General features: G+C 44.8%; 2 protein-coding genes across 2 annotated transcripts; both read left to right on the top strand.

Annotated features, from left to right (window-relative positions):
• The first annotated feature begins 12,858 nt into the window (after positions 1-12,858).
• Positions 12,859-16,510, top strand: LOC109884619 (tubulin alpha chain-like). Its single transcript, XM_031801681.1, has 4 exons — positions 12,859-12,993; positions 14,420-14,642; positions 14,972-15,120; positions 15,372-16,510. The coding sequence occupies exons 1-4, from the start codon at positions 12,991-12,993 to the stop codon at positions 16,347-16,349; spliced, it is 1,353 nt and encodes a 450-aa protein (XP_031657541.1). The 5' UTR covers positions 12,859-12,990; the 3' UTR covers positions 16,350-16,510.
• A 2,453-nt stretch (positions 16,511-18,963) lies between these two features.
• On the top strand, positions 18,964-67,222 carry LOC109884622 (dnaJ homolog subfamily B member 6). Its single transcript, XM_031801684.1, has 10 exons — positions 18,964-19,238; positions 25,921-26,010; positions 30,107-30,216; positions 30,336-30,392; positions 42,092-42,208; positions 45,668-45,769; positions 47,545-47,680; positions 47,822-47,892; positions 48,385-48,714; positions 66,456-67,222. Exons 2-10 carry the CDS (start codon positions 25,946-25,948, stop codon positions 66,482-66,484), a joined length of 1,017 nt encoding a protein of 338 aa, XP_031657544.1. The 5' UTR covers positions 18,964-19,238; positions 25,921-25,945; the 3' UTR covers positions 66,485-67,222.
• The last annotated feature ends 4,867 nt before the right edge of the window (positions 67,223-72,089 follow it).

The following is a 72,089-nucleotide window of genomic DNA, read 5'->3' as shown; positions in this document are numbered from 1 at the left end:
TCTACATCCTATATCATCACCTCCATCCTAAATCCATCAGCTACATCCTACATCCATGATCTCCATCCTAAATCCATTATCTACATTCTACATCCATTATCTACATCCTACATCCATGATCTACATCCTACATCATCACCTCCATCCTAAATCCATAAACTACATCCTACATCATCATCTCCATCCTAAATCCATCAGCTACATCCTACATCCATCATCTACATCCATCCTTACATCCTACATCCATCAGCTACATCCTACATCCATCCTTACATCCTACATCCATCCATCCTTGATGTAGCAAAATGCTTGTGTTCCTAGCTCCAACAGTGCAGTAGTATCTAACAGTTCACTACAATACTCAATAATTTAATTAGGAAAAAGATAAATAATAGATTGAGCAATGTAGGAGTGGCATTGACTAAAATACAGTAGAATAGAATACATTATATACATATACATGAAATGAGTAAAGCAGTATGTTAACATGATTTAAACATTATTAAAGTGGCCAGTGATCACGAGGTGGCCTAGTGGTTAGAGTGTAGAGGGGGCAGGGTAGCCTAGTGGTTAGAGTGTTGAGGTGGCAGGGTAGCCTAGTGGTTAGAGTGTAGAGGTGGCAGGTAGCCTAGTGGTTAGAGTGTAGAGGTGGCAGGTAGCCTAGTGGTTAGAGTGTAGAGGTGGCAGGTAACCTAGTGGTTAGAGTGTAGAGGTGGCAGGGTAGCCTAGTGGTTAGAGTGTAGAGGTGGCAGGGTAGCCTAGTGGTTAGAGTGTTGAGGTGGCAGGGTAGCCTAGTGGTTAGAGTGTTGAGGTGGCAGCGTAGCCTAGTGGTTAGAGTGTAGAGGTGGCAGGGTAGCCTAGTGGTTAGAGTGTAGAGGTGGCAGGTAGCCTAGTGGTTAGAGTGTAGAGGCGGCAGGGTAGCCTAGTGGTTAGAGTGTAGAGGTGGCAGGGTAGCCTAGTGGTTAGAGTGTAGAGGCGGCAGGGTAGCCTAGTGGTTAGAGTGTAGAGGTGGCAGGTAGCCTAGTGGTTAGAGTGTAGAGGAGGCAGGTAGCCTAGTGGTTAGAGTGTAGAGGAGGCAGGTAGCCTAGTGGTTAGAGTGTAGAGGTGGCAGGTAACCTAGTGGTTAGAGTGTAGAGGTGGCAGGGTAGCCTAGTGGTTAGAGTGTAGAGGTGGCAGGGTAGCCTAGTGGTTAGAGTGTTGAGGTGGCAGGGTAGCCTAGTGGTTAGAGTGTTGAGGTGGCAGCGTAGCCTAGTGGTTAGAGTGTAGAGGTGGCAGGGTAGCCTAGTGGTTAGAGTGTAGAGGTGGCAGGTAGCCTAGTGGTTAGAGTGTAGAGGCGGCAGGGTAGCCTAGTGGTTAGAGTGTAGAGGTGGCAGGGTAGCCTAGTGGTTAGAGTGTAGAGGCGGCAGGGTAGCCTAGTGGTTAGAGTGTAGAGGTGGCAGGTAGCCTAGTGGTTAGAGTGTAGAGGTGGCAGGTAGCCTAGTGGTTAGAGTGTAGAGGTGGCAGGTAGCCTAGTGGTTAGAGTGTAGAGGAGGCAGGTAGCCTAGTGGTTAGAGTGTAGAGGAGGCAGGTAGCCTAGTGGTTAGAGTGTAGAGGTGGCAGGTAGCCTAGTGGTTAGAGTGTAGAGGAGGCAGGTAGCCTAGTGGTTAGAGTGTAGAGGAGGCAGGTAGCCTAGTGGTTAGAGTGTAGAGGAGGCAGGTAGCCTAGTGGTTAGAGTGTAGAGGTGGCAGGTAGCCTAGTGGTTAGAGTGTAGAGGAGGCAGGTAGCCTAGTGGTTAGAGTGTAGAGGAGGCAGGTAGCCTAGTGGTTAGAGTGTAGAGGAGGCAGGTAGCCTAGTGGTTAGAGTGTAGAGGAGGCAGGTAGCCTAGTGGTTAGAGTGTAGAGGTGGCCTAGTGGTTAGAGTGTAGAGGTGGCAGGTAGCCTAGTGGTTAGAGTGTAGAGGAGGCAGGTAGCCTAGTGGTTAGAGTGTAGAGGAGGCAGGTAGCCTAGTGGTTAGAGTGTAGAGGTGGCAGGTAGCCTAGTGGTTAGAGTGTAGAGGTGGCAGGTAGCCTAGTGGTTAGAGTGTAGAGGTGGCAGGTAGCCTAGTGGTTAGAGTGTAGAGGAGGCAGGTAGCCTAGTGGTTAGAGTGTAGAGGTGGCAGGTAGCCTAGTGGTTAGAGTGTAGAGGAGGCAGGTAGCCTAGTGGTTAGAGTGTAGGGGCGGCAGGGTAGTCTAGTGGTTAGAGTGTAGAGGAGGCAGGTAGCCTAGTGGTTAGAGTGTAGAGGAGGCAGGTAGCCTAGTGGTTAGAGTGTAGAGGTGGCAGGTAGCCTAGTGGTTAGAGTGTAGAGGAGGCAGGTAGCCTAGTGGTTAGAGTGTAGAGGTGGCAGGTAGCCTAGTGGTTAGAGTGTAGAGGAGGCAGGTAGCCTAGTGGTTAGAGTGTAGAGGTGGCAGGTAGCCTAGTGGTTAGAGTGTAGAGGAGGCAGGTAGCCTAGTGGTTAGAGTGTAGAGGTGGCAGGTAGCCTAGTGGTTAGAGTGTAGAGGAGGCAGGTAGCCTAGTGGTTAGAGTGTAGGGGCGGCAGGGTAGTCTAGTGGTTAGAGTGTAGAGGAGGCAGGTAGCCTAGTGGTTAGAGTGTAGAGGCGGCAGGTAGCCTAGTGGTTAGAGTGTAGAGGAGGCAGGTAGCCTAGTGGTTAGAGTGTAGAGGTGGCCTAGTGGTTAGAGTGTAGAGGTGGCAGCGTAGCCTAGTGGTTAGAGTGTAGAGGCGGCAGGTAGCCTAGTGGTTAGAGTGTAGAGGAGGCAGGTAGCCTAGTGGTTAGAGTGTAGAGGTGGCAGCGTAGCCTAGTGGTTAGAGTGTAGAGGTGGCAGGTAGCCTAGTGGTTAAGAGTGTAGAGGTGGCAACGTAGCCTAGTGGTTAGAGTGTAGAGGCGGCAGGGTAGCCTAGTGGTTAGAGTGTAGAGGTGGCAGCGTAGCCTAGTGGTTAGAGTGTAGAGGCGGCAGGGTAGCCTAGTGGTTAGAGTGTAGAGGTGGCAGCGTAGCCTAGTGGTTAGAGTGTAGAGGCGGCAGGTAGCCTAGTGGTTAGAGTGTAGAGGTGGCAGGGTAGCCTAGTGGTTAGAGTGTAGAGGCGGCAGGGTAGCCTAGTGGTTAGAGTGTAGAGGGGGCAGGGTAGCCTAGTGGTTAGAGTGTAGAGGTGGCAGGTAGCCTAGTGGTTAGAGTGTAGAGGTGGCAGCGTAGCCTAGTGGTTAGAGTGTAGAGGTGGCAGGTAGCCTAGTGGTTAGAGTGTAGAGGAGGCAGGGTAGCCTAGTGGTTAGAGTGTAGAGGTGGCAGGTAGCCTAGTGGTTAGAGTGTAGAGGTGGCAGGTAGCCTAGTGGTTAGAGTGTAGAGGCGGCAGGTAGCCTAGTGGTTAGAGTGTAGAGGTGGCAGGTAGCCTAGTGGTTAGAGTGTAGAGGCGGCAGGTAGCCTAGTGGTTAGAGTGTAGAGGTGGCAGGTAGCCTAGTGGTTAGAGTGTAGAGGTGGCAGGTGGCCTAGTGGTTAGAGTGTAGAGGTGGCAGGTAGCCTAGTGGTTAGAGTGTAGAGGTGGCAGGGTAGCCTAGTGGTTAGAGTGTAGAGGTGGCAGGTGGCCTAGTGGTTAGAGTGTAGAGGTGGCAGGTAGCCTAGTGGTTAGAGTGTAGAGGTGGCAGGTAGCCTAGTGGTTAGAGTGTAGAGGAGGTAGGTAGCCTAGTGGTTAGAGTGTAGAGGTGGCAGCGTAGCCTAGTGGTTAGAGTGTAGAGGAGGTAGGTAGCCTAGTGGTTAGAGTGTAGAGGTGGCAGGGTAGCCTAGTGGTTAGAGTGTAGAGGAGGCAGGTAGCCTAGTGGTTAGAGTGTAGAGGTGGCAGCGTAGCCTAGTGGTTAGAGTGTAGAGGAGGTAGGTAGCCTAGTGGTTAGAGTGTAGAGGTGGCAGGGTAGCCTAGTGGTTAGAGTGTAGAGGAGGCAGGTAGCCTAGTGGTTAGAGTGTAGAGGTGGCAGGTAGCCTAGTGGTTAGAGTGTAGAGGTGGCAGGTAGCCTAGTGGTTAGAGTGTAGAGGTTGCAGCGTAGCCTAGTGGTTAGAGTGTAGAGGCGGCAGGGTAGCCTAGTGGTTAGAGTGTAGAGGTGGCAGGTAGCCTAGTGGTTAGAGTGTAGAGGTGGCAGGTAGCCTAGTGGTTAGAGTGTAGAGGTTGCAGCGTAGCCTAGTGGTTAGAGTGTAGAGGTTGCAGCGTAGCCTAGTGGTTAGAGTGTAGAGGTTGCAGCGTAGCCTAGTGGTTAGAGTGTAGAGGTGGCAGGTAGCCTAGTGGTTAGAGTGTAGAGGTTGCAGCGTAGCCTAGTGGTTAGAGTGTAGAGGTGGCAGCGTAGCCTAGTGGTTAGAGTGTAGAGGTTGCAGCGTAGCCTAGTGGTTAGAGTGTAGAGGTGGCAGCGTAGCCTAGTGGTTAGAGTGTAGAGGTGGCAGGTAGCCTAGTGGTTAGAGTGTAGAGGTGGCAGCGTAGCCTAGTGGTTAAGAGTGTAGAGGTGGCAGCGTAGCCTAGTGGTTAGAGTGTAGAGGAGGCAGGGTAGCCTAGTGGTTAGAGTGTAAAGGTGGCAGCGTAGCCTAGTGGTTAGAGTGTAAAGGTGGCAGCGTAGCCTAGTGGTTAAGAGTGTAGAGGTGGCAGCGTAGCCTAGTGGTTAGAGTGTAGAGGAGGCAGGGTAGCCTAGTGGTTAGAGTGTAGAGGTGGCAGGTAGCCTAGTGGTTAGAGTGTAGAGGTGGCAGGTAGCCTAGTGGTTAGAGTGTAGAGGAGGCAGGGTAGCCTAGTGGTTAGAGTGTAGAGGAGGTAGGTAGCCTAGTGGTTAGAGTGTAGAGGAGGTAGGTAGCCTAGTGGTTAGAGTGTAGAGGTGGCAGCGTAGCCTAGTGGTTAGAGTGTAGAGGTGGCAGCGTAGCCTAGTGGTTAGAGTGTAGAGGTGGCAGGTAGCCTAGTGGTTAGAGTGTAGAGGAGGCAGCGTAGCCTAGTGGTTAGAGTGTAGAGGTGGCAGCGTAGCCTAGTGGTTAGAGTGTAGAGGTGGCAGCGTAGCCTAGTGGTTAAGAGTGTAGAGGTGGCAGGGTAGCCTAGTGGTTAGAGTGTAGAGGTGGCTGGGTAGCCTAGTGGTTAGAGTGTAGAGGTGGCAGCGTAGCCTAGTGGTTAGAGTGTAGAGGTGGCAGCGTAGCCTAGTGGTTAAGAGTGTAGAGGTGGCAGCGTAGCCTAGTGGTTAGAGTGTAGAGGAGGCAGGTAGCCTAGTGGTTAGAGTGTAGAGGTTGCAGCGTAGCCTAGTGGTTAGAGTGTAGAGGTGGCAGCGTAGCCTAGTGGTTAGAGTGTAGAGGTGGCAGCGTAGCCTAGTGGTTAGAGTGTAGAGGTGGCAGCGTAGCCTAGTGGTTAGAGTGTTCGACTAGTAACGGGAAGGTTGCCAGATTGAATCCCCGAGTTGACACGGTAAAAATCTGTCGTTCTGTCCCTGAACAAGGCAGTTAACCCACTGTTCCTAGACCAGTTAACCCACTGTTCCTAGACCAGTTAACCCACTGTTCCTAGACCAGTTAACCCACTGTTCCTAGACCAGTTAACCCACTGTTCCTAGACCAGTTAACCCACTGTTCCTAGACCAGTTAACCCACTGTTCCTAGACCAGTTAAACCCACTGTTCCTAGACCAGTTAACCCACTGTTCATAGACCAGTTAACCCACTGTTCCTAGATCAGTTAACCCACTGTTCCTAGATCAGTTAACCCACTGTTCCTAGATCAGTTAACCCACTGTTCCTAGATCAGTTAACCCACTGTTCCTAGATCAATTAACCCACTGTTCCTAGACCAGTTAACCCACTGTTCCTAGACCAGTTAACCCACTGTTCCTAGACCAGTTAACCCACTGTTCCTAGACCAGTTAACCCACTGTTCCTAGACCAGTTAACCCACTGTTCCTAGACCAGTTAACCTACTGTTCCTAGACCAGTTAAGCCACTGTTCCTAGACCAGTTAACCCACTGTTCCTAGACCAGTTAACCCACTGTTCCCTGGTAGGCCGTCATTGAAAATAATAATTTGTTCTTAAACAGTACTGCAAAAATGTTTTTCACTTACAGAGTGCATCAAACATGATTTAGACCTTGTTTATGGCAAATTGTTTATTTCTGTTTTTCAAGGCTGCAATTTGCTGAAAATTGTCCACAGTGTTCCTATCATCTAGTTTAACTGACTTGCCTAGTTAAATAAAGGTAAAGATATACATATTTGGGGCAGCAGCCTCTAAGGTGCTAGTGATGGCTGTTTAACAGTGCTAGGGATGGCTGTTTAACAGTGCTAGTGATGGCTATTTAACATTGCTAGTGGTGGCTGTTTAACAGTCTGATGGCCTTGAGATAGAAGCTGTTTTTCAGTCTCTCTGTCCCAGCTTTGATGCACCTGTACTGACCTCGCCTTCTGGATGATAGCGGGGTGAACAGGCAGTGGCTCGGGTGGTTGTTGTCCTTGATGATGTTTTTGTTCTTCCTGTGACATCGGGTGGTGTAGGTGTCCTGAGGGCAGGTAGTTTGACCCCGGTGATGCGTTGGGCAGACCTCACAACCCTCTCGAGAGCCCTGCGGTTGCGGGCGGTGATACAGCCCGACAGGATGCTCTCAAATGTGCATCTGTAAAAGTTTGTGAGGGTTTTAGGGGCCAAGCCAAATTTCTTCAACCTCCACTGTCTGTGTGGGCGGACCATTTCAGATCGTCGGTGATGCATACGCCAAGGAATTTGAAGCTTTCCACCTTCTCCACTGCTGTCCCGTCGATGTGGATTGAGGTATGCTCCCTCTGCTGTTTCCTGAAGCCCAACCTCCCAGGGCCCTCACTTTCTCCCTGTAGGCTGTCTCGCCATCCCATCATCCATCCAACCATCCATCATTACATCCATCCTTACATCCAGCCATCCATCTTTACATCCATCCTTACATCCATCCAACCATACATCCTTACATCCATCCAACCATCCATCCTTACATCCATCCATACATCCATCCTTACATCCATCCAGCCATCCATCATTACATCCATCCTTACATCCATCCATCCATTCTTACATCCATCCTTACATCCATCCATCCATCCTTACATCCATCCTTACATCCATCCTTACATCCATCCAGCCATCCATCATTACATCCAGCCATCCATCTTTACATCCATCCTTACATCCATCCAGCCTTACATCCATCCAGCCATCCATCATTACATCCAGCCATCCATCCTTACATCCATCCTTACATCCATCCATCCTTACATCCATCCATCCTTACATCCATCCTTACATCCATCCAGCCATCCATCATTACATCCATCCATCCAGCCATCCATCATTACATCCATCCTTACATACGTCCAGCCATCCATCTTTACATCCATCCTTACATCCATCCAGCCATCATTACACCCAGCCATCCATCTTTACATCCATCCTTACATCCATCCATCCTTACATCCATCCTTACATCATCCATCCATCCTTACATCCATCCATCCTTACATCCATCCTTACATCCATCCAGCCATCCATCATTACATCCAGCCATCCATCTTTACACCCATCCTTACATCCATCCAGCCATCCATCCTTACATCCATCCAGCCATCCATCCTTACATCCATCCAGCCATCCATCCTTACATCCATCCAGCCATCCATCCTTACATCCATCCAGCCATCCATCATTACATCCAGCCATCCATTTTACATCCATCCTTACATCCATCCTTGCATCCATCCAGCCATCCATCATTGCATCCATCCAGCCATCCATCCTTACATCCATCCTTACATACGTCCAGCCATCCATCCTTACATCCATCCTTACATCCATCCATCCATCCATCCTTACATCCATCCATCCTTACATCCATCCTTACATCCATCCAGCCATCCATCATTACATCCAGCCATCCATCTTTACATCCATCCTTACATCCATCCAGCCATCCATCCTTACATCCATCCAGCCATCCATCCTTACATCCATCCAGCCATCCATCCTTACATCCATCCAGCCATCCATCATTACATCCTGCCATCCATTTTACATCCATCCTTACATCCATCCTTACATCCATCCAGCCATCCATCATTACATCCATCCAGCCATCCATCCTTACATCCATCCTTACATACGTCCAGCCATCCATCCTTACATCCATCCTTACATCCATCCAGCCATCCATCCTTACATCCATCCTTACATACGTCCAGCCATCCATCCTTACATCCATCCTTACATCCATCCAACCATCCTTACATACGTCCAGCCATCCATCCTTACATCCATCCTTACATCCGTCCAACCAACCATCCATCCAATCATCCATCCATATTAAATCCAATCATCTATCATATCATAATCTGAAGCCTATAAAATACCAACAAACCTGTTCTAGATAAAAGGTGTTGCCTCCCATCCATCCTTACATCCATCCTTCCATCCATCCTTCCATCCATCCAGCCATCCATCCTTACATCCATCCAACCATCAATCATTACATCCATCCAACCATCCATCATTACATCCATCCATCCATCCATCCATACATCCATCCTTACATCCATCCTTACATCCATCCTTACATCCATCCATCCATCCATCCTTACATCCATCCAGCCATCCATCATTACATCCAGCCATCCATCTTTACATCCATCCTTACATCCATCCAGCCATCCATCCTTACATCCATCCAGCCATCCATCCTTACATCCATCCAGCCATCCATCCTTACATCCATCCAGCCATCCATCATTACATCCTGCCATCCATTTTACATCCATCCTTACATCCATCCTTACATCCATCCAGCCATCCATCATTACATCCATCCTTACATCCATCCTTACATACGTCCAGCCATCCATCCTTACATCCATCCTTACATCCATCCAGCCATCCATCCTTACATCCATCCTTACATACGTCCAGCCATCCATCCTTACATCCATCCTTACATCCATCCAACCATCCTTACATACGTCCAGCCATCCAATCTTACATCCATCCTTACATCCGTCCAACCAACCATCCATCCAATCATCCATCCATATTAAATCCAATCATCTATCATATCATAATCTGAAGCCTATAAAATACCAACAAACCTGTTCTAGATAAAAGGTGTTGCCTCCCATCCATCCTTACATCCATCCTTCCATCCATCCTTCCATCCATCCAGCCAGCCATCCATCCTTACATCCATCCAACCATCCATCATTACATCATCCAACCATCCATCATTACATCCATCCATCCATCCATCCTTATATCCATCCATCCTTACATCCATCCTTACATCCATCCTTACATCCATCCATCCTTACATCCATCCAGCCATCCATCCTTACATCCATCCAACCATCCATCCAACCATCCATCCTTACATCCATCCATCCATCCATCCATCCAACCATCCATCCTTACATCCATCCAGCCATCCATCCAACCATCCATCCTTACATCCATCCAGCCATCCATCCTTACATCCATCCTTACATCCATCCAACCATCCATCCTTACATCCATCCAACCATCCATCCATCCTTACATCCATCCAACCATCCATCCTTACATCCATCCAACCATCCATCCTTACATCCATCCAACCATCCATCCTTACATACGTCCAGCCATCCATCCTTACATCCATCCTTACATCCATCCAACCATCCATCCATCCAACCATCCATCCTTACATCCATCCTTACATCCGTCCAACCAACCATCCATCCAATCATCCATCCATATTAAATCCAATCATCTATCATATCATAATCTGAAGCCTATAAAATACCAACAAACCTGTTCTAGATAAAAGGTGTTGCCTCCCATCCATCCTTACATCCATCCTTCCATCCATCCTTCCATCCATCCAGCCATCCATCCTTACATCCATCCAACCATCCATCATTACATCCATCCATCCATCCATCCTTACATCCATCCAACCATCCATCCTTACATACGTCCAGCCATCCATCCTTACATCCATCCTTACATCCATCCAACCATCCATCCATCCAACCATCCATCCTTACATCCATCCTTACATCCGTCCAACCAACCATCCATCCAATCATCCATCCATATTAAATCCAATCATCTATCATATCATAATCTGAAGCCTATAAAATACCAACAAACCTGTTCTAGATAAAAGGTGTTGCCTCCCATCCATCCTTACATCCATCCTTCCATCCATCCTTCCATCCTTACATCCATCCATCCTTACATCCATCCTTACATCCATCCATCCTTACATCCATCCATCCTTACATCCATCCAGCCATCCATCCTTACATTACATCCATCCATCCTTACATCCATCCTTACATCCATCCTTACTCCATCCTTACATCCATCCAGCCATCCATCCTTACATCCATCCAACCATCCATCCTTACATCCATCCAACCATCCATCCTTACATCCATCCATCCATCCAACCATCCATCCTTACATCCATCCAGCCATCCATCCAACCATCCATCCTTACATCCATCCAGCCATCCATCCTTACATCCATCCTTACATCCATCCAACCATCCATCCTTACATCCATCCATCCAACCATCCATCCTTACATCCATCCAACCATCCATCCTTACATCCATCCAACCATCCAACCATCCATCCTTACATCCATCCAACCATCCATCCTTACATCCATCCAACCATCCATCCTTACATCCATCCAACCATCCATCCTTACATCCATCCTTACATCCATCCAACCATCCATCCTTACATCCATCCAACCATCCATCCTTACATCCATCCTTACATCCATCCAACCATCCATCCTCTCCAGTTTCTTTGAGATCTTTTTCAAGAAAGGTTTTATGTCTCCCCGCGTTAAAGTCTCCGCCCACAGGTTTTATGTCTCCCCGCATTAAAGTCTCCGCCCACAGGTTTTATGTCTCCCCGCGTTAAAGTCTCCGCCCACAGGTTTTATGTCTCCCCGCGTTAAAGTCTCCGCCCACAGGTTTTATGTCTCCCCGCGTTAAAGTCTCCGCCCACAGGTTTTATGTCTCCCCGCGTTAAAGTCTCCGCCCACAGGTTTTATGTCTCCCCGCGTTAAAGTCTCCGCCCACAGGTTTTATGTCTCCCCGCGTTAAAGTCTCCGCCCACAGGAAATGTTGCCTCTGCGTTGAACGGTGTCTTGTTTGTTTATGGCCCCATACAGTTCGTTGAGTGTCAAAGCGGAGTTGGCTTGTGGTGGGATGGATCCAGCCGGGATAATTATGTCTTGGTCTTGGTAGATCAAAAGATCTGCAGCTAACAATGACGTATTCTATATGAGGCGAGAAAAAAGCTTGATATTTCCTTTAGACTGTAAGCAGCACACCAGGTGTTGTTTATGAAGAGGCACACCCCTTTGTGCTATGTTCATAGATCTAGGCCGACTACCAGGTCTCCACCAGGACTACAGGTTGACTACCAGGTCATCCCCCATCCCTCCCCACCCCTCTCCCCTGCACCATCCCTGTCCCCTGCACCATCCCTGTCCCCTGCACCATCCCTGTCCCCTGCACCATCCCTGTCCCCTACCCCATCCCTGTCCCCTGCACCATCCCTGTCCCCTGCACCATTCCTCTCCTCTCCTCTCCTCTCCTCTCCTCTCCTCTCCTCTCCTCTCCTCTCCTCTCCTCTCCTCTCCTCTCCTCTCCTCTCCTCTCCTCTCCTCTCCTCTCCTCTCCTCTCCTCTCCTCTCCTCTCCTCTCCTCTCCCCTTCCTCTCCTCTCCCCTCCCCTACACCACCCTCTCCTCTCCTCCCCTCTCCCCTATACCACCCTCTCTCCTCTCCTCTCCCCTCCCTCTCCTCTCCCCTCCCCCTCCCCTACACCACCCTCTCCTCTTCTCCCCTCTCCCCTACACCACCCTCTCCTCTCCTCTCTCCTCTCCCCTACACCGCCCTATCCTCTCTCCTCTCCCCTCACCCCTCCTCTCCCCTCACCCCTCCCCCTTGTGTAGCCTCTCCATACCATCCAGCTGTCTCTGACTTCATGACAGCTAGAGCAGGGAGTGACTAGTGTTGTCTGTATCACCCCGTTCTACCACAGCCTCAGCTATGACAGAACAATAGACCAATTGTTATCTGTCAACAAAAAAAAATATTTATCTTCAATAAATTAAACCGATCCCTGACTATTACCATTTTGAGGGTTATAACCACAAAAGATTAATTTGGTTATAATTTGGTTATGATTTGGTTATAATTTGGTTATGATTTGGTTATGATTTGGTTATCATATCAGGAAGCCAACAGCATCTTCTTGTTTACATAAAAAGGTGCTTTTCTAAAACCCTACCTGCTATACAATTTATTTTGGCAATTTTGAGAAAGAGAACTGTTATTCAGTTTAACGTGGACTGTATTTTTCGGCTGTTGAAACAGTCAATGCACACTGTGTTTGACAGGCAGGCTGTGTCGAAATCTTCACAGACCCCACCCTATGTAGTACCTCCCGTAAAAGTGCCACAGTGTCAAATGACCAAAAAAAGGATTTGAGTGGTGTGAAAACATCCACACACATACGATAGGCAAATACATATATATGTGTATTTGTTTTAAACAGATATTTCTAAGCAAATGTCTCAGTCCAGGAAGTGCTATCTCATAGTTCAACACACATTAGTCTTCCCTGCAAGGAAGCTGACTGTCTCACAGCTCAATACCCATAATTCTTCCCTGCATAGAGAAAGTGAGCCCAGTCAGCCTCTGTCTGTGTGAAGGAGGAGGGACTTGTTTCTTTTCATACCAACCGTGTCCCCAGCCAACCAGACTCTGATGTAGCTTCCTGAAGGAGGAGGGACTTGTTTCTTTTCATACCAACAGTGTCTCCCGCCAACCAGACTCTGCTGTAGCTTACTGCCTGTCTGTCTGCTTTCCAGGCATATAAAAACCCCACCTCTTCCTTTCTCCGACAGTTCTGCCTTCTCTTCTGAATCCTCGACGTCAGCCTGTGAAGGAAAAGAAAACTAGACAAAATGGTGAGTGCTGACAGCTGACATAGATTCTTTCTTTCCGAAGGGAAATCTGTTATTCTGTTACATAAAGATCATATGATTCTCTGCATTTCCTCTCTTTTTTAAATTTTTTATATATATAGAGTTCAGATATTATGTTTACTACTGATAAGGGATAAATGTGATTTATTGTAAATTTAGGTTAAAAAAAAAGATATTATGCAAAATAAATCTGACAGAATGATAGCCATACATCAAATGTGAGTAATATTTTAGTGTTTAACTGTCTCTGTAATTAGTCATTGTTCTACTTGATCATAGACTATTCACTGTTTAGATAGAAAACCTCAAATAGCTTACAGATAGAAACATTATTTTTCTGTAGATTTTTTATTTTTTTTAAACATGTTTTTATGATATTTTTGCAATTGTGAGAGAAGGATGAAATGATTGAGTACAAAGGAGAACAGGGAGGAGCAGTCTGGGATGGTAGCCATTTTCTCTGTTAGGATCTTGTGAGAGATATCTCTGGCTGAAACACTGCAATGGGTGTGCAGCTGGACCGGAGAGAGGGAAGAGAGGAGGAGTAGTGGGAGGAGTAAGGGGAGTGGCCCACAGTAACAAGGCACACCTTATCCTCTTCTGGTCCTCTGCTCTTAAAGAGACAGTGTCATTTAAAAAAAATGGTAACTCGTCAAAATGGCAGATAGAGGATTTGAAAAAATGTCGTTGGACATTCCTATAGGGGAAATAAATGGGGGAAATAATGGGGTTTTGGAATAGACGCCAAAAAGAAGGTCTGAGGTTATCACAGGCTTAGGAGATCTGGTACGTTTTGTTCTATGAGATAATATCAGTCAGTTGTTAAAACCTTTATGAATTATAAAGCCTTTATGTGCTTGTTTTAATGACATAAATCTTTAAAAAAGTGATTATTATTTTCATAGAACAAACTGTAAAACATCTCCTAAGCCTGTGTTAACCTCAGACCTTCTTTTCACCATTTTCTATTATAAAAGAAAAAAAAACACATTAATTTGCCCGTAGGATTTAGGCCAACGAGCGAGTTAGTCTCTGTTAATGGCAAAAAAAAAATACGCCATATACTCAAGATGGCGGTCACACTTTTTAGCCGAATCCAACCGGGATAGCCTAGTGTAGCCAATGACTTTGCTTAAATGTCATTTTGCTTAATGGGTGACTGTATCCTTCCTGTGTTTATTTATGCTTTAGATTTCACTTTCACTTTCAATAGGGACCTTACAGTAATATATTGATGATTGCTTTTTGCAGCGATACAATTACAATCGAGACTGTCTGAAATGGCTTTCAAAACTTTATTTGATCAATTCACTCCTTCAACACTCCAACTTCACTGTCATAAATGTGTATACACCTGATTTGATTCAAGTTTCCATGTGGTTGATCTCTTGTACCTCCTCTCTTTCAGCGTGAGTGTATTTCCATGCATGTGGGCCAAGCCGGAGTCCAGATGGGTAACGCCTGTTGGGAGCTGTACTGCCTGGAGCATGGGATCCAGCCGGATGGACAGATGCCCAGTGACAAGACCTGTGGAGGTGGAGACGACTCCTTCAACACCTTCTTCAGTGAGACCGGAGCCGGAAAGCATGTCCCCCGAGCCATCTTCGTTGATCTGGAGCCCACTGTCATCGGTAAGATGAGACAAACTAGAGAAAGCTCATCTTTGAATGTGCTGTTTTGATTATTCTGTCCAAAGATTTTCTGAATATTCGGATATTCCAAACATTCAGATATTAGGATTTCCGAATATTCAGATATTAGGATTTCCGAATATTCAGATATTAGGATTTATGAATATTCAGATATTAGGATTTACGAATATTCAGATGTTAGGATTTACGAATATTCAGATATTAGGATTTACGAATATTCAGATATTAGGATTTACGAATATTCCGGATACTTGGATATTCTCATATTTGCAATATCCTGACATTCGGAATTTACCTTTGTCTTTTAGATGAGGTGAGGACAGGTACCTATCGCCAGCTGTTCCACCCTGAGCAGCTCATTACGGGTAAGGAGGATGCTGCCAACAACTACGCCCGCGGTCACTACACCATCGGCAAGGAGATCATTGACCTGGTTCTGGACAGGACACGCAAACTGGTGAGTCATCATTCTTGATAATATAGAGTTCTACCTATGGTTCTGCTTAAGGGACAGGGTTCTAGATGGGTTTTAAAGGTTATGTGTAGGGTAATAAGGTTCTACCTGGAACCATGAAAGGGATCTTCTAAAAGGACGAGCCAAAAACCTTTTATGTTTCTGGGTAAAACTGGGCAAACATGTTCTCCATTGTATTCTTACTGGCGTAACATCATATGTAGTGAATGCTATTGTACCATTTCTCCATTCAGGCTGACCAGTGTACAGGTCTCCAGGGGTTCCTCATCTTCCACAGCTTCGGAGGAGGCACCGGTTCTGGTTTCACCTCCCTGCTGATGGAACGTCTGTCTGTGGACTACGGAAAGAAGTCTAAGCTTGAGTTCGCCGTTTACCCAGCTCCCCAGGTGTCCACGGCTGTGGTGGAGCCCTACAACTCCATCCTGACCACTCACACCACCCTGGAACACTCCGACTGTGCCTTCATGGTGGACAATGAGGCCATCTATGACATCTGCCGCAGGAACCTCGATATTGAGCGTCCCTCGTACACCAACCTCAACAGGCTCATTGGTCAGATCGTCTCTTCCATCACTGCCTCCCTGCGATTCGATGGAGCCCTGAATGTTGATCTGACAGAGTTCCAGACCAACTTGGTGCCCTACCCCCGTATCCACTTCCCCCTGGCCACCTATGCCCCTGTCATCTCCGCTGAGAAGGCCTATCACGAGCAGCTGTCAGTCGCTGACATCACCAACGCCTGCTTCGAGCCAGCCAATCAGATGGTGAAGTGTGACCCTCGTCACGGCAAATACATGGCCTGCTGTCTCCTGTACCGTGGTGACGTTGTTCCCAAAGATGTCAACTCTGCCATCGCTGCCATCAAGACCAAACGTACCATCCAGTTTGTGGACTGGTGTCCCACTGGGTTCAAAGTGGGCATCAACTACCAGCCCCCAACAGCGGTTCCTGGAGGAGATCTGGCCAAGGTCCAGAGGGCCGTGTGCATGCTGAGTAACACCACAGCCATCGCTGAGGCCTGGGCCCGTCTGGACCACAAGTTTGACCTGATGTATGCCAAGAGAGCCTTTGTGCACTGGTACGTTGGTGAGGGCATGGAGGAGGGAGAGTTCTCTGAGGCCAGAGAGGACATGGCAGCCCTGGAGAAGGACTATGAAGAGGTGGGCACTGACAGCGTGGGAGAAGAGGATGAGGAGGGAGAGGAATATTAAAGGGTTAAACAAACTAGGTGTTTGCCGCCCTACATTCCAACACTGTTGGAGTCCTACACTTAACGTGACAGCAACACATTCCCCACTGCCGTGGTAACAGTCTCTGTTACACCTAGTCATGTTGTGTCAGGGTTCTCAATAAACGCATCATAAACCAACTCATCTGTAACTGTACGTGGTTATTTGTAGTCTCAACCATCACTATGATTGACTTTCAAATAAGCAGTAAGAACTAAGGTTTTGAAAAGGGCAGGCTGCAGCTTCACATAACATTGTTTTATGTCTGCTAGAGTAGAATAGGTTTTATGTCTGCTAGAGTAGAACAGGTTTTATGTCTGCTAGAGTAGAACAGGTTTTATGTCTGCTAGAGTAGAACAGGTTTTATGTCTGCTAGAGTAGAACAGGTTTTATGTCTGCTAGAGTAGAACAGGTTTTATGTCTGCTAGAGTAGAACAGGTTTTATGTCTGCTAGAGTAGAACAGGTTTTATGTCTGCTAGAGTAGAACAGGTTTTATGTCTGCTAGAGTAGAACAGGCTTTATGTCTGCTAGAGTAGAACAGATTTGATGTCTACTAGACTAGAACAGGTTTGATGTCTACTAGACTAGAACAGGTTTGATGTCTACTAGAGTAGAACAGGTTTGATGTCTACTAGACTAGAACAGGTTTGATGTCTGCTAGACTAGAACAGGTTTGATGTCTGCTAGAGTAGAACAGGTTTTATGTCTACTAGACTAGAACAGGTTTGATGTCTGCTAGAGTAGAACAGGTTTTACGTCTACTAGACTAGAACAGGTTTGATGTCTACTAGACTAGAACAGGTTTGATGTCTGCTAGAGTAGAAGAGGTTTTATGTCTACTAGACTAGAACAGGTTTGATGTCTACTAGAGTAGAACAGGTTTGATGTCTATTAGACTAGAACAGGTTTGATGTCTACTAGAGTAGAACAGGTTTGATGTCTACTAGACTAGAACAGGTTTGATGTCTACTAGACTAGAACAGGTTTGATGTCTACTAGACTAGAACAGGTTTGATGTATGCTAGACTAGAACAGGTTTGATGTCTACTAGACTAAAACAGGTTTGATGTCTACTAGAGTAGAACAGGTTTGATGTCTACTAGACTAGAACAGGTTTGATGTCTACTAGACTAGAACAGGTTTGATGTATGCTAGACTAGAACAGGTTTGATGTCTACTAGAGTAGAACAGGTTTGATGTCTACTAGACTAGAACAGGTTTGATGTCTACTAGACTAGAACAGGATTGATGTATGCTAGACTAGAACAGGTTTGATGTCTACTAGACTAGAACAGGTTTGATGTCTACTAGACTAGAACAGGTTTGATGTCTACTAGAGTAGAACGGGTTTGATGTCTACTAGACTAGAACAGGTTTGATGTCTACTAGAGTAGAACAGGTTTGATGTCTACTAGACTAGAACAGGTTTGATGTCTACTAGACTAGAACAGGTTTGATGTCTACTAGAGTAGAACAGGTTTGATGTCTACTAGACTAGAACAGGTTTGATGTCTACTAGAGTAGAACAGGTTTGATGTCTACTAGACTAGAACAGGTTTGATGTCTACTAGACTAGAACAGGTTTGATGTCTACTAGACTAGAACAGGTTTGATGTCTACTAGAGTAGAACAGGGTTGATGTCTGCTAGAGTAGAACAGGTTTGATGTCTACTAGAGTAGAACAGGTTTGATGTCTACTAGACTAGAACAGGTTTGATGTCTACTAGACTAGAACAGGTTTGATGTCTACTAGAGTAGAACAGGGTTGATGTCTGCTAGACTAGAACAGGTGTTATGTCTGCTAGACTAGAACAGGCTTTATGTCTGCTAGAGTAGTACAGGCCTAGAAGGTATACAGTTTAAGTCACGACCAGAGATGTTAGTACAACTATGAACTCTAAAATGTCACTCCACACACAGATTCAGATGGAAAAGCGACATAGATGTTTAATTTAAGGATTCTTTAAAAAAAAGTGCACTATGTTGGCTACTTACACAGTGTTTTATACATGCTCACTATGAAGAAGAAGACTAGAATAATTTCAATATGAAATGTCTAAGCAGCGTTTTGATACTGCTCTGCATATTTCCATAAATGTTCTTATAACATGGGCTTTGTCCAGACCTACGACTGTCCTTCTGCTATTTCTTTATCCAGCCACTAGATGGCAGCAGTGACAACTGAAGGACCGTGAGTGATTCTCTACTATCAGCAGCCTGTGTGGAAATGGCTCTTGAACTGTTGTTAACTTTTAGCATTACAGCCAAATCAAGAAATGTAGGAATTACGCTTAATTAAATCCTTACACGAAGCGTTTTTGTATAATAAATCATGGAGGTATATAAAGCTGTCAAATTAAAATGTTTGGTACTGTCTCTAATTCAGTTCACTCTGGTATATGGGATTACGTTTAGTTATGTTCCCTTGAGTTAAGTTAGTTACCTAAATGCAGATATATAATTGTTTTCCTCTAGTAATTTGTAGACCTACATTGATCACAATGCAACTATCAGACAGGGCGGGAGAAGTGTAGTGGTAACACACTGGCATGTTCTAGACGTTCTATTTTCCTCTCCGTCGACGCTCAGCTGACTGTGACGTGGTCATGTGGAGATATACCAAGAGACGGGCGAGGTGTTGAGGCAGGGGGACTGCGGCGTTATGGTGCGGGCCAGGCCACAGAGGAATACGGGCAACGAATTCACTATAGGAGCCTTTAGACATTCTGAAATACTGTATAATTCTTCCGTGGACAGTTGGACCCACCTCTGTTCGCCTGTCTCGAAGCTCTCCATAATCGTTAATTTCCCATTTTCAATTAAGAAGAAAGATTGAGACACCGACAGCAGTTGCTGGTACTCCTAAAAAGGTACAGTAGGCTATCCATATTCATTATCCTTTCATGCGTAGGCTTATTTCTTTTGCGTGTGGACTTTCTGTCAAGTTATGTAGCCTACCAGTTGTCTTTCTCTTTCAGCTCGGGTCCAGACAATACACATCGCCATTCCAATGTTCGGTTCCCTACACGCTTAACACATGAGGCAATATTTAGTTACAATGTGTCCACGTCTTAAAATCGAAACATTTGTCTAGTCTGAAACGTTCCAATTTTCAAGTGTAACATATCGTTTAAATCTCACACCCTAGCTCCGGCGGCCCGACGCATGTGTTGTATGTGTGTGTATGTATGTATGTATGTATGTGTGTGTGTTGGTGGCAGCTGTCATATGTCAGGTCTCTCTCTCGGGAGGAGCTGGAAATAACCAAATAATATTGTTGTCGGGCTTCCAGAGAACTCAGAGGCGCATTGCCAACCTCAGGGGGAATACCCGTGGATGGTCACTGTCATTAGTTTACCCCACAGGCCCAACTGTCAGCGGTTTATTCTGTTGGTGCTGGAAAGATTGATACAGGCTACATAACGGTCCACTCTGAATGATATCATTAGTCATTGTAGATGCGTGAGCCCACGAGTCATATCCCACCAGTTGAAGACAAAAGATAAATAAAGGGTAAATAACATAAACATAAACAGTGTATCAGTACAGTAATACAACTGGACTAGTGGCCCACTAAACTCTTAAGGAATTACACAAAAAATTATGTAAAAGAAAATTCCATTAAACAGTAATGATGCTCACAGATTGTTCCTTTAATAAGTTATCCTATTCTAAGTTATCATTTAATAAGTTATCCTAATATAAGTTATCCTATTATAAGTTATCCTATTATAAGTTATCCTAATATAAGTTATCCTATTCTAAGTTATCCTATTCTAAGTTATCCTATTCTAAGTTATCCTATTCTAAGTTATCCTATTCTAAGTTATCCTATTCTAAGTTATCCTATTCTAAGTTATCCTATTCTAAGTTATCATTTAATAAGTTATCCCAATATAAGTTATCCTATTATAAGTTATCATTTAATAAGTTATCCTAATATAAGTTATCCTATTATAAGTTATCATTTAATAAGTTATCCTAATATAAGTTATCCCATTATAAGTTACCATTTAATAAGTTATCCTATTATAAGTTATCCTAATATAAGTTATCATTTAATAAGTTATCCTAATATAAGTTATCATTTAATAAGTTATCATTTAATAAGTTATCATTTAATAAGTTATCCTATTATAAGTTATCATTTAATAAGTTATCCTATTATAAGTTATCCTATTATAAGTTATCCTATTATAAGTTATCCTATTATAAGTTATCCCATTATAAGTTATCCTATTCTAAGTTATCATTTAATAAGTTATCATTTAATAAGTTATCATTTAATAAGTTATCCTAATATAAGTTATCCTATTATAAGTTATCCTATTATAAGTTATCCCATTATAAGTTATCCCATTATAAGTTATCCTATTATAAGTTATCCTATTATAAGTTATCCTATTATAAGTTATCCTATTATAAGTTATCCTAATATAAGTTATCCTAATATAAGTTATCCTAATATAAGTTATCCTAATATAAGTTATCCTAATATAAGTTATCCTATTATAAGTTATCCTATTATAAGTTATCCTAATATAAGTTATCCTAATATAAGTTATCCTAATATAAGTTATCCTAATATAAGTTATCCTAATATAAGTTATCCTATTATAAGTTATCCTATTATAAGTTATCCTATTATAAGTTATCCCATTATAAGTTATCCCATTATAAGTTATCCCATTATAAGTTATCCTATTATAAGTTATCCTATTATAAGTTATCCTATTATAAGTTATCCTATTATAAGTTATCCTATTATAAGTTATCATATTATAAGTTATCCTAATATAAGTTATCCTATTATAAGTTATCCTATTATAAGTTATCCTAATATAAGTTATCCTAATATAAGTTATCCTATTATAAGTTATTCTAATATAAGTTATCCTATTATAAGTTATCCTATTATATCTTAAGCTTTTTAGTATGTCACAAGATGAGATGAAATGGGACACACACTTACAGTCAAGAAGGAACTGAACAGATCCGATGAAACACCGGTGAACGGTAACAGTAATTAGTGTACCGTATAGACCCCCACCGTTAGTGGTTGGTTCGGCTGGTCTTGGACAGTAATTAGTGTACCGTATAGACCCCCACCGTTAGCGGTTGGTTCGGCTGGTCTTGGACAGTAATTAGTGGACGGTAACAGTAATTAGTGTACCGTATAGACCCCCACCGTTAGCGGTTGGTTCGGCTGGTCTTGGACAGTAATTAGTGGACGGTAACAGTAATTAGTGTACCGTATAGACCCCCACCGTTAGTGGTTGGTTCGGCTGGTCTTGGACAGTAATTAGTGGACGGTAACAGTAATTAGTGTACCGTATAGACCCCCACCGTTAGTGGTTGGTTCGGCTGGTCTTGGACAGTAATTAGTGGACGGTAACAGTAATTAGTGTACCGTATAGACCCCCACCGTTAGTGGTTGGTTCGGCTGGTCTTGGACAGTAATTAGTGGACGGTAACAGTAATTAGTGTACCGTATAGACCCCCACCGTTAGTGGTTGGTTCGGCTGGTCTTGGACAGTAATTAGTGGACGGTAACAGTAATTAGTGTACCGTATAGACCCCCACCGTTAGCGGTTGGTTCGGCTGGTCTTGGACAGTAATTAGTGGACGGTAACAGTAATTAGTGTACCGTATAGACCCCACCGTTAGTGGTTGGTTCGGCTGGTCTTGGACAGTAATTAGTGGACGGTAACAGTAATTAGTGTACCGTATAGACCCCCACCGTTAGTGGTTGGTTCGGCTGGTCTTGGACAGTAATTAGTGGATGGTAACAGTAATTAGTGTACCGTATAGACCCCCACCGTTAGTGGTTGGTTCGGCTGTTCTTGGACAGTAATTAGTGGACGGTAACAGTAATTAGTGTACCGTATAGACCCCCACCGTTAGTGGTTGGTTCGGCTGGTCTTGGACAGTAATTAGTGGACGGTAACAGTAATTAGTGTACCGTATAGACCCCCACCGTTAGTGGTTGGTTCGGCTGGTCTTGGACAGTAATTAGTGGACGGTAACAGTAATTAGTGTACCGTATAGACCCCCACCGTTAGTGGTTGGTTCGGCTGGTCTTGGACAGTAATTAGTGGACGGTAACAGTAATTAGTGTACCGTATAGACCCCCACCGTTAGCGGTTGGTTCGGCTGGTCTTGGACAGTAATTAGTGGACGGTAACAGTAATTAGTGTACCGTATAGACCCCCACCGTTAGTGGTTGGTTCGGCTGGTCTTGGACAGTAATTAGTGGACGGTAACAGTAATTAGTGTACCGTATAGACCCCCACCGTTAGTGGTTGGTTCGGCTGGTCTTGGACAGTAATTAGTGGACGGTAACAGTAATTAGTTTACCGTATAGACCCCCACCGTTAGCGGTTGGTTCGGCTGGTCTTGGACAGTAATTAGTGGACGGTAACAGTAATTAGTGTACTGTATAGACCCCCACCGTTAGTGGTTGGTTCGGCTGGTCTTGGACAGTAATTAGTGGACGGTAACAGTAATTAGTGTACCGTATAGACCCCCACCGTTAGTGGTTGGTTCGGCTGGTCTTGGACAGTAATTAGTGGACGGTAACAGTAATTAGTGTACCGTATAGACCCCCACCGTTAGTGGTTGGTTCGGCTGGTCTTGGACAGTAATTAGTGGACGGTAACAGTAATTAGTGTACCGTATAGACCCCCACCGTTAGTGGTTGGTTCGGCTGGTCTTGGACAGTAATTAGTGTACCATATAGACCCCCACCGTTAGCGGTTGGTTCGGCTGGTCTTGGACAGTAATTAGTGGACGGTAACAGTAATTAGTGTACCGTATAGACCCCCACCGTTAGTGGTTGGTTCGGGCTGGTCTTGGACAGTAATTAGTGGACGGTAACAGTAATTAGTGTACCGTATAGACCCCCACCGTTAGTGGTTGGTTCGGCTGGTCTTGGACAGTAATTAGTGGACGGTAACAGTAATTAGTGTACCGTATAGACCCCCACCGTTAGTGGTTGGTATTATTATTTGATTTATTCCTTTATTTTAAGAACAAATTCTTATTTACATTGACGGCCTAGGAACAGTGGGTTAACTGGTCTAGGAACAGTGGGTTAACTGGTCTAGGAACAGTGGGTTAACTGGTCTAGGAACAGTGGGTTAACTGGTCTAGGAACAGTGGGTTAACTGGTCTAGGAACAGTGGGTTAACTGGTCTAGGAACAGTGGGTTAACTGGTCTAGGAACAGTGGGTTAACTGGTCTAGGAACAGTGGGTTAACTGGTCTAGGAACAGTGGGTTAACTGGTCTAGGAACAGTGGGTTAACTGCCTTGTTCAGGGGCAGAACTACAGATTTGTACTTTGTCAGCTCCGGGATTCGATCTTGCAACCATTCGGATTACAAGTCCAACACTCTAACCACTAGGCTACCCTGCCGCCCCTACACTCTAACCACTAGGTTACATGCCACCTCTACACTCTAACCACTAGGCTACCCTGCCGCCCCTACACTCTAACCACTAGGCTACCTGCCACCTCTACACTCTAACCACTAGGCTACCTGCCACCTCTAGCCACTAGGCTACCTGCCACCTCTAGCCACTAGGCTACCCTGCCGCCCCTACACTCTAACCACTAGGTTACCTGCCACCTCTACACTCTAACCACTAGGCTACATGCCACCTCTACACTCTAACCACTAGGCTACCTGCCACCTCTACACTCTATCCACTAGGCTACCTGCCTCCTCTACACTCTAACCACTAGGCTACGCTGCCGCCTCTACACTCTAACCACTAGACTACCCTGCCGCCCCTACACTCTAACCACTAGGCTACTCTGCCTCCCCTACACTCTAACCACTAGACTACCCTGCCGCCCCTACACTCTAACCACTAGGCTACCTGCCACCTCTACACTCTAACCACTAGGCTACCTGCCACCTCTAGCCACTAGGCTACCTGCCACCTCTAGCCACTAGGCTACCCTGCCGCCCCTACACTCTAACCACTAGGTTACCTGCCACCTCTACACTCTAACCACTAGGCTACATGCCACCTCTACACTCTAACCACTAGGCTACCTGCCACCTCTACACTCTATCCACTAGGCTACCTGCCTCCTCTACACTCTAACCACTAGGCTACGCTGCCGCCTCTACACTCTAACCACTAGACTACCCTGCCGCCCCTACACTCTAACCACTAGGCTACTCTGCCTCCCCTACACTCTAACCACTAGACTACCCTGCCGCCCCTACACTCTAACCACTAGACTACCCTGCCGCCCCTACACTCTAACCACTAGGCTACGCTGCCACCTCTACACTCTAACCACTAGGCTACGCTGCCACCTCTACACTCTAACCACTAGGCTACGCTGCCACCTCTACACTCTAACCACTAGGCTACCCTGCCACCTCTACACTCTAACCACTAGGCTACGCTGCCACCTCTACACTCTAACAACTAGGCTACGCTGCCACCTTTACACTCTAACAACTAGGCTACGTTGCCACCTCTACACTCTAACCACTAGGCTACGCGGCCACCTCTACACTCTAACCACTAGGCTACGCTGCCACCTCTACACTCTAACCACTAGGCTACGCTGCCACCTCTACACTCTAACCACTAGGCTACGCTGCCACCTCTACACTCTAACCACTAGGCTACGCTGCCACCTCTACACTCTAACCACTAGGCTACGCTGCCACCTCTACACTCTAACAACTAGGCTACGCTGCCACCTTTACACTCTAACAACTAGGCTACGTTGCCACCTCTACACTCTAACCACTCGGCTACGCTGCCACCTCTACACTCTAACCCCTAGGCTACTCTGCCACCTCTACACTCTAACCACTAGGCTACGCTGCCACCTCTACACTCTAACCACTAGACTACGCTGCCACCTTTACACTCTAACCACTAGACTACGCTGCCACCTCTACACTCTAACCACTAGGCTACGCTGCCACCTCTACACTCTAACCACTAGACTACGCTGCCACCTCTACACTCTAACCACTAGACTACGCTGCCACCTCTACACTCTAACCACTAGGCTACGCTGCCACCTCTACACTCTAACCACTAGGCTACCTGCCACCTCTACACTCTAACCACTAGGCTACCTGCCTCCTCTACACTCTAACCACTAGGCTACCTGCCTCCTCTACACTCTAACCACTAGGCTACCTGCCTCCTCTACACTCTAACCACTAGGCTACGTTGCCACCTCTACACTCTAACAACTAGGCTACGCTGCTGCCTCTACACTCTAACCACTAGGCTACCTGCCTCCTCTACACTCTAACCACTAGGCTACGTTGCCACCTCTACACTCTAACAACTAAGCTACGCTGCTGCCTCTACACTCTAACAACTAAGCTACGCTGCCTCCTCTACACTCTAACCACTAGGCTATGCTGCCACCACCCCTATATGAGATGGGTCGTACAGTCACCGTAAAGGGTCTAAACAGATTCATTCACAGACCACTTGATGCCTTTGAGAAACCACTTGAGTGTATTCTACTCTGATGAGGTTGTTGTTGTTGTTGTCGTCAACAGTTGCAGTGGGGGGAGTGAAGAAGACATGACGGATTATTATGATGTTCTGGGAGTGTCACGAAGCGCCTCTCCAGAGGACGTGAAGAAGGCGTAAGTACAGGATTCTATATTTTCTTTGACCGGGTTAGTCTTATTGAGATTAAACATCTCTTTTACAAGACAGACTTGACCAAAATAGCAGCAATAAAAAGGTTTTTCAGACACATTAACAATATAAAACACAAAAGGGTTTATATGTCTAGTTACAGGTTAAATAGTAGACTGGTGTGGTTTATATGTCTAGTTACAGGTTAAATAGTAGGCTGGTGTGGTTTAATTGTCTAGTTACAGGTTAAATAGTAGACTGGTGTGGTTTATCTGTCTAGTTACAGGTTAAATAGTAGACTGGTGAGGTTTATCTGTCTAGTTACAGGTTAAATAGTAGACTGGTGGGGTTTATCTGTCTAGTTACAGGTTAAATAGTAGACTGGTGAGGTTTATCTGTCTAGTTACAGGTTAAATAGTAGACTGGTGAGGTTTATCTGTCTAGTTACAGGTTAAATAGTAGACTGGTGTGGTTTATATGTCTAGTTAGTTACAGGTTAAATAGTAGACTGGTGTGGTTTATCTGTCTAGTTACAGGTTAAATAGTAGACTGGTGAGGTTTATCTGTCTAGTTACAGGTTAAATAGTAGACTGGTGGGGTTTATCTGTCTAGTTAGTTACAGGTTAAATAGTAGACTGGTGAGGTTTATCTGTCTAGTTACAGGTTAAATAGTAGACTGGTGAGGTTTATCTGTCTAGTTAGTTACAGGTTAAATAGTAGACTGGTGTGGTTTATCTGTCTAGTTAGTTACAGGTAAAATAGTAGACTGGTGAGGTTTATCTGTCTAGTTACAGGTTAAATAGTAGACTGGTGTGGTTTATATGTCTAGTTACAGGTTAAATAGTAGACTGGTGTGGTTTATATGTCTAGTTACAGGTTAAATAATAGACTGGTGAGGTTTATCTGTCTAGTTAGTTACAGGTTAAATAGTAGACTGGTGTGGTTTATATGTCTAGTTACAGGTTAAATAGTAGACTGGTGGGGTTTATCTGTCTAGTTACAGGTTAAATAGTAGACTGGTGAGGTTTATCTGTCTAGTTACAGGTTAAATAGTAGACTGGTGTGGTTTATCCGTCTAGTTACAGGTTAAATAGTAGACTGGTGGGGTTTATCTGTCTAGTTACAGGTTAAATAGTAGACTGGTGAGGTTTATCTGTCTAGTTACAGGTTAAATAGTAGACTGGTGTGGTTTATCTGTCTAGTTAGTTACAGGTTAAATAGTAGACTGGTGAGGTTTATCTGTCTAGTTACAGGTTAAATAGTAGACTGGTGAGGTGTATCTGTCTAGTTACAGGGTAAATAGTAGACTGGTGGGGTTTATCTGTCTAGTTAGTTACAGGTTAAATAGTAGACTGGTGTGGTTTATATGTCTAGTTAGTTACAGGTTAAATAGTAGACTGGTGAGGTTTATCTGTCTAGTTAGTTACAGGTTAAATAGTAGACTGGTGTGGTTTATCTGTCTAGTTACAGGTTAAATAGTAGACTGGTGAGGTTTATCTGTCTAGTTACAGGTTAAATAGTAGACTGGTGGGGTTTATCTGTCTAGTTAGTTACAGGTTAAATAGTAGACTGGTGAGGTTTATCTGTCTAGTTACAGGTTAAATAGTAGACTGGTGGGGTTTATCTGTCTAGTTAGTTACAGGTTAAATAGTAGACTGGTGAGGTTTATCTGTCTAGTTACAGGTTAAATAGTAGACTGGTGGGGTTTTTCTGTATATCCTTACGGTAGCTATTGATAGCTCAACCACACAGACTGATAGAGTTACTGGACAAACACAGAAACCTTTTAAAACATTAATTACTCCCTGTATCCCAATTTATACCCTATTCCCTATACAGTGCACTACTTTAGACCAGAGCCCTATTCCCTATATAGTGCACTACTTTAGACAAGAGCCCTATGGAACCCTATTCCCTACACAGTGCACTACTTTAGACCAGAGCCCTATGGAACCCTATTCCCTATATAGTGCACTACTTTAGACCAGAACCCTATGGCACCCTATTCCCTATATAGTGCACTACTTTAGACCAGAACCCTATGGCACCCTATTCCCTATATAGTGCACTACTTTTGACCAACGCCAGACAGGGAAGTGCACTATGTAGGGAAAAGTGTGCCATTTGGGATGCACACTCCGTTTCAGGACTCAGCACCATTTAAATAAGGATGATTCATCCCCATCCGTCTCTCTCTCTCTCTCTCACTCTCTCTCTGTCTGTCTGTCTCTCTCTCTCTCTCTCTGTCTCTCTCTCTGTCGCTCTGTCTCGCTCTCTTTCGCTCTGTCTCTCTGTCTCTCTCTCGCGCTCTGTCGCTCTCTCTCTCTCTCTCTCTCCTCTCTCTCTCTCTGTCTCTCTCTCTCTCTCTCTGTCTCTCCCCCTCTCTCTCTCCCTCTGTCTCTCCCTGTCTCTCTCTCTCTCTCTGTCTGTCTCTCTCTCTGTCGCTCTGTCTCTCTCTCTCTTTGTCACCTGGACGGGCATTGAGTTACCAACGATCCTCTCTTTCTTTAAGCTCAATGCTCAGATTTCGTCTCCTGCATGTTGTGTCCTGTCAGTCTTCTGCATACAGTGGGGCAAAAAAGTATTTAGTCAGCCACCAATTGTGCAAGTTCTCCCACTTAAAAAGATGAGAGGCCTGTAATTTTCATCATAGGTACACTTCAACTACGACAGACAAAATGAGAAAAGAATCCAGAAAATCACATTATTTGGTCACCTACAAACAAGCAAGATTTCTGGCTCTCACAGACCTTTAACTTCTTCTTTAAGAGGCTCCTCTGTCCTCCACTCGTTACCTGTATTAATGGCACCTGTTTGAACTTGTTATCAGTATAAAAGACACTTGTCCACAACCTCAAACAGTCACACTCCAAACTCCACTATGGCCAAGACCAAAGAGCTGTCAAAGGACACCAGAAACAAAATTGTAGACCTGCACCAGGCTGGGAAGACTGCATCTACAATAGGTAAGCAGCTTGGTTTGAAGAAATCAGCAGTGGGAGCAATTATTAGGAAATGGAAGACATACAAGACCACTGATAATCTCCCTCGATCTGGGGCTCCACGCAAGATCTCACCCCGTGGGGTTAAAATGATCACAAGAACGGTGAGCAAAAATCCCAGAACCACACAGGGGGACCTAGTGAATGACCTGCAGAGAGCTGGGACCAAAGTAACAAAGCCTACCATCAGTAACACACTACGCCGCCAGGGACTCAAATCCTGCAGTGCCAGACGTGTCCCCCTGCTTAAGCCAGTACATGTCCAGGCCCGTCTGAAGTTTGCTACAGAGCATTTGGATGATCCAGAAGAAGATTGGGAGAATGTCATATGGTCAGATGAAACCAAAATATAACCTTTTGGTAAAAACTCAACTCAAAAGAATGCTGAGTTGCATCCAAAAAACACCATACCTACTGTGAAGCATGGGGGTGGAAACATCATGCTTTGGGGCTGTTTTTCTGCAAAGGGACCAGGACGACTGATCCGTGTAAAGGAAAGAATGAATGGGGCCATGTATCGTGAGAATTTGAGTGAAAACCTCCTTCCATCAGCAAGGGCATTGAAGATGAAACGTGGCTGGGTCTTTCAGCATGACAATGATCCCAAACACACCGCCAAACAAACCTTGTGAAGACTTACAGAAAACGTTTGACCTCTGTCATTGGCAACAAAGGGTATATAACAAAGTATTGAGATAAACTTTTGTTATTGACCAAATACTTATTTTCCACCATAATTTGCATATAAATTCATTAAAAATACTACAATGTGATTTTCTGGATTTTTTTCTCATTTTGTCTGTCATAGTTGAAGTGTACCTATGATGAAAATTACAGGCCTCTCTCATCTTTTTAAGTGGGAGAACTTGCACAATTAGTGGCTGACTAAATCCTTTTTTGACCCACTGTATGTTTCCTATAGTCTTTTAGGCCTGTCCTCTGTTTTGCTGTCCCCTCCAAAAGGGAATAGTTTTGTCTTCAAACATTGCCATCTCAAAATAAGACGCTGCTTTAATACATTTCCTTTATAGGCCCACAATGTAGCTATTGAAAATGGTTACTTGTGGTATTGAATATGTCACTGTGTTTGTGTGTGAAGGTACAGGAAACAGGCTTTGCGATGGCATCCGGACAAGAACCCAGACAACAAGGAGGAGGCAGAGAGGAAGTTTAAGGAGCTGGCTGAGGCCTATGAAGTTCTGTCAGACCGTAAGACAAAACCTCAACCTGGTTTAAACCTATAATTAACCTCATTATTACCCCTTTCTCCACTGTTCTGTGGACTTCGTGTTTAACAACAGTGAGAATACATCTCCTTATCTTTACAGGGAGAAAACGAGAGGCGTATGATACTTATGGCAAAGACCGAATTCCCAACAACACAGGTGAAGGAATGTTCTCTGTTCTCTTGAGATTCTGTTTCTAAAAGACGTTTTCCAGGTATCCCTTATGGGATACGCCTTAGGACGAGTCACAAGCTCCAATCACACAGCGTCTGTTGGAGACAGACAGGTCAAGTGTCGAATGAGGTTAGCCCCTCTCCTCCGTAAAGGGAGCCACTCGTTCGCCAACTGGTCATTCTCGCCTGTCTTCCTTGCGGAAGTGACTGCGTTCACAAAAAAAACTCCCCTTATTCCTGTCTTCCTACTGAACCATTATCAGAGGAACCGTGAGGTTAACACTGCTGAATGTAGGACCTTGAGGTTAACACTGCTGAATGTAGGACCTTGAGGTTAACTCTGCTGAATGTAGGACCTTGAGGTTAACTCTGCTGAATGTAGGACCTTGAGGTTAACTCTGCTGAATGTAGGACCTTGAGGTTAACTCTGCTGAATGTAGGACCTTGAGGTTAACTCTGCTGAATGTAGGACCTTCAGGTTAACACTGCTGAATGTAGGACCTTGAGGTTAACTCGGCTGAATGTAGGACCTTGAGGTTAACACTGCTGAATGTAGGACCTTGAGGTTAACTCTGCTGAATGTAGGACCTTGAGGTTAACTCTGCTGAATGTAGGACCTTGAGGTTAACACTGCTGAATGTAGGACCTTGAGGTTAACACTGCTGAATGTAGGACCTTGAGGTTAACTCTGCTGAATGTAGGACCTTGAGGTTAACTCTGCTGAATGTAGGACCTTGAGGTTAACTCTGCTGAATGTAGGACCTTGAGGTTAACTCTGCTGAATGTAGGACTATGAGGTTAACTCTGCTGAATGTAGGACCTTCAGGTTAACACTGCTGAATGTAGGACCTTGAGGTTAACTCGGCTGAATGTAGGACCTTGAGGTTAACTCTGCTGAATGTAGGACCTTGAGGTTAACACTGCTGAATGTAGGACCTTGAGGTTAACTCTGCTGAATGTAGGACCTTGAGGTTAACACTGCTGAATGTAGGACCTTGAGGTTAACTCTGCTGAATGTAGGACCTTGAGGTTAACACTGCTGAATGTAGGACCTTGAGGTTAACTCGGCTGAATGTAGGACCTTGAGGTTAACTCTGCTGAATGTAGGACCTTGAGGTTAACTCTGCTGAATGTAGGACCTTGAGGTTAACTCTGCTGAATGTAGGACCTTGAGGTTAACTCTGCTGAATGTAGGACCTTGAGGTTAACTCTGCTGAATGTAGGACCTTGAGGTTAACTCTGCTGAATGTAGGACCTTGAGGTTAACTCTGCTGAATGTAGGACCGTGAGGTTAACTCTGCTGAATGTAGGACCATGAGGTTAACTCTGCTGGATGTAGGACCTTGAGGTTAACTCTGCTGAATGTAGGACCATGAGGTTAACACTGCTGAATGTAGGACCTTGAGGTTAACACTGCTGAATGTAGGACCTTGAGGTTAACTCTGCTGAATGTAGGACCTTGAGGTTAACACTGAATGTCAGTCTCAGTTTAGCTAACGCCACATGGCTAGCTATTGAGCCTTGGTTAGCCCTTGCTGCAAAGACTTTAGCTAACTTGGCTAGCTAGCTGCAAGGCTAGCTAACAACACAAAGGGCTCAACTTGCCCAGCCTCTCGGACAAGGAAAAGGCTATCGCGGCTAACAAACTGTTTGGGCCTTCTGACGCTACCATGCGACAAAAGTTTCAAGGTGAAGCCTCAAACTTCTTCTTACCCTGTAGACCTAGGTACCGTGGCAACTTTGTCTACCCCTCCACAAAGCAAGGAGGGGGAAACTTCTATACTTCTGAAACCCCTTGTTCAGCACCTCATCTCTATGCATCTGCTCACAGGGAAGACTCACTCAACCCCCCCCCCCCCCTCCAGCTCTTCCCTCAGTCGCCACCAATCACTGTCCCCAAATACCAGTCTTTCAACCGCCAACAGATACAAAAATAAGTATCTGTCGCATCCATGCGGCTTGCCAAGAGCACAGACCCAAAAAATACAAAATAACGGGGTAACTTTTCTCCAACGCCACCAGAAGGGTGTTCCGGCACCCCTGGCGAGCGAGAGTCATTAGACTATTTGGAGTCTTGAAGCGAATGTCCATTGCTGGGTCTTGTCCACAGTCACAGAGGGATGTAGACTGCAGTTCACTGCTATGAAACCACCCGTTTTCAACAGAGTTTTCATTTGAACAGTGATTGGCGATTCGGCTCGCAAACTAGAGCAGGGAAAAAAAACTGTTGATTAAGCGAAGGGGCTATCACAGCATTACCATTAATGGTAGAGAGCCAGAGCCGTATGCTTACTTTCTACGTGCTCTCTCACTCTATTCATCAAGGCGACTGGTTCAGTTCAGTCAACCTGCAAGAATGCTTATTTTAACAGGAGGTTTCTCAGGTTTGCCTTTTAAGGCACAGCCTACGAATACGTTCGCTGTTCCCTTCAGGCTAGCACCAACTCCCTGTTTGTTCAGCAAGTGTGTGGAGACGGCACTACCGCCCCTGAGAACCAAGAGTCTCCGCCTACATAGTCAATTACCTGCGTTGCTCCCCTACACAGCAGCAAGTGCTTCGAGACACGTCTTTCCTCGTAACCACAGAGTTCAAGACAAACCAGACCTGGCATTAAGCTGGATTCTCTCTCTTAGTGGGCTACACTATCGGATGGCCCTTGCCCTGTTCTGCAAGGGGGGCGCTCCGTCATGCTCACAATGTGTCTCCGAGTGCTGGGGTTGATGGTATCGAGAATGAGAGGATGAGAGGCTTTCAGCGTTGGGTTGCTGCCCTTCGCCTGTGTCCAACACCAACGACAGCGCAACTGGCAGCTAGCGATGACCAAGGACGGTCTCTCAGCTCTCCGTCACTGGAGGAGCCCCTCCATCTTCAATTCAGACACTTCCCCTGTCATCCCCCCCGTCATCCGCTGTCATCCGCTCTTCACCCCCTGTGATTGAGGAAAGGGGGTGAAGACAGATGTGTCACTCAGGGTGCGAGTTCGCGAGAGAAGAGCAATAAACGGATTGTGGTCCCAACAGCTCCGCCACGTGTATATAAATGACCTTTGAACTGCTGACAGTGTTTAATGCATTGATACACTTTCTGCCCTTTCCTTAGAATTTGTTACATCCTGGTTCTGGGGCGGACAATACGACTGTTGTGGTATACATCAACCACCAGGGTGGCACACGCTCTGTCTGTGTCTACACAGACTACTGTTGTGGTATATATCAACCACCAGGGTGGCACACGCTCTGTCTGTGTCTACACAGACTACTGTTGTGGTAAACATCAACCACAAGGGTGGCACACGCTCTGTCTGTGTCTACACAGACTACTGTTGTGGTAAACATCAACCACCAGGGTGGAACATGCTCTTCTGTGTCTACACAGACTACTGTTGTGGTAAACATCAACCACCAGGGTGGAACATGCTCTTCTGTGTCTACACAGACTACTGTTGTGGTAAACATCAACCACCAGGGTGGAACACGCTCTTCTGTGTCTACCCAGACTACTATTGTGGTAAACATCAACCACCAGGGTGGAACATGCTCTGTCTGTGTCTACACAGACTACTGTTGTGGTAAACATCAACCACCAGGGTGGAACACGCTCTTCTGTGTCTACACAGACTACTGTTGTGGTAAACATCAACCACCAGGGTGGAACACGCTCTTCTGTGTCTACACAGACTACTGTTGTGGTAAACATCAACCACCAGGGTGGAACACGCTCTTCTGTGTCTACACAGACTACTGTTGTGGTAAACATCAACCACCAGGGTGGAACACGCTCTTCTGTGTCTACACAGACTTACTGTTAAGATTATTCTGTGGAGCAGAGCATACCCACTTTTACTATGCGTGACTCAAGTCCCAGGTGTATTGAATGTGGAACTTTTTGTCCAGAGGGAATCCCCTATATGGGGGAGATTCCATTCCCTCGGCCCAGTTGTTCAAAAGTTACCTAAGCGGATTTCGGCGATCAGATAGGATTAAATGTTAGAATTTTAACTGAAAAATAAATAAATAACTGAAATATTTTTTTAAACTGAAATATGTGATTCTGATCCTCCAGATATGGGTAAGGATTTGTTAATCCAATTTGACCTTTTACTCAGGATTAAATGACGTTTTAGCATTTTTTTCAAAATTCAAAAGATAGTAAATAGGATAGTTTTTATGCTGAAAATCTGGATTATCCCACTGGAAGGGTGAATTCAGGGTGGATTTAGAAAAGATGAAGGGCACTAAATCCAAGAAATGTGAGGAAGTTTAGAACAGTTTCTTACATGTGATTTTTTATTTAACTCGTGAGTCAAACAGTGGGTTAACTGGTCTAGGAACAGTGGGTTAACTGGTCTAGGAACAGTGGGTTAACTGCCTTGTTCAGGGGTAGAACACAGATTTGTTCCTTGTCAACTCAGGGGAATTGAGCTTGCAACCTTTCAGTTCCAAGTCCAACACTCTAACCACTAGGCTACCTGCCTCCTCTACACTCTAACCACTAGGCTACCTGCCTCCCCTACACTCTAACCACTAGGCTACCTGCCTCCTCTACACTCTAACCACTAGGCTACCTGCCTCCTCTACACTCTAACCACTAGGCTACCTGCCTCCTCTACACTCTAACCACTAGGCTACCTGCCTCCCCTACACTCTAACCACTAGGCTACCTGCCTCCCCTACACTCTAACCACTAGGCTACCTGCCTCCACTACACTCTAACCACTAGACTACCCTGCCGCCTCTACACTCTAACCACTAGGTTACCTGCCACCCCTACACTCTAACCACTAGGCTACCTGCCACCCCTACACTCTAACCACTAGGCTACCTGCCGCCTCTGCACTCTAACCACTAGGCTACCCTGCCTCCTCTACACTCTAACCACTAGGCTACCCTGCCTCCTCTACACTCTAACCACTAGGCTATCTGCCGCCTCTACACTCTAACCACTAGGCTACCCTGCCACCTCAACACTCTAACCACTAGGCTACCCTGCCTCCTCTACTCTCTAACCACTAGGCTACCCTGCCTCCTCTACACTCTAACCACTAGGCTACCCTGCCGCCTCTACACTCTAACCACTAGGCTACCTGCCACCTCTACACTCTAACCACTAGGCTACCCTGCCGCCTCTACACTCTAACCACTAGGCTACCTGCCACCCCTACACTCTAACCACTAGGCTACCTGCCGCCTCTACACTCTAACCACTAGGCTACCCTGCCGCCTCTACACTCTAACCACTAGGCTACATGCCACCTCTACACTCTAACCACTAGGCTACCTGCCACCTCTACACTCTAACCACTAGGCTACCCTGCCTCCTCTACACTCTAACCACTAGACTACGCTGCCACCCCTACACTCTAACCACTAGGCTACCTGCCTCCTCTACACTCTAACCACTAGGCTACCTGCCGCCTCTACACTCTAACCACTAGGCTACCTGCCGCCTCTACACTCTAACCACTAGGCTACCTGCCGCCTCTACACTCTAACCACTAGGCTACCTGCCGCCTCTACACTCTAACCACTAGGCTACCCTGCCTCCTCTACACTCTAACCACTAGGCTACCTGCCACCTCTACACTCTAACCACTAGGCTACCTGCCACCTCTACACTCTAACCACTAGACTACCTGCCTCCTCTACACTCTAACCACTAGGCTACCCTGCCTCCTCTACACTCTAACCACTAGGCTACCTGCCACCCCTACACTCTAACCACTAGGCTACCTGCCGCCTCTACACTCTAACCACTAGGCTACCCTGCCGCCTCTACACTCTAACCACTAGGCTACATGCCACCTCTACACTCTAACCACTAGACTACCTGCCTCCTCTACACTCTAACCACTAGGCTACCCTGCCTCCTCTACACTCTAACCACTAGGCTACCTGCCACCCCTACACTCTAACCACTAGGCTACCTGCCGCCTCTACACTCTAACCACTAGGCTACCCTGCCGCCTCTACACTCTAACCACTAGGCTACATGCCACCTCTACACTCTAACCACTAGGCTACCTGCCACCCCTACACTCTAACCACTAGGCTACCTGCCTCCTCTACACTCTAACCACTAGGCTACCTGCCGCCTCTACACTCTAACCACTAGGCTACCTGCCGCCTCTACACTCTAACCACTAGGCTACCTGCCGCCTCTACACTCTAACCACTAGGCTACCTGCCGCCTCTACACTCTAACCACTAGGCTACCCTGCCTCCTCTACACTCTAACCACTAGGCTACCTGCCACCTCTACACTCTAACCACTAGGCTACCTGCCACCTCTACACTCTAACCACTAGACTACCTGCCTCCTCTACACTCTAACCACTAGGCTACCCTGCCTCCTCTACACTCTAACCACTAGGCTACCTGCCACCCCTACACTCTAACCACTAGGCTACCCTGCCACCTCTACACTCTAACCACTAGGCTACCTGCCCCCTCTACACTCTAACCACTAGGCTACCTGCCACCTCTACACTCTAACCACTAGGCTACCCTGCCTCCTCTACACTCTAACCACTAGGCTACCCTGCCACCTCTACACTCTAACCACTAGGCTACCTGCCGCCTCTACACTCTAACCACTAGGCTACCTGCCGCCTCTACACTCTAACCACTAGGCTACCCTGCCGCCTCTACACTCTAACCACTAGGCTACCCTGCCACCTCTACACTCTAACCACTAGGCTACCTGCCGCCTCTACACTCTAACCACTAGGCTACCTGCCGCCTCTACACTCTAACCACTAGGCTACCTGCCGCCTCTACACTCTAACCACTAGGCTACCTGCCACCTGCCTCCTCTACACTCTAACCACTAGGCTACCCTGCCTCCTCTACACTCTAACCACTAGGCTACCTGCCACCTGCCTCCTCTACACTCTAACCACTAGGCTACCCTGCCTCCTCTACACTCTAACCACTAGGCTACCTGCCACCTCTACACTCTAACCACTAGGCTACCTGCCACCTCTACACTCTAACCACTAGGCTACCCTGCCACCTCTACACTCTAACCACTAGGCTACCTGCCACCTCTACACTCTAACCACTAGGCTACCTGCCGCCTCTACACTCTAACCACTAGGCTACCCTGCCGCCTCTACACTCTAACCACTAGGCTACCTGCCACCTCTACACTCTAACCACTAGGCTACCTGCCTCCTCTACACTCTAACCACTAGGCTACCTGCCACCTCTACACTCTAACCACTAGGCTACCTGCCTCCTCTACACTCTAACCACTAGGCTACCCTGCCGCCTCTACACTCTAACCACTAGGCTACCCTGCCACCTCTACACTCTAACCACTAGGCTACCTGCCACCTCTACACTCTAACCACTAGGCTACCTGCCTCCTCTACACTCTAACCACTAGGCTACCTGCCACCTCTACACTCTAACCACTAGGCTACCTGCCACCTCTACACTCTAACCACTAGGCTACCTGCCACCTCTACACTCTAACCACTAGGCTACCCTGCCGCCTCTACACTCTAACCACTAGGCTACGCTGCCACCTCTACACTCTAACCACTAGGCCACCTGCCACCTCTACACTCTAACCACTAGGCTACCTGCCTCCTCTACACTCTAACCACTAGGCTACCTGCCTCCTCTACACTCTAACCACTAGGCTACCCTGCCTCCTCTACACTCTAACCACTAGGCTACCTGCCTCCCCTACACTCTAACCACTAGGCTACCTGCCTCCTCTACACTCTAACCACTAGGCTACCTGCCTCCTCTACACTCTAACCGCTAGGCTACCCTGCCTCCTCTACACTCTAACCACTAGGCTACCTGCCACCCCAAAGGTTTATGTTAAATTGACTGTAGTATAGGTATGTGATCAGTTGTTATATTGAGAAGTAAATAAATGCATCTACGCACTCATAAGTGGATATGCAGGCTCTATTCTTTTTAAAATCTAGGCATCTTTATTCATCTAGTTTACTCATCTCTGTTTCTCTATGACAGTGTAGAAGTAGTAACACAAGCTGTCCAGTAGATGGCGACGTGCCTGTTCAAATCACAGAAAGGCCAGATTGTGACATCTTGATCAGAATGATCCTATCCGATTATTTTCTGAAAAATAACACAAAAAAAAAAAAAAGTCTCAAAACCAGCCAGATCGGATCTGATATATATATATCTATATCTATAGCAAAACCAGCCAGATCGGATCTGATCGTATATATATCTATATCTATAGCAAAACCAGCCAGATCGGATCTGATATATATATATCTATATATATATCTATAAGAACAGATACAGCCCTTGGTTCACCCCAGACCTGACTGCCCTCGACCAGCACAAAAACATCCTGTGGCGGACTGCAATAGCATCGAATAGTCCCCGTGATATGCAACTGTTCAGGGAAGTCCGGAACCAATACACGCAGTCAGTCAGGAAAGCTAAGGCCAGCTTCTTCAGGCAGAAGTTTGCATCCTGTAGCTCCAACTCCAAAAAGTTCTGGGACACTGTGAAGTCCATGGAGAACAAGAGCACCTCCTCCCAGCTGCCCACTGCACTGAGGCTAGGTAACACGGTCACCACTGATAAATCCATGATTATCGAAAACTTCAATAAGCATTTCTCAACGGCTGGCCATGCCTTCCGCCTGGCTACTTCAACCTCGGCCAACAGCTCCGCCCCCCCCGCAGCTCCTCGCCCAAGCCTCTCCAGGTTCTCCTTTACCCAAATCCAGATAGCAGATGTTCTGAAAGAGCTGCAAAACCTGGACCCGTACAAATCAGCTGGGCTTGACAATCTGGACCCTCTATTTCTGAAACTATCTGCCACCATTGTCGCAACCCCTATTACCAGCCTGTTCAACCTCTCTTTCATATCGTCTGAGATCCCCAAGGATTGGAAAGCTGCCGCAGTCATCCCCCTGTTCAAAGGGGGAGACACCCTGGACCCAAACTGTTACAGACCTATATCCATCCTGCCCTGCCTATCTAAGGTCTTCGAAAGCCAAGTCAACAAACAGGTCACTGACCATCTCGAATCCCACCGTACCTTCTCCGCTGTGCAATCTGGTTTCCGAGCCGGTCATGGGTGCACCTCAGCCACACTCAAGGTACTAAACGACATCATAACCGCCATCGATAAAAGACAGTACTGTGCAGCCGTCTTCATCGACCTCGCCAAGGCTTTCGACTCTGTCAATCACCATATTCTTATCGGCAGACTCAGTAGCCTCGGTTTTTCGGATGACTGCCTTGCCTGGTTCACCAATTACTTTGCAGACAGAGTTCAGTGTGTCAAATCGGAGGGCATGCTGTCCGGTCCTCTGGCAGTCTCTATGGGGGTGCCACAGGGTTCAATTCTCGGGCCGACTCTTTTCTCTGTGTATATCAATGATGTTGCTCTTGCTGCGGGCGATTCCCTGATCCACCTCTACGCAGACGACACCATTCTATATACTTTCGGCCCGTCTTTGGACACTGTGCTATCTAACCTCCAAACAAGCTTCAATGCCATACAACACTCCTTCCGTGGCCTCCAACTGCTCTTAAACGCTAGTAAAACCAAATGCATGCTTTTCAACCGGTCGCTGCCTGCACCTGCATGCCCGACTAGCATCACCACCCTGGATGGTTCCGACCTAGAATATGTGGACGTCTATAAGTACCTAGGTGTCTGGCTAGACTGCAAACTCTCCTTCCAGACTCATATCAAACATCTCCAATCGAAAATCAAATCAAGAGTCGGCTTTCTATTCCGCAACAAAGCCTCCTTCACTCAAGCCGCCAAGCTTACCCTAGTAAAACTGACTATCCTACCGATCCTCGACTTCGGCGATGTCATCTACAAAATGGCTTCCAACACTCTACTCAGCAAACTGGATGCAGTCTATCACAGTGCCATCCGTTTTGTCACTAAAGCACCTTATACTACCCACCACTGCGACTTGTATGCTCTAGTCGGCTGGCCCTCGCTACATATTCGTCGCCAGACCCACTGGCTCCAGGTCATCTACAAGTCTATGCTAGGTAAAGCTCCGCCTTATCTCAGCTCACTGGTCACGATGGCAACACCCATCCGTAGCACGCGCTCCAGCAGGTGTATCTCACTGATCATCCCTAAAGCCAACACCTCATTTGGCCGCCTTTCGTTCCAGTACTCTGCTGCCTGTGACTGGAACGAATTGCAAAAATCGCTGAAGTTGGAGACTTTTATCTCCCTCACCAACTTCAAACATCAGCTATCTGAGCAGCTAACCGATCGCTGCAGCTGTACATAGTCTATTGGTAAATAGCCCACCCTTTTCACCTACCTCATCCCCGTACTGTTTCTATTTATTTACTTTTCTGCTCTTCTGCACACCAATATCTCTACCTGTACATGACCATCTGATCTTTTATCACTCCAGTGTTAATCTGCAAAATTGTAATTATTTGCCTACCTCCTCATGCCTTTTGCACACATTGTATATAGACCCCCCCTTCGTTTTCTACTGTGTTATTGACTTGTTAATTGTTTACTCCATGTGTAACTCTTTGTTGTATGCTCACACTGCTATGCTTTATCTTGGCCAGGTCGCAGTTGCAAATGAGAACTTGTTCTCAACTAGCCTACCTGGTTAAATAAAGGTGAAATAAAATAAAATAAAAAATATATCTATAGCAAAACCAGCCAGATCGGATCTGATATATATATATCTATATCTATAGCAAAACCAGCCAGATCGGATCTGATATATATATATCTATATCTATAGCAAAACCAGCCAGATCGGATCTGATATATATATATCTATATCTATAGCAAAACCAGCCAGATCGGATCTGATATATATATATCTATATCTATAGCAAAACCAGCCAGAACGGATCTGATATATATATATCTATATCTATAGCAAAACCAGCCAGATCGGATCTGATCGTAGCAAAACAGAGGATTACAAGAATCCGGATATTTATAAACCCAGATTTAAAATGTTGACATTTTTTAGCCCATAATGTCTAGCCACCATAGATCTCTTCGCACTTGGACTGGGCCGTTATCACACCTTACAATTACAATTGTTTCCCCTTAGAGTTTATGCTTTCAACCCGCCTCCATTTACTTCTTCGAAAGAAGGGCGTTTCCACTGTTTATGTCCAGCATCTACTTGGATAGAACGTGTATGGCACAAGAGTGACCAAGACTTTGTGTCCTCCTGCAATTAATGGCACCTTCATTGGCGCATACCGTCCTCAGTGTTCGGAGCCTCGGAAGGCTGTTAGAACTACCCCGGTTTCGGGAGACCAGGCGTCACGGGAATTGGCCATACACCATAATAAGGGACACATGTGGTTCTGTGAGAATACGAGTTTCCCGTAAAAAGGAAGAGAGGTATGTTCGTGAATGACCAATCGGCAGGCATTTGTGGCTCTTTTGTTTATGGAGGAGAGCTGTTCACCTCATTCGCCACTCGACCTGTCTGTCTCCAACAGACGCTTTGTGATTGGATACTTTGAGCTTGTGACCCTGCCCTAAGACGTATCCCATAAGTGACATCTCACTGTATTCTCATAGAACCAGGGGTTTACACATGTCAAGTTTTATAGAGTTGTCTACAATGACATAATCTATTCTGTTCTGTTTTTGATCAACAATGTTGGTAGTGTCCATATTAATCAATGAAAATGTATCCCTTCTCTCCCTCCCTCCCACCAGGCTCCAGTAGCCATCCCACTCCAGAAGACTTCCCAGGATTCACCTTTACATTCCGGAGTCCTGAGGAAGTGTTTCAAGAATTCTTTGGAGCCCAGGATCCTTTTGCAAATTTCTTCGGTAGGTCTGACCATTATCCTACGGTCCTTCAACAATATCCTACGTCTTTATGTGTTCCTTAGTCGAGGCTAAATCTGACCGGGAAACCAGTCCGTAGGGGAATCGCAGCAGTTCACACAAAGCAGAACACTACCTGCTTCTTCTATGTTTCATAGTCTCTCTGTTATCTCTGTCCTCAGTGTCTCTCTGTTATCTCTGTCCTCATAGTATCTCTGTTATCTCTGTCCTCAGTGTCTCTCTGTTATCTCTGTCCTCATAGTATCTCTGTTACTGTCCTCATAGTCTCTCTGTTATCTCTGTCCTCAGTGTCTCTCTGTTATCTCTGTCCTCATAGTCTCTCTGTTATCACTGTCCTCATAGTCTCTCTGTTATCTCTGTCCTCATAGTCTCTCTGTTATCTCTGTCCTCATAGTCTCTCTGTTATCACTATCCTCATAGTCTCTCTGTTATCTCTGTCCTCATAGTCTCTCTGTTATCACTGTCCTCATAGTCTCTCTGTTATCACTGTCCTCATAGTCTCTCTGTCATCTCTGTCCTCATAGTCTCTCTGTTATCACTGTCCTCATAGTCTCTCTGTCATCTCTGTCCTCATAGTCTCTCTGTTATCACTGTCCTCATAGTCTCTCTGTTATCACTGTCCTCATAGTCTCTCTGTTATCTCTGTCCTCATAGTCTCTCTGTTATCACTGTCCTCATAGTCTCTCTGTTGTCACTGTCCTCATAGTCTCTCTGTTATCACTGTCCTCATAGTCTCTCTGTTATCTCTGTCCTCATAGTCTCTCTGTTATCACTGTCCTCATAGTCTCTCTGTTGTTACTGTCCTCATAGTCTCTCTGTTATCACTGTCCTCATAGTCTCTCTGTTATCACTGTCCTCATAGTCTCTCTGTTATCACTGTCCTCATAGTCTCTCTGTTATCTCTGTCCTCATAGTCTCTCTGTTATCTCTGTCCTCATAGTCTCTCTGTTGTTACTGTCCTCATAGTCTCTCTGTTATCTCTGTCCTCATAGTCTCTCTGTTATCACTGTCCTCATAGTCTCTCTGTTATCACTGTCCTCATAGTCTCTCTGTTATCACTGTCCTCATAGTCTCTCTGTTATCACTGTCCTCATAGTCTCTCTGTTATCACTGTCCTCATAGTCTCTCTGTTATCACTGTCCTCATAGTCCCTCTGTTATCTCTGTCCTCAGTGTCTCTCTGTTATCTCTGTCCTCCTAGTCTCTCTGTTATCACTGTCCTCCTAGTCTCTCTGTCATCATAGTCTCTCTGTTATCACTGTCCTCATAGTCTCTCTGTTGTTACTGTCATCATAGTCTCTCTGTTATCACTGTCCCCATAGTCTCTCTGTTACTGTCCTCATAGTCCCTCTGTTATTACTGTCCTCCTAGTCTCTCTGTTATCACTGTCCTCAGTCTCTCTGTTAACACTGTCCTCAGTCTCTCTGTTACCCCTGTCCTCAGTCTCTCTGTTACCCCTGTCCTCAGTCTCTCTGTTATCACTGTTCTCGTAGTCTCTCTGTTATCACTGTCCTCAGTCTCTCTATTACCACTGTTCTCGTAGTCTCTCTGTTAACACTGTCCTCAGTCTCTCTGTTATCACTGTCCTCATAGTCTCTCTGTTATCACTGTCCTCATAGTCTCTCTGTTATCACTGTCCTCAGTATCTCTGTTATCACTGTCCTCAGTATCTCTGTTATCACTGTCCTCATAGTATCTCTGTTATCACTGTCCTCATAGTATCTCTGTTATCACTGTCCTCATAGTCTCTCTGTTATCAATGTCCTCATAGTCTCTCTGTTATCACTGTCCTCAGTCTCTCTGTTATCACTGTCCTCATAGTCTCTCTGTTATCACTGTCCTCATAGTCTCTCTGTTATCACTGTCCTCAGTATCTCTGTTATCACTGTCCTCATAGTCTCTCTGTTATCAATGTCCTCATAGTCTCTCTGTTATCAATGTTCTCAGTCTCTCGGTTATCACTGTCCTCAGTCTCTCTGTTATCACTGTCCCTGTAGTCTCTCTGTTATCACTGTCCTTGTAGTCTCTCTGTTATCACTGTCCCCATAGTCTCTGTTATCTCTGTCCTCATAGTCTCTCTGTTGTTACTGTCCCCATAGTCTCTCTGTCATCACTGTCCTCATAGTCTCTCTGTTATCACTGTCCCCATATTCTGTTATCTCTGTCCTCATAGTCTCTCTGTTGTTACTGTCCTCATAGTCTATCTGTTATCATTGTCCTCATAGTCTCTCTGTTATCACTGTCGTCATAGTCTCTCTGTTATCACTGTCGTCATAGTCTCTCTGTTATCACTGTCCTCATAGTCTCTCTGTTATCACTGTCCTCATAGTCTCTCTGTTATCACTGTCCTCATAGTCTTTCTGTTATCACTGTCCCCATAGTCTCTCTGTTATCACTGTCCTCATAGTCTCTCTGTTATCTCTGTCCTCAGTGTCTCTCTGTTATCTCTGTCCTCATAGTCTCTCTGTTATCACTGTCCTCATTGTCTCTCTGTTATCACTGTCCTCATAGTCTCTCTGTTATCACTGTCCTCATAGTCTCTCTGTTATCACTGTCCTCATAGTCTCTCTGTTATCACTGTCCTCATAGTCTCTCTGTTGTTACTGTCCTCATAGTCTCTCTGTTATTACTGTCCTCCTAGTCTCTCTGTTATCACTGTCCTCATAGTCTCGATGTTATCACTGTCCTCATAGTCTCTCTGTTATCACTATCCTCATAGTCTCTCTGTTGTTACTGTCATCATAGTCTCTCTGTTATTACTGTCCCCATAGTCTCTCTGTTACTGTCCTCATAGTCTCTCTGTTATCACTGTCCTCATAGTCTCTCTGTTATCTCTGTCCTCAGTGTCTCTCTGTTATCTCTGTCCTCATACTCTCTCTGTTGTTACTGTCCTCATAGTCTATCTGTTATCTCTGTCCTCAGTGTCTCCCTGTTATCACCGTCCTCATAGTCTCTCTGTTATCTTTGTCTTTATAGTCTATCTGTTATCTCTGTCCTCAGTGTCTCCCTGTTATCACCGTCCTCATAGTCTCTCTGTTATCTTTGTCCTCATAGTCTCTCTGTTATCTTTGTCCTCATAGTCTCTCTGTTATCTCTGTCCTCAGTCTCTCTGTTATCTCTGTCCTCCGTGTCTCTCTGTTATCTCTGTCCTCATAGTCTCTCTGTTATCACTGTCCTCATAGTCTCTCTGTTATATCTGTCCTCATAGTCTCTCTGTTATCTCTGTCCTCAGTGTCTCTCTGTTATCTCTGTCCTCAGTGTCTCTCTGTTATCTCTGTGCTCATAGTTTCTCTGTTATCTCTGTCCTCATAGTTTCTCTGTTATCTCTGTCCTCATAGTCTCTCTGTTATCACTGTCCTCATAGTTTCTCTGTTATCTCTGTCCTCATAGTCTCTCTGTTATCACTGTCCTCATAGTCTCTCTGTTATCTCTGTCCTCTCAGATGACTTTGCCTTCGGAGGAGGGATGCACAGTGGCTTCCATGGACATCCTGGCACTTCGAGGCTCGGCCCAAGCCGGTTTTTCTCCTTCCCCTCTGCTGGAGGTCCGTAATAAAACAATATCTGGATCCCAAATGTCACCCTATTCCCTATGTAGTGTACTACGTTCGACTGCGCTGATAGGGCTCTGGTCAAAACTAGTGCACTATGTAGAGAATAGGGTGTCATTTGGGACACAATTCTATAATAAGAGGGTTTAAACACATGTATTACACAGTTAACACAGTTACAACACAATTCTATCAGCTCCAGTCACAGTATAGTTTATCTGACTGGTCCTCGTCCTCCCTCCTTCACAGTGCATGACTTCCCCTCTTCCTCCCTCCTTCACAGTGCATGACTTCCCCTCCTCCTCCCTCCTTCACAGTGCATGACTTCACCTCTTCCTCCCTCCTTCACAGTGCATGACTTCACCTCTTCCTCTTCCTCCCTCCTTCACAGTGCATGACTTCCCCTCTTCCTCCCTCCTTCACAGTGCATGACTTCCCCTCCTCCTCTTCCTGCCTCCTTCACAGTGCATGACTTCACCTCTTCCTCTTCCTTCCTCCTTCACAGTGCATGACTTCCCCTCTTCCTCCCTCCTTCACAGTGCATGACTACACCTCTTCCTCTTCCTCCCTCCTTCACAGTGCATGACTACACCTCTTCCTCTTCCTCCCTCCTTCACAGTGCATGACTACACCTCTTCCTCTTCCTCCCTCCTTCACAGTGCATGACTTCCCCTCTTCCTCTTCCTCTTCCTCCCTCCTTCACAGTGCATGACTTCACCTCGTCCTCCCTCCTTCACAGTGCATGACTACACCTCTTCCTCTTCCTCCCTCCCTCACACTACATGACTTCACCTCTTCCTCTTCCTCCCTCCTTCACAGTGCATGACTATACCTCTTCCTCTTCCTCCCTCCTTCACAGTGCATGACTACACCTCTTCCTCCCTCCTTCACAGTGCATGACTTCACCTCTACCTCCTCTTCCTCCCTCCTTCACAATGCATGACTTCACCTCTACCTCCTCTTCCTCCCTCCTTCACAGTGCATGACTACACCTCTTCCTCTTCCTCCCTCCTTCACAGTGCATGACTACACCTCTTCCACCCTCCTTCACAGTGCATGACTTCACCTCTTCCTCCCTCCTTCACAGTGCATGACTACACCTCTACCTCCTCTTCCTCCCTCCTTCACAGTGCATGACTTCACCTCTTCCTCCCTCCTTCACAGTGCATGACTACACCTCTTCCTCCCTCCTTCACAGTGCATGACTTGACCTCTTCCTTGCTCCTTCACACTGCATGACTTCACCTCTTCCTCCTCCTTCCTCCTTCACAGTGCATGACTTCACCTATCCTCCCTCCTTCACAGTGCATGACTACACCTCTACCTCCTCTTCCTCCCTCCTTCACAGTGCATGACTTCACCTCTTCCTCCCTCCTTCACAGTGCATGACTACACCTCTTCCTCCCTCCTTCACAGTGCATGACTTCACCTCTTCCTCCCTCCTTCACAGTGCATGACTTCACCTCTTCCTCCCTCCTTCACAGTGCATGACTTCACCTCTTCCTCCTTCACAGTGCATGACTTCACCTCTTCCTCCTCCTCCTCCTCCTCCCTCTTTCACAGTGCATGACTTCACCTCTTCCTCCTCCTCCCTCTTTCACAGTGCATGACTTCACTTCTTCCTCTTCCTCCCTCTTTCACAGTGCACGACTTCACCTCTTCCTCTTCCTCCCTATTTCACAGTGCACGACTTCACCTCTTCCTCGTCCTCCTCCCTCTTTCACAGTGCACAACTTCACCTCTTCCTCATCCTCCTCCCTCTTTCACAGTGCACGACTTCACCTCTTCCTCGTCCTCCATGGCTGGAATGGATTGGATGGACAGCATCGGAGGAGGGATGGGAAATTTCAAGTCTGTCTCCACCTCTACGCGTGTCATCAACGGCAAACGCACCGCCACCAAGAAGTCAGTAAATCTGCATCCCAATTTGCACCATAAACCCTATTTAGTGTAAAACAAATGGTACCATTTGTTCCAGTGTTTGTGTCTCTGCATGGTTCCCTAAATATGATGATATGGGCGGTGACTGACTGTTCTTGTCAACAGGATCAAAGAAAACGGTCAGGAGAGAACAGAGATCGAGGAAGACGGGGTCTTGAAGACGGTGCTCATCAATGGTAATCCATCTACCCTGGGTCCCTCCCTCCCCTCATTCAGTCCCTTGTCAACTGTTCCTGACTAGCTGTGTCTGGGTTATTCTTCCTCCTGTCCCCCTCCTAACCCCCTCCTGTCCCCCTCCTGTCCCCCTCCTAACCCCCTCCTGTCCCCCTCCTAACCCCCTCCTGTCCCCCTCCTATCTCCCTCCTGTCCCCCTCCTAACCCCCTCCTATCTCCCTCCTGTCCCCCTCCTGTCTCCCTCCTATCCCCCTCCTAACCACCTCCTGTCCCCCTCCTGTCCCCCTCCTATCTCCCTCCTGTCCCCCTCCTAACCCCTCATGCCTCCCTCCTGTCCCCCTCCTAACCCCTCATGCCCCTCTCCTGCCCCCCTCCTAACCCCCTCCTTTCCCCCTCCTGTCCCCATCCTATTCCCTCCTGTCCCCCTCCTGTCTCCCTCCTAACCCCCTCCTGTCCCCCTCCTAACCCCCTCCTGTCCCCCTCCTTTCCCCCAGGTGTGGAGGATGAGTTGGCCTTGGCTCTGGAGCTCAGCAAGAGAGACCACCTGCCCCCTAGTCAACCCTCACAGACGCCCAGGCAACACCTTCAGCAGCAGGCAGAGAGGGCGTTACCTGTGGAGCTCCAGACCCATCCACACCGACCCGTCTCCGGACCCCGGTCTATGGCCCAGCGCTCCTTCAGCTCAGCCCCCTACTTCCACTACCCTGACGTCCCCAGGGAGGAAGAGGATGATGATGAAGATCTCCAGATGGCCCTGGCCTACAGCCTGTCTGAGATGGAGGCCCAGCAGAGAGCGTCGGCTTCAGCACCAGACGTCATCTCAGGTGCTGGGGGTGTGGTGATGGTAGAGGTTGGGGGTGAGGCGGGGGTTGGGGTGGGGAGAGTGGTCCTAGACCTTGGCCCAGGCCAGTCAACAGCACCAAAGAAGAGGTCAGGGTCAGGGGACATGTCACCACACAGCAGCCCCTCTCCACTGGACCACAGGGGGCTCCTCAACCACCTCCAGGAGCAGGGAGCCACTGAGGAGTCGGCTGCTAAAACCACCAGCAGCACCACTGTGAAAAATAAAAAGTGTGGTTGTATGGTGTGTTGAGTGTGTGTGTGTGTGAGTGTGTGTGGTGAGTGTATGGTGAGTGAGTGTGAGTGTATGGTGAGTGTGTGAGTGAGTGTGTGTGTGAGTGTGTGTGTGTGTGTGTGGTGAGTGTGTGTGTGGTGAGTGTGTGTGTGGTGAGTGTGAGTGTATGGTGAGTGAGTGTGTGTGTGGTGAGTGTGTGTGAGTGTATGGTGTGTGTGTGTGAGTGTATGGTGTGTGTGTGTGAGTGTATGGTGTGTGTGTGTGAGTGTATGGTGTGTGTGTGTGAGTGTATGGTGTGTGTGTGGTGAGTGTGTGTGAGTGTATGGTGAGTGTGAGTGTATGGTGAGTGTATGGTGAGTGTGTGAGTGTATGGTGAGTGTGTGAGTGTATGGTGTGTGTGAGTGAGTGTGTGAGTGAGTGTGTGTGAGTGTATGGTGTGTGTGTGTGTGTGAGTGTATGGTGTGTATGAGTGTATGGTGTGTGTGAGTATATGGTGTGTGTGAGTGTATGGTGTGTGTGTGTGAGTGTATGGTGTGTGTGAGTATATGGTGTGTGTGTGTGAGTGTATGGTGTGTGTGAGTGTATGGTGTGTGTGAGTGTATGGTGTGTGTGAGTGTATGGTGTGTGTGAGTGTATGGTGTGTGTGAGTGTGTGTGTGTGTGTGTGTGTGTGTGTGTGTGTGTGTGTGTGTGTGTGTGTGTGTGTGTGTGTGTGTGTGTGTGAGTGTGTGTGTGTGTGTTCTCAGAGATCAAACTCTACTCCAGTGTTTATGTGTTTTTGCCCTTTCTGCAGTGTGTGCCATGCCTTGGCCCATTAGATGTATATAGAGCTGTCCGAGGGCCTTGTACAGTGTTGTTGTGTTGTGACTGCCTTGCTGTGTTCTCTCAGATGGCCACTTTTCACAATGTAGCCAACCAGCCAATAAATCTACAATGATCCCAGTTTACAGTATGTCTGTATATCAAGTCTGGGGGTTACAATTAACATCATGTCTTCATGTGCCAAGTCCACAGTCCCTTTTCTAAAGGAGCGTAGAAATAGAATGTCTATGAGTTTACCTGTCAAAATGCCGTGGTCAGACGGGCTTTTCCCCCTTTCTACTCATTCTATTTCTAGAGGAACAAAAACATGCCTCGCACTTTTGTCACATGCACAAAAAAATCTTTACATTTATTTGGAATTTTACCCCCTATTTATGGTATCCAATTGTTAGTAGTTACGATCTTGTCTCATCGCTACAACTCCCGTACGGGCTGGGGAGAGACGAAGGTCGAGAGACATGCGTCCTCCGATACACAACCCAACCAAGCCGCACTGCTTCTTAACACAGCACGCATCCAACCCGGAAGCCAGCCGCACCAATGTGTCAGAGGAAACACCGTGCACCTGGCGACCTGGTTAGCGTGCACTGCGCCCGGACCGCCACAGGAGTCACTAGTGCGCGATGAAACAAGGATATCCCTACCGGCCAATCCCTCCCCTAACACGAACGACGCTAGGCCAATTGTGCGTCGCTCCATGGACCTCCCGGTCGTGGCCGGCTGCGACAGAGCCTGGGCTCGAACCCAGAGTCTCTGGTGGTACAGCTAGCACTGCGATGCAGGCGCCCTAGACCACTGCACCACCCGGGAGGCTACGTGCACACATTTGCTTGTCACGTGCACACGTTTTATTGTCAAGTGCATAAGTACAGTGAAATGCTTACCTTGCGAGCTCTACCCAACAGTGCAGTAATCAATATCTAAATATTATAACTGAAAATGAAAACATAAGAAATTAAAGATGAAGCTTTATACTGGCTCAGTGTTCAGCACCTCAAAGAGGAAGCTTTATACTGGCTCAGTGTTCAGTACCTCAAAGAGGAAGCTTTATACTGGCTCAGTGTTCAGCACCTCAAAGAGGAAGCTTTATACTGGCTCAGTGTTCAGCACCTCAAAGAGGAAGCTTTATACTGGCTCAGTGTTCAGTACCTCAAAGAGGAAGCTTTATACTGGCTCAGTGTTCAGTACCTCAAAGAGGAAGCTTTATACTGGCTCAGTGTTCAGTACCTCAAAGAGGAAGCTTTATACTGGCTCAGTGTTCAGCACCTCAAAGAGGAAGCTTTATACTGGCTCAGTGTTCAGTACCTCAAAGAGGAAGCTTTATACTGGCTCAGTGTTCAGTGCCTCAAAGAGGAAGCTTTATACTGGCTCAGTGTTCAGTACTTCAAAGAGGAAGCTTTATACTGGCTCAGTGTTCAGCACCTCAAAGAGGAAGCTTTATACTGGCTCAGTGTTCAGTGCCTCAAAGAGGAAGCTTTATACTGGCTCAGTGTTCAGTACCTCAAAGAGGAAGCTTTATACTGGCTCAGTGTTCAGCACCTCAAAGAGGAAGCTTTATACTGGCTCAGTGTTCAGTGCCTCACTAGCTCAGAGATTAAGCTTTATACTGGCTCAGTGTTCAGCACCTCAGAGATGAAGCTTTATACTGGCTCAGTGTTCAGTACCTCAGAGATGAAGCTTTATACTGGCTCAGTGTTCAGTGCCTCACTAGCTCAGAGATGAAGCTTTATACTGGCTCAGTGTTCAGTACCTCACTAGCTCAGAGATGAAGCTTTATACAGGGTCAGTGTTCAGTGCCTCAGAGAGGAAGCTATATACAGGGTCACTGCCAGTACCACATTTACAATGTGCAGGGGTAATGGCGTATTGAGGTAGATATGGACATGTTGTCAAGGATACTGGAATATTGAGGTAGATATGGGCATATAGGCAGGGATACTGGCATATTGAGGTAGATATGGACATATAGGCAGGGATACTGGTGTATTGAGGTAGATATGGACATATAGGCAGGGATACTGGACTATTGAGGTAGATATGGACATATAGGCAGGGATACTGGAGTATTGAGGTAGATATGGACATATAGGCAGGGATACTGGAGTATTGAGGTAGATATGGACATATAGGCAGGGATACTGGAGTATTGAGGTAGATATGGACATATAGGCAGGGATACTGGAGTATTGAGGTAGATATGGACATATAGGCAGGGATACTGGAGTATTGAGGTAGATATGGACATATAGGCAGGGATACTGGAGTATTGAGGTAGATATGGACATATAGGCAGGGATACTGGAGTATTGAGGTAGATATGGACATATAGGCAGGGATACTGGAGTATTGAGGTAGATATGGACATATAGGCAGGGATACTGGAGTATTGAGGTAGATATGGACATATAGGCAGGGATACTGGAGTATTGAGGTAGATATGGACATATAGGCAGGGATACTGGAGTATTGAGGTAGATATGAACATATAGGCAGGGATACTGGCATATTGAGGTAGATATGGACATATAGGCAGGGATACTGGAGTATTGAGGTAGATATGGACATATAGGCAGGGATACTGGAGTATAAAGGGATTTCTGGAAAGTGACTGGTAGCAGAAAATAAGGACTGGTATATAAATAATAATATGAATAATGCTAATAATAATATTATTATGAATAATGATAATGATAATATGTAATAATGATAATGTTAATATTAATAATAATGATAATGATAATATGTAATAATGATAATATTAATAATAATGATAATATTAATAATAATGATAATAACACCAATGATCATAATAATAATAATATTATAAATAATAATAATGATAATAATGATAATATATTAATAATAATAATGATAATAATGATAATATATTAATAATAATAATAATAATAATGATAATATATTAATAATAATAATAATAATAATGATAATATATTAATAATAATAATGATAATAATGATAATATAATGATAATAATGATAATATAATAATGGTAATATAATAATGGTAATATAACGATAATAATTATGATATAAATAATAATTATGATAATAATAATGATAATAGTAATAATAATTATGATAATAACAATGATAATGATAATAGTAATAATAATTATGATAATAACAATGATAATGATAATAGTAATAATAATTATGATAATAACAATGATAATGATAATAGTAATAATAATTATGATAATAACAATGATAATGATAATAGTAATAATAATTATGATAATAACAATGATAATGATAATAGTAATAATAATTATGATAATAACAATGATAATGATAATAGTAATAATAATTATGATAATAACAATAATAATGATAATAGTAATAATAATTATGATAATAACAATGATAATGATAATAGTAATAATAATTATGATAATAACAATAGTAATGATAATATTAATAATAATGATAATATTAATACCAACGATACTATTAATAATAATAATGTTCATAATAGTGATCATAATTATTATAATAACAACGATAATGATAATAACCATAACAACGATAATGATAATAATCACAACAATGATAATGATAATAATCGCAACAACGATAATGATAATAACCACAACAACGATAATGATAATAATCATAACAACGACAATGAGAATAACCATAACAACGATAATGATAGTAATCACAACAATGATAATGATAATAATCACAACAACGATAATGATAATAACCATAACAATGATAATGATAATAATCATAACAATGATAATGATAGTAATCATAACAATGATAATGATAATAATCATAACAATGATAATGATAATAATAATCAACGGTATGGCATCAGAATAAGTTGTGGGTTCATGTTAGTGTGTGGTGGTGTGTGTGTGGTGGTGAGTGTGTGGTTGTGTGTGTGTGTGTGTGTGTGTGTGTGTGTGTGTGAGTGTGAGTGAGTGTATGTGTCCGGGTGTTAGTGTGAGTGTGGTGGTGAGTGTGTGTGAGTGGTGGTGTGTGTGTGGTGGTGAGTGTGTGGTGGTGTGTGTGTGTGTGTGTGAGTGTATGTGTCCGGGTGTTAGTGTGAGTGTGGTGGTGAGTGTCTGTGTGTATGTGTCTGGGTGTTAGTATGAGTGTGTGTGTGTGGTGGTGTGTGAGTGGTGGTGTGTGAGTGGTGGTGTGTGCGTGGTGGTGAGTGTGTGTGTGTGTGTGTGTGTGTGTGTGTGTGTGTGTGTGTGTGTGTGTGTGTGTGTGTGTGTGTGTGTGTGTGTGTATGTGTCCGGGTGTTAGTGTGAGTGTGTGTGAGTGTGTCAGTGTAGGTGTGTTTTCACAGTGAGGGATGGAGGGAGGTCTTCACGTTTAGAGGTCTTCATGTTTAGTTAACCAGCATTTACACTGCCTTTAGAAAGTATTCACACCCCTAGACTTATTCCACATTTTGGTATGTGGAATAAGAGTTCAAAATTAATAAATAAAAAATAATTCTCACCAATCTACACCCATCCGTCAATACATGTTAGAATCACATTTGGCCGTGATTACAGCTGTGAGTCTTCCTAGGTAAGTCTCTATGAGCTTTGCCCATCTGGATTGTATCATATTAGTCTTTAAAAAAACAAGCTCTGTCAAGTTGGTTGTTGATCGTTTCTAGACAGCCATTTTAATGTTTTGCCATAGATTTTCCAGCAGAATTAAGTCCAAACTGTAAGTAGTCTTCTTGGTAAGCAAGATTTGGCCTTGTGTTTTAGGTTATTGTCCTAATGAAAGGTGAATTCATCTCCCAGTGTCTGGTGGAAACCAGGTATTCCTCTATGATTTTGTATGTGCTTAGCTCCTTTCCGTGAATTTCTTTTATCCTAAAATAATCTCCAGTCCTTAATGATTACAAGCATACCCATAACATGATGCAGCCACCACTATGCTTGAACATATGGAAAGTGGTACTCAGTAATGTGTTGTGTTATATTCATAACACTTTGTATTCAGGACAAAAAGTGAATTGCTTTGCATCATTTTTTGCAGGATTATTTTAGTGACTTGTTGCAAACAAGATGCATGTTTTGAATGTTTTTGTTGTTGTTGAAGGCTTCCTTATTTTCAATCTGTCATTTAGGTTAGTATTATGGAGTAACTACAATGTTGTTTATCCATACTCAGTTTTCTCCTATTACAGCCATTCAACTCTGTAACTGTTTTAAAGTCACCATTGGCTTCATGGTGAAATCCCAGAGCGGTTTCCTTCCTCCCTGGCAACTGAGTTAGGAAGGATGCCTATAACTTTGGTGTGACTGTGTGTATTGATATACCATCTAAAGTGTCATTAATAACTTCACTATGCTCAAATGGATATTCAGTATCTGCTTTTGATTTTAATTTTTTTACCCATCTACCAATAGGTGCCCTTCATTGCGAGGCATTAAAAAAACCTCCCTGATCATTATGGTTGAATCTGTGTTTGAAATTCACTGCTCGACCTTACAGATAATTGTATGTGTGGGGTACAGAGATGAGCTAGTCATTCAAAAATAATGTTAAACACTATTATTGCACACATTTTTACTCCTGGACTTATTTAGGCTTGCCATAACAAAGGGCTTTAATACTTATTGACTCAGGACATTTCAGCTTTTCATTTTTTATCCTTTTCGAAAAACATAATTTGCTTATGGGGTCATTGGCTCAGCATAGTCTGGGTTAGAGGAGGGTTTGGTCAGGGTAGCCCATCATTGAAAACTAAGAAATTGTTCTTAACTGACTTGCCAAGTTACATAAAGGTTAAACAAATAGCCTCAACAGCACTCTGTAGGGTAGAGCCATGGCGTTGCCGGAGGACAGCTAGCTTCCGTCCTCCTCTTGGTACATTGATTTCAATACAAATCCCAGGAGGCTCATGGTTCTCACCCCCTTCCATAGACTTACTCAGTAATTATGACAACTTCCAGAGGCCATCTTCCAACCTATCAGAGCTCTTGCAGCATGACCTGAAATGTTGTCCAACCAATCAAAGGATCAGAGAAATAACCTAGTACTGAAAGCATAAGCTACAGCTAGCTAGCACTGCAGTGCATCAAATGTGGCGAGTAGTTGACTCAGAGAGAAAGTCAATAATTGAACAGTTTAGAACAACTTAATTTCTTTAAAAATGAAGGAGAAGAAAGAGAAATGTAGTAATCCACTATAAGTTTCACTCATTTAGCTAGTAAATGCAGTTTAGTTATTCAAACACCCTGCTCAAACAGAGGAATGCTATGTTAGCTAGCTGGCTATGACTATCCAACACAACACTGGAACTTTTCCAAGTCAAGGTAAGCTTTCGGTTTTATTAATTGAATGCCACCGGAGCCCGCCGGTTACTGATTATACACGGTAATGTTACTGTTGTAACGAGCTTACTAACGTTTCTGTTAGCTATGACTAGGATGTTACTTTAGCTAATATGGGGACAACGATGTAGGCTGTGTTTTTTTCCGCTTGGTCACACACAGCTGATGTGTTGTTCATTGAGGTCCACAAACAAACGTGTGAGGAGAGTGTTGCTCTGAAAGTGACCTTGTTCTGATGGTGCGTTGGGTTACCTAATCCGAGTTTATCATTTTAAAAGGCTAATTGATCATTAGAAAACCTCTTGCAATTTTGTTAGCACAGCTGAAAACTGTTGGTCTGATTAAAGAAGCAATAAAACTGACCTTATTTAGACTAGTTGAGTATCTGGAGCATCAGCATTTGTGGGTTTGATTACAGGCTCAAAATGGCTAGAAACAAAGAACTTTCTTCTGAAAACTCGGCAGTCTATTGTCGTGGAAATTTCCTTAATTACCAAATGATGAGAGAGCAAACCACACACCAGTCAGAGTTATGCTTAATCTTCACCTTTAATAATAATTAAGCTTTTGCAATAGCATTTTGACTTTTAACAGTTCAGTATCTCTAATGAAATGTTGAGAGTGGTCAACATAATGGCGACTGGGATCCTTTATAGCAAAGATCCACCCTCCCCCCTAGTTGACATGACAAACCACAGGTCTTAGGAACTTACACAAAGAAAGACTTTACTTCAGAGAGGAATATCCCCTAGCCAGACAGAATTGGCTATAACTTATCGTTCAGTTTGGTCTCCTAAACAAAGCTCTTATCTCGTCCTTGGTACAAAATGGCTTCAGCCGACCATTTTTCTAAGGAGCGCAGGGTACTTCCTGTTTGAGCTTTTGTTTGTAATCCGGAAGCAGGAGTATAGAGTCATAATCCGACTTGCCAAAGGGGGGGGGGGGGGCTTGTACAGTGCCTTGCAAAAGTATCCATCCTCCTTGCCGTTTTTCCTATTTTGTTGCATAACAACCTGTAATTGAAATTGATTTTATTTGGATTTCATGTAATGGACATACACAAAATAGTCCAAATTGGTGAAGTGAAATTTAAAAAATTACTTGTTTAAAATAAATCTAAAATATACTGATAAGTATATTTATTCAACCCCTTTGCTATGAAGCCCCTAAATAAGATCTGGTGCAACCAATTACCTTCAGAAGTAACATAATTAGTTAGAGTGCACACAGGTGGACTTAATTTAAGTGTCACATGATCTCGGTATATATACAACTGTTCTGAAAGGACCCAGAGTCTGCAACACCACTAAGCAAGGGCCATGAAGACCAAGGAGCTCTCCAAACAGGTCAGGGACAAGGTGTGGAGAAGTACAGATCAGGGTTAGGTTATAAAAAATATCCGAAACTTTGAACATCCCAAGGAGCACCATTACATCTATTATTAAAAAATGGAAAGAATATGGCACCACAACAAACCTGCCAAGAGAGGTCCGCCCAACAAAACTCACAGACCAGGCAAGCAGAGCATTAATCAGAGAGGTAACAAAGAGACCAAAGATAACCCTGAAGGAGCTGCAAAGCTCCACAGCATAGATTGGAGTATCTATTCATAGGACCACTTTAAACCGTGCACTCCACAGAGCTGGGCTTTACAGAAGAGTGGCCAGAAAAAAAGCCATTGCTTAAAGAAAAAAATAAGTTAACACGTTTGATGTTCACCAAAAGGCACGTGGGATACTCCCCAAACATATGGAAGAAGGTGCTCTGGTCAGATGAGACTAAAATGGATTTTTTGGCTATCAAGGAAAATGCTATGTCTGGCGCAAACCCAACACCTCTCATCACCCCAAGAAAACCATCCCCACAATGAAGCATGGTGGTGGCAGCATCATGCTGTGGGGATGTTTTTCATCGGCAGGGACTGGGAAACTGGTCAGAATTGAAGGACTGATGGACGGCGCTAAATACAGGGAAATTCTTGAGGGAAACCTGTTTCAGTCTTCCAGAGATTTGAGACTGGGACGGAGATTCACCTTCCAGCAGGACAATGACCCTAAGCATACTGCTAAAGCAACACTCGAGTGGTTTAAGGGGAAACATTTAAATGTATTGGAATGGCCTAGTCAAAGCTCAGACCTCAATCCAATTGAGAATCTGTGGTATGACTTAAAGATTGTTGTACACCAGCGGAACCAATTCAACTTGAAGGAGCTAGAGCAGTTTTGCTTGAAGAATGATGTGCCAAGCTTATAGAGACACACCCCAAGAGACATGCAGCTGTAATTGCTGCAAATGGTGGCTCTGCAAAGTTTTGACTTTGGGGGGTTAATAGTTATGCATGCTCAAATTCTCAATTTTTGTCTTATTTATTGTTTCACAATAAATAAATAAATGCATCTTCAAAGTGGTAGGCATGTGGTGTAAATCAAATTATACAAGCCCCCCCCCAAAAATCTATTTTAATTCCAGGTTGTAACAAAATAGGAAAAATGCCAAGGGGGGTGAATACTTTCGCAAGTCACTGTATGCTTGCTTGTGGGTAGAGGATCTGCGATCTAAGACTCTATCGCCCCCCTAGTGGTGAAGGAGACATGTTGATAGAAGTTGGGCAGTGATACAGTGATACAAACATAAAATCACTGTCAACCAGAAAAGCCTCCGCGTGGTTTCCTGCTTGTTCATAGCCTCGTGCAGTTCGTCGTGCCAGCTTGTTGTTGCCCTAAAGTGGAATATATTCAGCGTGTTATAACAGAAGCTCTCTCGGTGAGGTAGAAGGGTTGGCATTTGACGATCCATGTATTCCAAGACAGGTGACAGTTGAGAATTCCACTGCGCTAGAGTCAGAACATAATTTGTTGTTGATGAAGAGACATACACTTCCCTCTTCTCTATTTCCCTAAAACCGATGTCTTGTCCGCTCTGTGAATGGAAAATGCATTGAGTTAGATAGCCATGGGGTTGTTGCATCCGTTAAGCTAGCTTTGGATTGTCTATCAGAGGTGCTTCTATCTTCCATACCCAGTCTGCTGTGGCTGACTGACTGTGTGTCTTGTCTGTTCACTACTGTGTGTTTTGGAGGGGTTTCAGACACCCATATGGAATGTACCCCTGACAGAACTGATTTTCAAGGCAAAGGGAATTTGTCAGAACCTTGATACCTTGATTTTACAGTTTGACAGCCTCGCTGAGGGCTCAATTTTATGTGTAGCAAAATATGAATAGTTATGAAATGTTTCAAATGTTAAATGAATGTAATTTTATAACTCAAAATGTGGCTTTTAAACAGACTTTTAATAGTCTACATACTTTAAAATGGTAGAAACACACCCCATAATAATCACTTGGAACATTTAAAATGGTAGAAACACACCCCATGATAATCACTTGGAACATTTAAAATGGTAGAAACACACACCCCATGATAATCACATGGAACATTTAAAATGGTAGAAACACACCCCATAATAATCACTTGGAACATTTAAAATGGTAGAAACACACCCCATGATAATCACTTGGAACATTTAAAATGGTAGAAACACACCCCATGATAATCACTTGGAACATTTAAAATGGTAGAAACACACCCCATGATAATCACTTGGAACATTTAAAATGGTAGAAACACACCCCATGATAATCACTTGGAACATTTAAAATGGTAGAAACACACACCCCATGATAATCACTTGGAACATTTAAAATGGTAGAAACACACCCCATGATAATCACTTGGAACATTTAAAATGTCAGGAACACACCCCATGATAATCACTTGGAACATTTAAAATGGTAGAAACACACCCCCATGATAATCACTTGGAACATTTAAAATGGTAGAAACACACCCCATGATAATCACTTGGAACATTTAAAATGGTAGAAACACACCCCATAATAATCACTTGGAACATTTAAAATGGTAGAAACACACCCCATGATAATCACTTGGAACATTTAAAATGGTAGAAACACACCCCATGATAATCACTTGGAACATTTAAAATGGTAGAAACACACCCCATGATAATCACTTGGAACATTTAAAATGGTAGAAACACACCCCATGATAATCACTTGGAACATTTAAAATGGTAGAAACACACCCCATGATAATCACTTGGAACATTTAAAATGGTAGAAACACACCCCATGATAATCACTTGGAACATTTAAAATGGTAGAAACACACCCCATGATAATCACTTGGAACATTTAAAATGGTAGAAACACACCCCATGATAATCACTTGGAACATTTAAAATGGTAGAAACACACCCCATGATAATCACTTGGAACATTTAAAATGGTAGAAACACACCCCATGATAATCACTTGGAACATTTAAAATGGTAGAAACACACCCCATGATAATCACTTGGAACATTTAAAATGGTAGAAACACACCCCATGATAATCACATGGAACATTTAAAATGGTAGAAACACACCCCATGATAATCACATGGAACATTTAAAATGGTAGAAACACACATGCATCATCCAGACATACAAAGGCACTAAACAAACATTAACTTTGGTAATTCTATTTAAATAATATTCAATTATAGTAAAATAAATGTTTCCCTTTTGCTTTAGATACTTTGATTACATCCAAATATATTTAATTGCATCCGTTGTCCTTTATTCTAGAAAGTGATTTTATGGACCTGGGTTAAACCTATTTCTAAGTGCCAAACTAAGAGAGACTGTTTTATATTGATTAGTGTTCCAGGCTGTTTTATATTGATTAGTGTTCCAGGCTGTTTTATATTGATTAGTGTTCCAGGCTGTTTTATATTGATTAGTGCTCCAGGCTGTTTTATATTGATTAGTGTTCCAGGCTGTTTTATATTGATTAGTGCTCCAGGCTGTTTTATATTGATTAGTGTTCCAGGCTGTTTTATATTGATTAGTGCTCCAGGCTGTTTTATATTGATTAGTGTTCCTGGCTGTTTTATATTGATTAGTGTTCCTGGCTGTTTTATATTGATTAGTGTTCCAGGCTGTTTTATATTGATTAGTGTTCCAGGCTGTTTTATATTGATTAGTGTTCCAGGCTGTTTTATATTGATTAGTGTTCCAGGCTGTTTTATATTGATTAGTGTTCCAGGCTGTTTTATATTGATTAGTGTTCCATGCTGTTTTATATTGATTAGTGTTCCATGCTGTTTTATATTGATTAGTGTTCCTGGCTGTTTTATATTGATTAGTGTTCCAGGCTGTTTTATATTGATTAGTGTTCCAGGCTGTTTTATATTGATTAGTGTTCCAGGCTGTTTTATATTGATTAGTGTTCCTGGCTGTTTTATATTGATTAGTGTTCCTGGCTGTTTTAAATTGAGGTACAGAGTTAATCTAGTTTTATATTGAGGTACAGAGTGAATATACTCTGCTCGTTTCATAACCAAAGCAAATAAGAAGGGAGATTGAGGACACCCTTGTTTTGTGCCTCTACCTATGAGGAAGGGATGCAATACTGTGCCGTTTATAGGAACACCTGTTTGAGGGGCGGAGTAAATAAGTGTGACCCAGTCAGTGAGTGCCTCTCCAAAAGACAATTGTTGCAGCCTCAAGCTCATTACCATAACGCAACGTTAACTATTCATGAAAATCGTAAATGAAATGAAATAAATATGCTAGCTCTCAAGCTTAGCCTTTTGTTAACACCACTGTCATCTCAGATTTTCAAAATATGCTTTTCAACCATAGCAAAACAAGCATTTGTGTAAGATTATTGATAGCTAGCGTGGCATTTAGCATAGCATTCAGCATGCAACATTTTCACAAAAACAAGAAAAGCATTCAAATAAAATAATTTACCTTTGAAGAACTTCAGATGTTTTCAATGAGGAGACTCTCAGTTAGATAGCAAATGTTAAGTTTTTCCTGAAAGATTATTTGTTTAGGAGAAATCGCTCCATTTGGTGCGTCACGTTTGGCTACCAAAAAAAAACGAAAATTCAGTCATCAAAACGCTGAACTTTTTTCCAAATTAACTCCATAATATCGACTGAAACATGGTAAACGTTGTTTAGAATCAATCCTCAAGGTGTTTTTCACATATCTCTTCGATGATATATCGTTCGTGGAAGTGTGCGTTCTCCTCTGAATCTCATGGGAAAATGCCTCCAGTTGAAGATTACGCACCATTTTAGACAAAGGACACCGGGCGGACCCCTGGTAAATGTAGTCTCTTATGGCCAATCTTCCAATAATATGCCTACAAATACATCACAATGCTGCAGACAACTTGGGTAAACGACAGAAAGGGCAGGCTCATTCCTGGCGCACTCACAGCCATATAAGGAGACAATGGAAAACAGAGCCTCAAAAATTCTGCTCATTTCCTGGTTGAAGTTTCATCTTGGTTTCGCCTGTAGCATGAGTTCTGTGGCACTCACAGATAATATCTTTGCAGTTTTGGAAACCTTAGAGTGTTTTCTTTCCAAAACTGCCAATTATATGCAGTCGAGCATCTTTTCATGACAAAATATTGCGCTTAAAACGAGCACGTTTTTTAATCCATAAATTAAAAGAGCGCCCCCTATATCCAAGAAGTTAATAACGAATCAGTGTCATCATTATCAATCACCTGAATAAATCTGCAGCTGATAGCACAGAATTATTACATTGCCAATTGAACCTCTGGTGGTTTGAATTGGAAATAAGGAAGCTGGAATGAAACTGGGTTGGGATTGGAGATATGGATAGACCTAATAGTACATTTCTGAACTAAATCAGTGGTAATCCAGGGAACCAGGAAGAAGTCAATCCTGCAGTATGATTTATGCAGATTAGAATACCATGTATCATTTCTATTGGCAGGATTGAAAAGTCTCCACACATCCGTTAGACCAATCACATCTAACATTTGGTGTATAGTTTTTGACCTGGGGCCTATCTTTAGTGTAGTAGGCTTTGGTTGCTTGTCAAGATTCACATCGAGTCCAGCATTCCAATCACCACCAAAATAACAGCTATACTGCAAAACCAGATGTATTAATCTGGTGAAAAAGAGCCGTAGAATCTTGCTCTCTCACCATTAAAGAGAGCCATGTAGGAAAACCTAGCAGCCTCATAATAATCAACTTTTATTTTTTAAAATTTGTATTTATTTCACCTTTATTTAAGTAGGCAAGTCAGTTAAGAACAAAGTCTTATTTACAATGACAGCCTGGATATAATAACTTTACGAGGCAAAGTGTCTAGGATCAGGTCCCTCTTGTTATTAATTAGGACGTTAAGGGGCATCACTGATCCTAGATCAGCACAATAACTCTGAGACACTTTGTGAATACAGGCTCTGATTAAGTTCTAGATTCCCCTAGATGTATTTATTATTTTGTTCTGGTCTTTTGGTTTTGGCTAGATTGGGTACAGCTATGGACAGAAGTGACTTTAGCTCAAATTCTACAGTTGTCCCCGAAGCGACTGGACCATGCAACTTTTGGTCAGTCGTTGTACTCCATCTAGCCAAAACTGCACCGCCCTATGGGACTCCCAATAATGGCCTGTTGTGATACAGCTTGGATAGAATATCTTTTAAGAGGTAGATTCTTGTGAATTTGTAAATCTCTCTATTTTGGCTATTATAGGAGGCTGAGAACATTTGTCCAACATGATCTTTCTTAAATGTCCGATGTTCCAAATCTGTGAAATGGTTCTCTTAGAGAATCGCTTTTAGGCACCTTTTTCTTCTTTAGAAATGAAATAATGTTTGTTTTTTAACAGGAGAAAGCCTCCCTTTTATGTTTGAAGATAATACTAGCCATCTAGATATGAAAATATTTAATACATTTATTTTTATTTTTTTATTTTACCTTTATTTAACCAGGTAGGCTAGTTGAGAACACCTTTATTTAACCAGGTAGGCAAGTTGAGAACACCTTTATTTAACCAGGTAGGCTAGTTGAGAACACCTTTATTTAACCAGGTAGGCTAGTTGAGAACACCTTTATTTAACCAGGTAGGCTAGTTGAGAACACCTTTATTTAACCAGGTAGGCCAGTTGAGAACACCTTTATTTAACCAGGTAGGCTAGTTGAGAACACCTTTATTTAACCAGGTAGGCTAGTTGAGAACACCTTTATTTAACCAGGTAGGCTAGTTGAGAACACCTTTATTTAACCAGGTAGGCTAGTTGAGAACACCTTTATTTAACCAGGTAGGCTAGTTGAGAACACCTTTATTTAACCAGGTAGGCTAGTTGAGAACACCTTTATTTAACCAGGTAGGCTAGTTGAGAACACCTTTATTTAACCAGGTAGGCCAGTTGAGAACACCTTTATTTAACCAGGGAGGCTAGTTGAGAACACCTTTATTTAACCAGGTAGGCTAGTTGAGAACACCTTTATTTAACCAGGTAGGCTAGTTGAGAACACCTTTATTTAACCAGGTAGGCTAGTTGAGAACACCTTTATTTAACCAGGTAGGCCAGTTGAGAACACCTTTATTTAACCAGGTAGGCTAGTTGAGAACACCTTTATTTAACCAGGTAGGCTAGTTGAGAACACCTTTATTTAACCAGGTAGGCTAGTTGAGAACACCTTTATTTAACCAGGTAGGCTAGTTGAGAACACCTTTATTTAACCAGGTAGGCTAGTTGAGAACACCTTTATTTAACCAGGTAGGCTAGTTGAGAACACCTTTATTTAACCAGGTAGGCTAGTTGAGAACACCTTTATTTAACCAGGTAGGCTAGTTGAGAACACCTTTATTTAACCAGGTAGGCTAGTTGAGAACACCTTTATTTAACCAGGTAGGCAAGTTGAGAACACCTTTATTTAACCAGGTAGGCTAGTTGAGAACACCTTTATTTAACCAGGTAGGCTAGTTGAGAACACCTTTATTTAACCAGGTAGGCTAGTTGAGAACACCTTTATTTAACCAGGTAGGCTAGTTGAGAACACCTTTATTTAACCAGGTAGGCTAGTTGAGAACACCTTTATTTAACCAGGTAGGCAAGTTGAGAACAAGTTCTCATTTACAATTGCGACCTGGCCAAGATAAAGCAAAGCAGTTCGACACATACAACAACAGAGAGTTACACATGGAGTAAAACAGACATACAGTCAATAATACAGTATAAACAAGTCTATATACAATGTGAGCAAATGAGGTGAGAAGGGAGGTAAAGGCAAAAAAGGCCATGGTGGCAAAGTAAATACAAAATAGCAAGTAAAACACTGGAATGGTAGTTTTGCAATGGAAGAATGTGCAAAGTAGAAATAAAAATAATGGGGTGCAAAGGAGCAAAATAAATAAATAAATAAAAATTAAATACAGTTGGGAAAGAGGTAGTTGTTTGGGCTAAATTATAGGTGGGCTATGTACAGGTGCAGTAATCTGTGAGCTGCTCTGACAGTTGGTGCTTAAAGCTAGTGAGGAGAGATAAGTGTTTCCAGTTTCACATATTGAACTCTATATTCCCCTTTTATTTGATCCATCTGATAGGATGTACTTTTCACCAACATTTCCAGAGATATGTACTATATACTGTTGCAAACAACATAAAATACAAAAAAAAGAGAAATACAAACTTCAGTATGTGGTGAAAGAAAGGGAGACTGTTGCTTACATTAGGTGATACATTGCTTCGTGTTTGTTCTTAAGACGCTGCTCTGATCCAACTTAACCTCACCCTCTCTTGGTAGACACAAATGCTATCGTCTGTCATTCTATCTGCTCACGCACAGAGATCAAACTATTTCCATCTCTATGTGTTCACCTCTCTGGTCGCTTTAGATTCTCCATTTACAGTTAACCTTATAACAGGTTGATGCTAGGGAGAATCCTTTGGATGGCCCAATCCCACCTAGCATCAACCTAGCATCAACCATATGGCTAGCTTCCATATTAATGTTATTGTGTCTTTGAAGGCTAGCCATAGGCCTATCAGGGCCAAGTCATAGCTCACATATATCACTGTGTTTTCTGGTGGGTTTTTCTGTTCTGAGCAAGTACTTCTTCTAGGGCTCATTTTGCTGTTGTTTTGATCACTTCTGGGCCGGTTGTCACAAAGCGTCTAGGATCAGGTCCCCCATGTTATTAATTAGGACGTTAAGGGGCAACACTGATCCTAGATCAGCAATATTACTCTGAGACACTTTGTGAATACAGGCTCTGATTAAGTTCTAGATTCCCCTAGATGTATTTATTATTTTGTTCTGGTCTTTTGGTTTTGGCTAGATGGGGTACAGCTACGGACAGAAGTGACTTTAGCTCACATTTCTACAGTTGTCCCTGAAGCGACTGGACCATGCAACTTTTGGTCAGTCGTTGTACTCCATCTAGCCAAAACCTGGCGTTTTTTTCTCTGTGTCACTCTTCTTACTTGCTGTGCTTCCTGTTTCAGACTCACACTTCCAGGCCTTCACGGGCTGATCTGATTGTCCGTTGCCCGTCTGACCCCTGACCTCTGAGCCTGAGGTAAAGCCCAAACAAAACAGTCTCCTCCTCCATCATCTGCTCCTCCCACCTCCACTGTTGCATCATCCAACCCTTCATCCCATCCTGCCCCCCGTCACCCCTAGAACACCACTAAACTCTGGGTCCCACCAGCAACCCATCTGTTTACTCTCCAAACCACGACGTACCCTGCGTTTTTCCCTCCAATACTCCCCGTAGTAGAAGACCTGAGTAGTAGACCTCTGGTTATCACAAGAGAACATAGAGGATATAGAAGAGAACGTACAACTGTTTTTTTTGCTGTGTTTACAGTAGGATGTAGGGAAGTTAATATAACTTATTCAATAGTGAGAATGGGTGAACCTTGGAGAGGGAGGCAGGATGAATAGATTGGGGGTAGATGTCGGGGTTTGATTACAGGATAGCTAGTAGCTAGTTAACCGAGGATGAACAGGATAGCAAGTAGCTAGTTAACCGAGGATGAACAGGATAGCTAGTAGCTAGTTAACCGAGGATGAACAGGATAGCTAGTAACTAGTTATCCAAGGTTGAACAGGATAGCTAGTAGCTAGTTAACTGAGGATGAACAGGATAGCTAGTAGCTAGTTAACCCAAGATAAACAGGATAGCTACGAGCTAGTTAACTGAGGATGAACAGGATAGCTACTAGCTAGTTAACTGAGGATGAACAGGATAGCTAGTAGCTAGTTAACCCAAGATGAACAGATTGGGATAGATACGTATAGATGTAGACTAGAGAGAGGTGTACTGTAACTCCCAGCAGCCTTTGCTGTGGCTCTAATGTTGCGTCCATATCCGTTTGCTCCCAACAGGTCAAAGGTCAAATCTCCCAATGGTGCACCTTGTCTCTCAGCCCGCCCCTTTCAGCTTACTGTTGTCTCTCAGCCCACCCCCCTCTGGCGTACTGTTGTCTCTCAGCCCACCCCCCCTCTGGCGTACTGTTGTCTCTCAGCCCACCCCCCTCTCTGGCGTACTGTTGTCTCTCAGCCCACCCCCCCTCTGGCGTACTGTTGTCTCTCAGCCCACCCCCCCTCTGGCGTACTGTTGTCTCTCAGCCCACCCCCCCTCTGGCGTACTGTTGTCTCTCAGCCCACCCCCCCTCTGGCGTACTGTTGTCTCTCAGCCCACCCCCCCTCTGGCGTACTGTTGTCTCTCAGCCCACCCCCCCTCTGGCGTACTGTTGTCTCTCAGCCCACCCCCCCTCTGGCGTACTGTTGTCTCTCAGCCCACCCCCCCTCTGGCGTACTGTTGTCTCTCAGCCCACCCCCCCTCTGGCGTACTGTTGTCTCTCAGCCCACCCCCCCTCTGGCGTACTGTTGTCTCTCAGCCCACCCCCCTCTGGCGTACTGTTGTCTCTCAGCCCACCCCCCCTCTGGCGTACTGTTGTCTCTCAGCCCACCCCCCCTCTGGCGTACTGTTGTCTCTCAGCCCACCCCCCCTCTGGCGTACTGTTGTCTCTCAGCCCACCCCCTCTCTGGCGTACTGTTGTCTCTCAGCCCACCCCCTCTCTGGCGTACTGTTGTCTCTCAGCCCACCCCCTCTCTGGCGTACTGTTGTCTCTCAGCCCACCCCCTCTCTGGAGTACTGTTGTCTCTCAGCCCACCCCTCTCTGGCGTACTGTTGTCTCTCAGCCCACCCCCCCTCTGGCGTACTGTTGTCTCTCAGCCCACCCCCCCTCTGGCGTACTGTTGTCTCTCAGCCCACCCCCTCTCTGGCGTACTGTTGTCTCTCAGCCCACCCCTCTCTGGCGTACTGTTGTCTCTCAGCCCACCCCCTCTCTGGCGTACTGTTGTCTCTCAGCCCACCCCCTCTCTGGCGTACTGTTGTCTCTCAGCCCACCCCCTCTCTGGCGTACTGTTGTCTCTCAGCCCACCCCCTCTCTGGCGTACTGTTGTCTCTCAGCCCACCCCCTCTCTGGCGTACTGTTGTCTCTCAGCCACCCCCTCTCTGGCGTACTGTTGTCTCTCAGCCCACCCCCTCTCTGGCGTACTGTCTCTCAGCCCACCCCCTCTCTGTCGTACTGTTGTCTCTCAGCCCACCCCCTCTCTGGCGTACTGTTGTCTCTCAGCCCACCCCCTCTCTGGCGTACTGTTGTCTCTCAGCCCACCCCCTCTCTGGCGTACTGTCTCTCAGCCCACCCCCTCTCTGGCGTACTGTTGTCTCTCAGCCCACCCCTCTCTGGCGTACTGTTGTCTCTCAGCCCACCCCCTCTCTGGCGTACTGTTGTCTCTCAGCCCACCCCTCTCTGGCGTACTGTTGTCTCTCAGCCCACCCCTCTCTGGCGTACTGTCTCTCAGCCCACCCCCCCTCTGGCGTACTGTTGTCTCTCAGCCCACCCCCTCTCTGGCGTACTGTTGTCTCTCAGCCCACCCCCTCTCTGGCGTACTGTTGTCTCTCAGCCCACCCCTCTCTGGCGTACTGTTGTCTCTCAGCCCACCCCCTCTCTGGCGTACTGTTGTCTCTCAGCCCACCCCTCTCTGGCGTACTGTTGTCTCTCAGCCCACCCCCTCTCTGGCGTACTGTTGTCTCTCAGCCCACCCCTCTCTGGCGTACTGTTGTCTCTCAGCCCACCCCCTCTCTGGCGTACTGTTGTCTCTCAGCCCACCCCCTCTCTGGCGTACTGTTGTCTCTCAGCCCACCCCTCTCTGGCGTACTGTTGTCTCTCAGCCCACCCCCTCTCTGGCGTACTGTTGTCTCTCAGCCCACCCCCTCTCTGGCGTACTGTTGTCTCTCAGCCCACCCCCTCTCTGGCGTACTGTTGTCTCTCAGCCCACCCCCTCTCTGGCGTACTGTTGTCTCTCAGCCCACCCCCTCTCTGGCGTACTGTTGTCTCTCAGCCCACCCCCTCTCTGGCGTACTGTTGTCTCTCAGCCCACCCCTCTCTGGCGTACTGTTGTCTCTCAGCCCACCCCCTCTCTGGCGTACTGTTGTCTCTCAGCCCACCCCCTCTCTGGCGTACTGTTGTCTCTCAGCCCACCCCCTCTCTGGCGTACTGTTGTCTCTCAGCCCACCCCCTCTCTGGCGTACTGTTGTCTCTCAGCCCACCCCCTCTCTGGCGTACTGTTGTCTCTCAGCCCACCCCCTCTCTGGCGTACTGTTGTCTCTCAGCCCACCCCCTCTCTGGCGTACTGTTGTCTCTCAGCCCACCCCCTCTCTGGCGTACTGTTGTCTCTCAGCCCACCCCCTCTCTGGCGTACTGTTGTCTCTCAGCCCACCCCCTCTCTGGCGTACTGTTGTCTCTCAGCCCACCCCCTCTCTGGCGTACTGTACCAGCTGATCAACACTTTTTCAAAGTTTTATTTGAAAAAGAAAAGTAAATTGACAAAAACAAATGTATGTACTTTGTATGTGTGAGAGTGTATATAGCTAAATTAAATAAAGACTCTTTGTAAAGTATTTTCAACCATAAGTAACTCATCCACATTAAATAATTAGCATTTTAACGTGTCTTATAAGAGAAGTGTCCTGGAAAGCATTTTAAACCATATGACTACATGTTTCAATACCATGAGAATGTATGATAATAAAGTTATCTATATACGAATTGAAAGCTGATCAATTTGCCACACACCTTGAATGTTAGCCTGGTTGTACCAGACTGAAACTTGACACCGATCACCCCCTCACATCAACAACACGTGAATGTATTACGTATGAAAACACATGGTTATTTCTCCATTTCCAGCTACATCTGGTCTCCCATTCAGGGACCAACCAGGACCAACCCTGCTTAGCTTCAGAGGTAAACCAACCGTGGGATGCAAGGTGCTATGTTGTTGAAGTGAATGTGCCAAAACTTGCAACTGGAGAAAAGGCAGCGTAAGCAAAGACCAGGGTAACATTACCCAAGACCAGGGTAACATTACCCAAGACCAGGGTAACATTACCCAAGACCAGGGTAACATTACCCAAGACCAGGGAAACATTACCCAAGACCAGGGCAACATAACCCAAGACCAGGGTAACATTACCCAAGACCAGGGTAACATTACCCAAGACCAGGGTAACATTACCCAAGACCAGGGTAACATTACCCAAGACCAGGGTAACATTACCCAAGACCAGGGTAACATTACCCAAGACCAGGGTCACATTACCCGAGACCAGGGTAACATTACCCAAGACCAGGGTAACATTACCCAAGACCAGGGCAACATTACCCAAGACCAGGGCAACATTACCCAAGACCAGGGTAACATTACCCAAGACTAGGGTAACATTACCAAAGACCAGGGTAACATTACCCAAGACCAGGGCAACATTACCCAAGACCAGGGTAACATTACCCAAGACCAGGGTAACATAACCCAAGACCAGGGCAACATTACCCAAGACCAGGGTAACATTACCCAAGACTAGGGTAACATTACCCAAGACCAGGGTAACATTACCAAAGACCAGGGCAACATTACCCAAGACCAGGGCAACATTACCCAAGACCAGGGCAACATTACCCAAGACCAGGGCAACATTACCCAAGACCAGGGCAACATTACCCAAGACCAGGGTAACATTACCCAAGACCAGGGTAACATTACCCAAGACCAGGGTAACATAACCCAAGACCAGGGTAACATTACCCAAGACCAGGGTAACATTACCCAAGACCAGGGTAACATTACCCAAGACCAGGTAACATTACCAAAGACCAGGGTAACATTACCAAAGACCAGGGCAACATAACCAAAGACCAGGGTAACATTACCCAAGACCAGGGTAACATTACCCAAGACTAGGGTAACATTACCCAAGACTAGGGTAACATTACCCAAGACCAGGGCAACATAACCCAAGACCAGGGCAACATTACCCAAGACCAGGGTAACATAACCCAAGACTAGGGTAACATTACCAAAGACCAGGGTAACATTACCCAAGACCAGGGTAACATAACCAAAGACCATTGTAACATTACCCAAGACCAGGGAAAATTGCAGGAAAGAGGTAGGAGTTTTATTTAATGCCATTCTTATTAAAAAAAGTATCACTGAAAACATTTAGTTTTGCATCCATCTATAATTAATTTGCGTTCTCATTTAAACATGATCTCCCCACCACAGTTTCAGTAAAAAGCTGAGGGATGCAACCACTCTCAAATCCATTGATTATGCTATGAATGTAAGGACGGAACATCCATGAGATCAAAGTGATAGTTTTAACCCTGTTTTTAGGGCAGTGTTTGTTAGTACTCCAACCCTCCAGGCCTCCAGTGTTAACTATAGTACTCCAACCCTTTACAGTGTTTGTTATCGTCTAATGTTTTTACAAACACTGGCGTAATGTGGAGTTTCTTACACGTGAAACTACAAATATCACATGTGAAACTACAATTCCCATAAGTGAAAACATGTTATTCTCCTCACACGTGAAACTGCAAATTAGATTTTCACTCGTGATTGTTTTTCACGTGAACTTGCAATTTCACATGTGAAAGTGAGATTCTCAGTGAAAGTTTTTAACATGTGAAACTACAAATATCACATGTGAAACTACAATTCCCATAAGTGAAAACATGTTATTCTCCTCACATGTGAAACTACAATTCCCATAAGTGAAAACA

Source organism: Oncorhynchus kisutch, linkage group LG2 (genome assembly GCF_002021735.2).
Source record: "Oncorhynchus kisutch isolate 150728-3 linkage group LG2, Okis_V2, whole genome shotgun sequence".
Taxonomy (NCBI): Eukaryota; Metazoa; Chordata; class Actinopteri; order Salmoniformes; family Salmonidae; genus Oncorhynchus; species Oncorhynchus kisutch.
This window is presented reverse-complemented; position numbering and strand designations above follow the sequence as displayed.

What these genes read in the sequence shown, in the direction of transcription:
- LOC109884619 (XM_031801681.1), top strand. An exon ending in TCTGGAGCCCACTGTCATCG is followed by an intron (nt 14,643 to 14,971) that starts GTAAGATGAGAC and finishes TTTGTCTTTTAG; the next exon opens with ATGAGGTGAGGACAGGTACC. An exon ending in TGGACAGGACACGCAAACTG is followed by an intron (nt 15,121 to 15,371) that starts GTGAGTCATCAT and finishes TTCTCCATTCAG; the next exon opens with GCTGACCAGTGTACAGGTCT.
- LOC109884622 (XM_031801684.1), top strand. Translation starts at nt 25,946, where the DNA reads ATGACGGATTATTATGATGTTCTGGGAGTGTCACGAAGCGCCTCTCCA. An exon ending in CCAGAGGACGTGAAGAAGGC is followed by an intron (nt 26,011 to 30,106) that starts GTAAGTACAGGA and finishes TTGTGTGTGAAG; the next exon opens with GTACAGGAAACAGGCTTTGC. An exon ending in AAACGCACCGCCACCAAGAA is followed by an intron (nt 47,681 to 47,821) that starts GTCAGTAAATCT and finishes TCTTGTCAACAG; the next exon opens with GATCAAAGAAAACGGTCAGG.